The 72,089-nt window shown below is 37.5% G+C and overlaps 1 protein-coding gene across 1 annotated transcript; it reads right to left on the bottom strand.

Annotated features, from left to right (window-relative positions):
- Positions 1–21,536: 21,536 nt before the first annotated feature.
- Positions 21,537–63,040, bottom strand: Vmn2r79 (vomeronasal 2, receptor 79). Its single transcript, NM_001105190.1, has 6 exons — positions 62,844–63,040; positions 58,021–58,300; positions 56,827–57,633; positions 55,892–56,119; positions 55,341–55,464; positions 21,537–22,456 (listed from the first exon to the last, which is right to left on the bottom strand). The coding sequence occupies exons 1-6, from the start codon at positions 63,038–63,040 to the stop codon at positions 21,537–21,539; spliced, it is 2,556 nt and encodes an 851-aa protein (NP_001098660.1).
- Positions 63,041–72,089: the final 9,049 nt, after the last annotated feature.

The following is a 72,089-nucleotide window of genomic DNA, read 5'->3' as shown; positions in this document are numbered from 1 at the left end:
ATTGGTGACCCTGTCATTCTAATGGGGACCCTGTCTAACTACTGGAGGTGGTCACTTTATGTTACATCTCTCCACATTGGACATATCAGGTAAGGTCACCCCCAATGAATTCTGAGAGTCCTTTACATCCCATGTCTCTGGGACTTTCTAAAGACTGCCCCTGAATCCCCTGCAGCAGAAAGATTTCATTCATTCTCGTGGTCCTCAAGCCTTCTCTTCTGTTTACTCCATACATGATCCTGCCAATCTTTCTCCTCCCACTCCTCTCTCCCACTCAGGTTCAACATTTCTCTGCCTCCTGTGGTTATATTGTTCCCACTTCTAAGTGGGATTAAAGCATCCTCAATTGGGCTTTCCTTCTTGTATAACATCTTAGGGTATGTGTAGTAAATTATGGGTATTCTGTACTTCATTGTGTTAATGAACCATATTTTCTATATCCATTCTATGGTTGAGGGGAATCTGGATTGTGTCCAGCTTTTGGCTATTACAAATAAGGGTACTATGAATATAGTGGAACACGTGTCCTCATGATAGGATTTAGCATCTTTGGGTATATGCCCAGGAATGGTATAGCTGGATCTTCAGTTAGATCTATTTCCAATTTTCTGAGGAAACTCCAGACTGATTTCTAGTGTGGTTTTACCAGTATGCAATCCTACCAGATTTGTAGGAGTGTTTCTCTTTCTCTACATCCTCAGTAGCATCTGCTGTCACCTGAGCTTTTGATCTTAGCCATTCTGATTTACGCACAGTGGAATTACAGTGTCATTTGCAATTCCATTTCCCTGATGACTAAGATTGTTGAACATTTCCTAAAGTGCATAAAAGCCATCATAACAAAAGCAATCTCCAGTTTTGATGCAATTCACATCAAAATAGCAACACAACTCTTCACAGAGATGGGGAGTGTACTTCTCAAATACATAGGGAATAAAAACAAACAAAAATCACAATAGCAAAAACAATTTTCAACAAAAATACTTTTGAAGGAATTACCATTATTGACCTCAAGCTGCACTACAAAAAAATAGTGATAAAAACTTCATGGTATCGATTGGTACACAGAGAGACAGGTTAATCAATGAAATTGAATTGAAGACCCAGAAATAAACCCAGACATTCATGGATACTTGATCTTTAAAAAACAAGTCAAAACCATACAATGTAAAAAAGAAAGCATCTTCAATAAATTGCTCTGGTTTAACTGGTAGGCTGCATGCAAAAGAATGAAAATTGATCCATATTTATTACCTTGTACAAACCTCAAGTCCAAGTGCATCAAGGGCCTACACATAAAACAGGATATACTGACTCTAATTTAAAAGAAGGTGAGAAAGAGCCTCAAACACATTGGAACACAGGAAAAACTTTTGAACAGATCATCAGTACCTCAGACTTTAAGATTAATGATTGACAAATGGGACTGAAAAATCTTCTGTAAGGCAAAGACCATACCAATAAGACAACAGAGCAACATACAGATTGGGAAAAGATTGTCACTAACTCTACATCCAATAGAGGTCTAATATACAAAATATATAAAGAGCTCAAGAACTTAGCCTCCAGTAACCAAATAACAGAATTTAAAATGGGCTACAGAGATAAACAGATCTCTCAACTGAGGCATCCTCAATGCCCAAAAATCACTTAAAGAAATGGGTGAAATTTTCTATAGATGTTTGTTGGGTTCATTTGACTCATAATGCTTGTTAGTTTCATTATTTCTCTATTTTTTTGATTACCTGTCAATTATATGCTGTTCGGTGTGCAATTTAATCTTTAGCGTGTTTATTTTATCAATGTGGGACCACTGCATTTGGAGCATAGATGTTCAGAACTGAGACACATCTTGGTAGATTTCCCTTTGATAAGTAGGAACTGCATTTCTCTGTTTTTTTTTAATTATTATTCACTTTGGTTGAAAGTTTATTTTATTACCTACAAGAATGGTCACTCCATTTTACATTTTTTGCTGGGGGGGGGGGGAGAATGAGGGAAAGGAGGAGTTTTAGATCAGGGTTTAATGTGAATAAATTTATTATTGAGAAATTATATACTGTTCTAAATGATTCTATAGCCTATATACCAATCTAATTAAATGGTCATATTAATTGACTTTTAAATTCCTTTAAGACAAGGATACCAAATTAAATTTAAATCCCTTTTGTTCCTATGTTTACCATCCCAGATACCAGGGATATAAGAGTTTCCCAGGACCACATGGGGATGACCTCAGAAGAAATGCCAGTAGTGGGGAGATGGAACAACCTCTAGTAGGGGACATGTCTCCCAGTTGAAAGATAGGGATATCTATCAATCTTCAACATTTTTGACCCAGAATTTTTCCTGTCTAAAAAAAAATAAATGCACAGACAATAACAGAAGCAGAGACAGAAGGTAAGGCCATCCAAAGATAGACCTAACTTGGAGTACATTCCATGCACAGGCACCAAACCTTGACACTATAATTATGCCATGTTGTGCTTGCATACAAGAGCTTGTCATGGCTGTCCTCTGAGAGTCTCTATGAGCAAATTACTGAGACAGATGCACATACTTGCATCCAACCATTGGACTGAACACGGGAACCCTTATGGAAAAATTTGGGGAAAGGCTGAGCAAGTTGAAGGGGATTGCAACCCCACAGGAAGAACGAACATATCAACTAACCAGAACACTTGGAGCTCCCAGGAACTAAACCACCAACCAAAGAACATACATGGGCTGGTCTGTGGCCCCTGCTACATATGTAGTAGAGGACTGCCTTGTGACCCATAGTGGGAAGGTAGGTGCTTTTTAATGTGTAGGCTTGATTCTCCAGAGATGGGGGATGCTATAGGGATGAAGTGACAGTGAATGGGCTGAAGGGGGAGCAGCCTCTTAAAGGACAAGTGGAGGGTAGATATGGTGGTGGTGGGGCTTTTGGAAGGGAGCGGGAAGGGGATTTACATGTGGTTTTGAAATGTAAATAAATAAAACAATTAATAAAAAGAATATTTTACCCAAACACAAAATAATATATCTTCTCAGCACCTCATGTATACTTCTTCCAAACTGAGAATACAGGCAGTCTCAAAGGAAGTCTCAACAGATAAAAAAAAAAATAATAATAAAATAAAATAATGAGTTGTATCTTAACAGACCACCATGAATTAAAGCTGTACTTCAACCAAAACAGAAACACAAGAATTCATACATGCTCATGTAAATTTAACAAATCTTTACTCAATAATAACTGGGTTTGAGAAAAAAATACAGTAGAAATTAATGACTTTCTTAAATTAAATGAATATAAAGGCACAACATACTCAAATTTATGAAACACAATAAAAGTTATGCTAACTGGGGACATTCATACCTCTAAATGTCTCCATAAGGAAGTACAAATTTCTCTTACCAGCAATCTGAAGGACACCTGAAACCTCTGAATGAAAAAGAAGCGAGCACACCAAGAGGATCAGATGAAAGGAAATAATCAGAATTGGGGCTGAAATCGATCAATTATAAACAAGGAAACAATGCAAAGTATCAATGAAACCAAGTGTTGTTTTTTTGAGAAATCAACAAACCAGACAAACCCTTAGACAAACTAACCAAAAGACAAAAAATAGACCATCGAATAAACAAAATGAAAAGTGAAAGGGGATTCAGGACAGTGAAGAAATTCAAAGAATCATAACTCCTTACTTCAAAAGCCTGTATTCTACAAAAGTAGCAAATCTTAATGAAATGTATGATTTTCCTGAGAGATAAGACTTACCAAGTTAAATCAAGTTCAGGGAAACTAGTTAATAATCCCTATAATCCATAAGTAAATAGAAGGAGCCATTAAAAATTTCCAACTAAAAATAGCCAATGAAGTGACAGCTGAAGTGTAGAATTTTACCAGCTTTCAAAGAAGAATCACTAATCCTCAAACTATTTTATAGAATAGAAATAGACTGAACACTACCAACCATGTTCTTTGACACTACAGTTATCCTGATACCTAAACCATACAAAGACTCAACAAAGAGAACTTCAGATCAATTTCTCTTTTGAACATTGATGCAAAAATTCTCAATAAAAAAATTTGCAAACCAAATCCAGGAACATATTAAAAACATCATGCACCATGGTCTAGTAGGCTATATCCCAGGGCTGCATGTATGGTTCAATATAGGAAAATCTTTCAACTTAATCTACCATGTAAACAAATGAAAAGAAAAAAGTCACATTTTGAAAAGACTTTGACATGGTAAAACTATTAGAGAGAAGAGGAAAACAAGGCATGTATCTAAACATAATAAAAGCAAATCACTACATGTTGATAATCACCGTCAAATTAAATGGACAGAAATATATTTCAATGCCACTAAAATGAGGGACAAGTTATGACTGACCACTATTTTTCTATATAAACAATACAGTAAATAACATTCTAGGTAGAACCAAGAGACAACTAAAGGAGATAAAGTAGATACAAATTGGAAAGGAAGAAGACAAAATACCTTTATTTGTGAATATTATGACATTGTACATAGACTAACTCAACAGTTCTACCATAGAACTCCTTTTGCTTCATCAGAGTGGCTAGACAGAAAATCAACTCAAAGAAATATGGTGTTCCTTAAAATAAATGATAATCATGCTAAGTATGAAATTAAAGAAAGAATACCATCAATAATTGCCAATTCAAGTGACAGATCTGTGTGACAAAAATTAAAGTCACCAAACAAAGAAACTGAAGAAAATATGAGAAGAAGGTAAGATTTCCCATGCTCATTGATAGGTATGATCAACATAGAGAAAAATTGGCCATCTTTTCAAAAGCAATCTAAAAATTCAATGCAATCTCCACCAAATTCCAATGCAATTTTTAATAGACATTGCAAGAAGAATTCTTGTATGGAAAAACAGAAAGCAAAGGGGAGTTTAAACTATCATGAACAATGAAAGATCTTAGGGAGGGAATACAATCCCTGACCTCAAGCTGTACTACAGAGAAATAGGTTTAAAAACTGCACAGTGTTGGCACAGAAACAGACATGTTGATCATGGAATCAAATGAAAATCCCCAAACTAAACCCACACACCTATGAACACTTGATTTTTGATAAATTAGACACACAATGTAAAAAGAAAACATCTTCAGCAAATGTTGCTGAGCTAACTGGATGTCTACATGTAGTTGAAATAAAATAGATCTATTACTTATATCCTTGCATAAATCTCAAATCCAAGTAGATCAGGGACCACAACATAAAAATGAATACAGTAAAACTCATTGAAAAGAAAGTGGAAAATAGCATGGTATGTATTGTGACATGAGACAATTCCCTGAACCAATAGTCCAAGCTCCAAAATCAACAATTGATAAATTGGACCTCATGAAACTTAAAACATTCTGTAAGGCATTTGACAGTGCCAGTAGGACAAAATGGCAGCCTACTGATTGGAAAGGATCCTCAAGAGTCTTATATCTGACAGGAAGCTACTATCCAAATTTAATAAAGAAATCAAAAAGTCAGAAACTAGACCTCCCCAAAAATTTAAATAATGGTGTTAAGAGCTGAACACATAATTATAAACAGAAGAGATTCCATTGGCCAAGAAGCCCTAAAAGAAATGTTTAAAGTACTTATTCACCAGTGAAATAGAAATCAGAACAATCAGAGGTACTATCTTACATGTCAGTATGGCTAAGATCAAAACCTTGAGAACTAACAGGTACCAAAAAGTATTTGGAACTAAAAGAACATTCCTCCATTACTAGAGTGGGTGCAAACTTGTAAATCCACTTGGGAAAACAATTTGGTAGATTCTCAGAAACTTGAGAATAGCTCTACCTGAAGACTCATCTATAACTCTCTTGGGCATATAACCAAAAAGATGGTCTGCCATCTGACAAACACATTGTTCAACTATGTTCATAGCATCTTTATTCATAGTAATAGAAACCTAGAAACAACACAGATGGTCCTCAATTAAATAATGTGTAAAGAAATATGATTTATCTACACAATGGAATTCTATTCAGCTATTAAAATAAGAACATCATGAATTTGGGGTGGATGACAAATGGATGGAACTTAAGAATATCATCCTAAGTGAGGCAACCCAATCTAAAAAGGACATGCATGGTATGTACTCACTTATACGCAAATATAATCCATAAAAACAGGATACCCATGCTACATCCCACCAATCCTAAACAAGAACAAGACACAAGCTAGGATGCTTGAATACTATTTAAAAAATGAATATTATAGTCATAAGAGGTAAATGCAGAGGGGGAACTGAGTGGGAGAGAGGATTTGGAGGTTATTTGAAGGGGTTTATGATCAGGTGCAGGAAGAGACAGGAGAAATACTCAGATGGCCGTGAGAATGAATGGTAATATAAAACTGACAGGGGTGGGTAGGTAGGGGACATCTCCAGAACATGGCAGACATGGGATAAGGGAGTTTCCCCAAGAATCAATGGGGGTGAACTTAGCTATGATTCACAGTTTTGAAGATATGAAACATGAACAGGTCACCTTCTGTAGCAAGCCAGGAACCTCCATGGAATGATAAAGTCACCAAACCACTCACATAGCTTTCAACCCCAAATTTATCCTGTCTGAAAGAAATGCAGGGATTGGAGCTGGACTGAGATAATGGAACCAATAACTGGACCAACTTGAGATCCATACATGGAACATGGGCAAACACCAATCCCTGACATTACTAATGATACTTTGTTATGCTTGTAGGAGGAGTATAGCCTGGGGACCCTCCTATAGGGGACTCAGAGCAACTAACTCAGATAGATGCAGACACCTAAAGTCAAAGTGTGAATGGAGCTTGGGGACTCTAGGAGAAAAGTGGAGGAATGATTGTACAATGCATTGGGGATAGGGGCATTAAGGCTTTGTTATATGCATGCATATTGGTAAAAATAGAATGATTTATAGGTTTGGAAAAAAATTGGAGAGAAAAACAAATTCCATATTTCCAAATATATTGTAAAGCAATGGTTGCTTAGATAATAAAAATAAATAAATCCACAAGTTATGCTATATCATGAAAAAGGACAATTCTTGAGCCCATAACTTTATAAAATAAACTTGTTAGTGCTAGAATTTTGTTACCCTCCTGTAACTTGTATACAAGGGGAGACCCTAAAAGAGTGCAAATTAGTAAAGCTATTACTCCTGGTCTTCCTATTGTCAGAAGCCATCATAGGACATGTTAATAACAACAGGTGATCTTCATGAGAAATTCTGTCTCATATTCTAATAATGCAGGCAGATTTTCTCCTTTCTATGGACAAGGCCCATGTGAAAATCATTTTAGGAAACGTTATTGCTATGAATATTCTTTTTCCTGTTATTATTAAACATATATTACAATCAATAGATATTTACCTACCCATTGGAACAGATCTCTGCATATCTATGAAAATATAGTCTTGTATTGATGCTATATAGACAAATAGATGACTTCTCAATTCTTCATGATGATCCTATAAGAATTCCTAAAATTATGTTAGTATTTATCAAGCTCTTTTATACTGGGACTGTTACTAAGTCCGTTTCTGATAGGAAAAAAACTTCAATGAGAACTCTGTCAGTCTCCCCAGTGCTACCAGTTAATTGCTTCTAGATAGTAATCTGTGTTTCTGCTACACAGAGAACATTCCAAGAAGTTGTAAAACCATTAACCAAAGACCATAAAAAAGAAACTAATGATTTATTATATTTGTTAGTAAATAATATCAAATATTGACTGAGCTTATCCATGGAAAACTTCAGTAATAGCTTAGTTATGGTTTTACACTAGATGAGCCTGTGTAGCTGTGACAGTTGATGAATTTTTAGTCAGAAAAATACTTCAAATGGATATTTATGTAAACATTTTTTTTTGCATTAAACTTCTATTTCAATATATGATTTGGATTTTTGTGTAAACTTCTGATGGACTTTTTACCATGTGATCATATATTGTGAAAGATGTATAAGTGCTGTGGACAAGGAGAAGCATCAGACCTGAGCTGAGAACTTTTTCAACAGAAAAATTTTTAGTTAGATCTGAACAGAATAATTTTATCCCAGAATTAATCTTCAGATAAATTTTTAGTCAGAGCACTGGGGGACTTTTTCTCACAGATCCGAAAGCAAGAAGAATTTAGAAGTAAAGGAATACATTAGGTAAGCAAGATTAGAAGGAAAATGCAAAGTGAAAATGCTTAGAAACTATAATATAACATAAAAACCTAAGAGAATGTAGAATGTAGAGGTGAAAAGGAAAAAGAAACTGCAGAGAGAGCAGAAGGAACAGGCAGGTTTCTCCTGCCATGGGAAAGAACAGGTCTTCTCTTAATAACAAAGCAGGCTTAGTCTTATTAAAAGGATCAATGCGTTTTTATTATAAAATTGGGCTTAATACAATTAGCATTAACAGGTTAGAGGCCTTTTATTTCTCTATGCAATAAAGACTAGAGTTCAATTTTCATGTAGAAAGAGTCAAATCTATCTGCAATGGTGCCTGATCTTTTCCTCCAAATGCATGTATAAATGTGTTTGTGTTTGTGTGTGTGTGTGTATATATGTGTTTGTGTGTGTATATATACATAATTGTGAGAATGTATGCAAAGCAAACCCAAATGTTTTAAATGGATATGTATAAATATGCATGTGTGAATCTGTATAAAAATTTGTGGAATTTATGCATTTGCTTATGTGAAAGTTTTCCTTTTTGTGCGGGTTAGTCTCCTTTTCTGGCTCACTAGAAATTTATTGCTCCAAATTTCCCCCTACTCTTACTAGCAAGAGTCATCAGGACAAATGGGAAAAGAGTTTAGTAATTAATCCTCAATTTAATCTCCTGCTGTTATAGGAGGTGCTAAATGCCAAAGACTTCAGTTTTGGCCTCAGAGGACACAGAAGCCAAATCAGCTACATAGCAAAGTAAGTTATACTTAGATAAGTGAAGCTTTAATTATTATTCTGCAACCCTAAACTTCTCTGAAGACAAAATACCTTACCTCCACTGATGCTCTTCCCCTCCCTTGCTTCAAGGAGAAACAAAAAGAAAGAAAACCCAACCCCACTGTTTCCCAGTGGGCTGTTTCCCAGAAAACTATATATCCAAACACCCTACAATTACATAATGTGTCTGTAAGACATGAAGAAATTGAGTTGTGACTAGACTTAAAACTTTCATGCTGGCTTGATTTGACATTAGGAAGTGGTCAAGGGGAGTATGAGTGGTGCTGGAGAACTGTCTTCAATATTTATACTGGATTGAGACTACATGCTAAACTGTAAATATAATAGGCAGGATATACTTGCTTGTGCAATAGTTGGCCTGTTGTCGTGGATAACGCCAACACTCTTCCAATAGAATTCAAAGCCCATCCACCAAAAGGGAGTTTAAACCAGTTTCTCTAAGACAGAATAAAATCCTGTGGCTATGAACGATACTCCTATGGTTTTTCTAGGTTGATATGATATGCCTGTGAAAGTGCTTACACCTATACTTCAGTGTTAGTTATTTTCAGCCTCTATTCATAACCATTGGAAAAGACCCTGAAATCAAGTGTTTGTTACTGGGTCATGGGAGCCTATTTCACAACCATTCATGGACATCTAAAATTATTCCCTCCATGCATAAGGGAAAATTGAAGAGGAAGAATAAGGGATATCACAGATAAAGGAAGGAGTGGAATATTGTATAACACTTTACTTTTAGATTAAAACTTCCCACAAGAACAAAAACATTAAAAAAAATCTTAGATGCAGTAAAAATTTGCAATGAAGGTTCTGAAAGTATGCCAGCTACCTGGGATAAAGAGAAACACACAAAGCTGCCTAGATCATTATATCAGAGTGGTTTTGGAATGGACACTTTGTCTCGAACATTTTCAACAACCTGAAGTTTGTGCAGTATACTATTCTCAGCTTTGTGTTGTTTCACCCATGATGGGCGGAGCTTTAGTGAGTTATTTCTGCCCTGTAAGTAACCTCTCAACCATATTCTTTTAAGTGACAAGGAAATACTGATTGTCCCCCCAAATTGCACTTAAATGATACCTATTTTTAAGGTTTTTGTTTTTGTTTTTGTTTTTTGGTGTGTGTGTGTGTGTGTGTGTGTGTGTGTGTGTGTGTGTGTTCCCTAGCTCTGAATTATATATGTTTATGGTGACTATACCCAAGGAAAGTTTTGTAATGCAAAAAACTCAAGAGTATATGGAAGCATTTTGAAAGGCCAAATTCCTAGTCCTATTCTTAATTTTATTTAATCTATTCTGCAATGTAGCAGAAATAAACATTTAGCTTTCTTATGTCTATTGTATTCATATATTGCCCAATGAGTTCTCTTAAAGTATTATTTTCTCCTAAGGGATATGACAATGTCTGAAATTTCACTGATATTTATTTCTTTCACAACACTCTCAAATGAAACCAATGAGTTTCTTGAAAGGGAGAGGCTCCTTTAAATCATGAACTTCGAAAAGATTTGCCAGCTCTTTGTAAATTGTAGATTATAAATTACTACACCCATGGAACAATTCATTTCCAAACCATATCTTGTCCAGGAGAATATCACAATAACCATATGGAATATTTAGGAAATTGTTAATGATACAGCAGTTTCAGTCCACACTATAATTTTTAACATTATAATTTCTTTTAAAATAAGTCTTAAAATAGTACTGAGTTTAAAAAGTTGTTCTTTAATTAGCATTCCTTTTGCCCCCCTTTAACAATATTCTCAGATTTTATGAACGTTCAAGTAGCTGGATCTCTCCTTCCCTATATCATAATATATCATCTACAGTAGCAGACCTTAAGAATTCCTGTCATACCCTCCCATTTTAGCACAAAATGTCATATAAGTCCCACAGTCCCTTAAATTTAATACTGAAAATTATCACCTTAAGAATGTTGATGTCAGATAAAATAGCAAATACGATATTTTAAACTTGTTCCTCTTTGATTATTTCAAACATAATGAATGTAATACTATCATATAACCTATTCCTAGTTTCCCCATAAAACATTTGCCACATTTTAACTCACCCTTTTCCAAACTTCTTGGCTTTTGTTTTTGGTAACTTACTATGTACAATTAGTGATGCCAAACTGTGCATAGGTTTAGAGATGAGGATCCTATGATAAACAACGTACTCAAAATGAATTAGTTTTCCATCAATAGGCATTCTTTAATGCCTATAGCATATAGCATGCTTGGGGGTGGGGACGTCCTAAAGAAGATATTCTGAGTGTATGCTAGGATTTTCACTTTTTAATCTTGTGTAGATTTTGTTTAGTAATCAGAAATTTAATTGCAGCATCATATAATTATGAAGATAGCATTTCACAGCTCTCCTTTGTCATTTAGTCACTTAATTTCTTCTGCCTCCTATGCCAAGAATTTTCCCAAGCCTTGATGGTGAGAGTATTTTGTTAGCTTTTCTATGTAAATTGGAGCACTTAGTCTGTTATTCTCAGTACAATAACCATTTTGAAATTCTCAATCGACTTCTGTGTATCACATAAATGAGTTTTTTTGACTAAGTTTTATAGAAACCTATGTCTTAGATACGAATACAATTGTTTAGAAAGGTATATTATATTATACCTACTTGGCAAAATAACCATAAACTGTTATATTATAGGTCATTTTTTACATCCGCAGCCATGAGGATTTCTAGAGCACTACATTAAAAGCCATAAAATATCTTCATGTTAAGAATTATTCATGTTAAAAACGGAAACTGTAATGTCACATCATTTTTTTTTCAGAACTTCAAGTGAGTGATATTTTAGATTATTACTACATTAGGAGATTTTAAAGAACATAAGCACACAATGTTATGATTCTGTTTTTAGGTTCAGGAATATTCTTTATTGAGTTTTCTTTCTTTGCTTGAATTTTAATTTTCATATTTTCTACCTGAAAATAAAAGTTCAGGTGAATTATTCATTTACTCCACTAATGTATTTATTCAATTTACATCCTTATCACTGACTCCTCTCTTATAACTCACCTCACATGGCTCCTCCTCATTTTCTCCCTTCCCCTTCCTTTCTGAGAAGAGGAGAACTACCCCCTGCCACAGGAAATAACCCACATTAAGACATCAAATGACTACAGGACTAGGCACATCTTCTCCCACTGAGGCCAGACATGCATACAGTCATTGGAACTGGTTACACAAGAAAGGAACAGAGTCAGGGCAGCTCCTGCTACAGGTGTTTGCAGACCTAAATGAATTCTAAGGTTCACTTCTGCTACATTTGTGCAGAGAGCTTAGGTCCACTCCATGTTGATCATTAGTTGACAGTTCATCTCTGGGAGCTCTCAAGGCTACAGGTTAATTATGCCTGTTGAGCTTCTTCTGCAGGCCATGGTCCATTTGGGTCTCATAATCCTTCCCTCAATCTCTCAGAAGACTCTCTGAGCTGTGTCCAATGTTTAGCTATGGCTCTGTGCAACTGTTTCTATCAGTCACTGAGTGGAGCTCTCTGAGGATAATTATGTGAGGTTACTAACTGCAAGGATAATAGAGTACCTTAAATAGTTGCAGGGATTGGTTATTGCCATGGGATTAGTCTTAAGTGGGCAGACTCATTAGTTAGCTATTACATCATTCTCTGCTTAATCACTTTCCCTGTACTTCAATATGGTTTGCAGCACAAATTATGGGTTGAAAGTTTTTTATTTGGTGTACCATGGGAGTCCTGCTTGTCTACAGAAGGTAGCTGTCTTAGTCAAGGTTTCTATTCCTGCACAAACATCATGACCAAGAACCAAGTTGGGGAGGAAAGGGTTTATTCAGCTTACACTTCCACATTGCTGTTCATCACCAAAGGAAGTCAGGACTGGAACTCAAGCAGGTCAGAAAGCAGGAGCTGATGCAGAGGCCATGGAGGGATGTTCTTTACTGGCTTGCCTCCCCTGGCTTGCTCAGCCTGCTCTCTTATAGAACCCAAGACTACCAGCCCAGGGATGGCACCACCCACAAGGGGCCTTTCCCCCTTGATCACTAATTGAGAAAATGCCTTACAGTTGGAGCTCATGGAGGCATTTCCTCAACTGAAGCTCCTTTCTCTGTGATAACGCCAGCTGTGTCAAGTTGACACAAAATTAGCCAGTACAATTGACCCCTTGTCAACTTGACACACAAACACATCACTAGTAAGCCTCAACCCTTACATTCTTATTCATCCCCAAGGTCTAGATAACTTTAAACGTCCCACAGTCTTTACATATTCTTAAAATTTCAATCTCTTTAAAATATAAATCTCTTTTAAAATCCAAAGTCTTTTTACAATTAAAAGTTTCTTAACTGTGGGCTCCACTAAACAAGTTTCTTCCTTCAAGAGGGAAAATATCAGAGCACAGTCACAATCAAAAGCAAAAATCAATCTCCAACCATCCAATGTCTGGGATCCAACTCACGATCTTCTGGGCTCCTCCAAGGGCTTGGGTCACTTCTCCAGCCATGCCCTTTGTAGCACACACATCGTCCTCTAGGCTCCAGATGCCTGTACTCCACTGCTGCTGCTGCTCTTGGTGGTCATCTCATGGTACTGGCATCTCCAAAATACTGCATGACCCCTCCAGTCCCGGGCCGTTAATTGCAACTGAGGCTGCACCTTCACCAATGGCCTTCCATGGCCTCTCACAGTGCCGAGCCTCAGCTGCTCTGCATGACCCCTTCATGCCTTCAAAACCAGTACCACCTGGGTGACCCTTACACATTACCAAGTCCTGCTGCAGCAGGAGTACAACTTTGGCTATGTCTGGAACACAGCCTCTTTGTGCTTTCAGAAAACACTTCCCAGAAGATGTCTCCTCAATGATGCTGGTCTCTTCTTAATCACTGCTAATTTCTTAGCTCCAGCTAACCAGCATCAATAGTCCCAGTAATGCAAAGTTTTTGCTTTAGTAGTTCTGGTATCTTGTTAATCACAGCTGATTCTTCAGCCCCAGCTAACCAGAACTACAGAATCTTCACAATCAAAACAGCAATGCCCCTGAAAAGAGTCTTTAATTTTCCCTCTGAAATTTCACAAGCCAGGCCTCCATCTTCTGCAGTATTCTCAACATTATCTTCCAAGCTCCTACACAACATCTGACAGAGCTCTTAACAACAAATGGATCTTCAAGCCCAAAATTCCAAAGTCCTTCCACAGTCCTCCCCAAAACATGGTCAGGTTGTCACAGGAATACCCCACTCCTGGTACCAATTTGTCTTAGTCAGGGTTTCTATTCCTGCACAAACATCATGACCAAGAACCAAGTTGGGGAGGAAAGGGTTTATTCAGCTTACACTTCCACATTGCTGTTCATCACCAAAGGAAGTCAGGACTGGAACTCAAGCAGGTCAGAAAGCAGGAGCTGATGCAGAGGCCATGGAGGGATGTTCTTTACTGGCTTGCCTCCCCTGGCTTGCTCAGCCTGCTCTCTTATAGAACCCAAGACTACCAGCCCAGGGATGGCACCACCCACAAGGGGCCTTTCCCCCTTGATCACTAATTGAGAAAATGCCTTACAGTTGGAGCTCATGGAGGCATTTCCTCAACTGAAGCTCCTTTCTCTGTGATAACGCCAGCTGTGTCAAGTTGACACAAAATTAGCCAGTACAGTAGCCATTTCAGGTTCCAAATCCCCCACCTCTAGAAGTTACACATAAAATTCCCCTCATAGTCTTCTTGGAGCCTCCCACACATTAGGTCTTTGACACATCAAGACGAGTCATCATAAATCTACTGACAATTTTTGTTTACTGAATAGGCCCTCTATCTCTAACTGTCCCTACACATCATCTCCCTGATTCCTACCCTATTCCCTCTCCCACCCAATTTCCTCCCTCCCTCCACATCAAATGATTGTTCTGTTTCTGAGTCTGAGTAAGATTCAAGCATCCTCATTTGAGCCATTCTTTTTATTCTTATCATCTCAAACACTGGGATACCACTTCACCTAGAAAAAAATTTAATTGTGTTTTGTAGATGTATTTGCAGTTCTTTTTTTTTTAAATTAGGTATTTTCCTCATTTACATTTCCAATGCTATCTCCCCAAAGTCCCCCATACCCACCCCCCCCAAACCCCTACCCACCCACTCTCCCTTTTTGGCCTTGGCGTTCCCCTGTACTGGGGCATATAAAGTTTGCAAGTCCAAAGGGACTCTCTTTCCAGTGATGGCTGACTAGGCCATGTTTTGAAACATATGCAGCTAGAGACAAGAGCTCCAGGGTACTGGTTAGTTCATATTGTTGCTCCACATATAGGGTTGCAGTTCCCTTTAGCTCCTTGGGTACTTTCTCTAGCTCCTACATTGGGGGCTGTGTGACCCATCCAATAACTGACTGTGAGCATCCACTTCTGTGTTTGCTAGGCCCCGGCATAGTCTCACAACAGGTAGCTATATCTGTGTACTTACAGCAAAATCTTGCTAGTGTATGCAATGGTGTCAGCGTTTGGAAGCTGATTATGGGATGGATCCTTGGATATAGCAATCACTAGATGGTCCATCCTTTCATCACAGCTCCAAATTTTGTCTCTGTAACTCCTTCCATGGGTGTTTTGTTCCCATTTCTAGGAAGGGGCAAAGTGTCCACACTTTGGTCTGCATTCTTCTTGAGTTTCATGTGTTTAGCAAATTGTATCTTATATCTTGGGTATCCTAAGTTTCTGAGCTAATAACCACTTATCAGTGAGTACTTATTGTGCGAGTTCCTTTGTGATTGTGTTACCTCACTCAGGATGATGCCCTCCAGGTCCATCCATTTGGCTAGGAATTTCATAAATTCATCCTTTTTAATAGCTGAGTAGTACTCCATTGTGTAAATGTACCACATTTTCTGTATCCATTCCTCTGTTGAGGGGCATCTGGGTTCTTTCCAGCTTCTGGCTATTATAAATAAGGCTGCTATGAACATATTGGAGCATGTGTCCTTCTTACAGGTTGGGACATCTTCTGGATATATGCCCAGTAGAGGTATTGCTGGATTCTCCGGTAGTACTATGTCCAGTATTCTGAGGAACATCCAGACTGATTTCCAGAGTTGTTGTACAAGCTTGCAATCTCACCAACAATGGAGGAGTGTTCCTCTTTCTCCACATCCTCACCAGCATCTGCTGTCACCTGAATTTTTAATCTTAGCCATTCTGACTCGTGTGAGGTGGAATCTCAGGGTTGTTTTGATTTGCATTTCCCTGATGAATAAGGATGTTGAACATTTTTTTTCAGGTGCTTCTCTGCCATTCGTATTCCTCAGGTGAGAATTCTTTGTTCAGTTCTGAGCCCCATTTTTTAATTGGGTTATTCAATTTTCTGGAGCCCACCTTCTTGAGTTCTTTATATATATTGGATATTAGTCCCCTATCTGATTTGGGATAGGTAAAGATCCTTTCCCAAACTGTTGGTGTTCTTTTTATCTTATTGACGGTGTCTTTTGCCTTGCAGAAGCTTTGCAATTTCATGAGGTCCCATTTATCGATTCTTGATCTTACAGCACAAGCCATTGCTGTTCTATTCAGGAATTTTTCCCCTGTAGCCATATCTTCAAGGCTTTTCCGTACTTTCTCCTCTATCAGTTTCAGTGTCTCTTGTTTTATGTGGAGTTCCTTAATCCACATAGATTTGATCTTAGTACAAGGAGATAGGAAAGGATCAATTCTCATTCTTCTACATGATAACAGCCAGTTGTGCCAGCACCATTTGTTGAAAATGCTGTCTTTTTTCCACTGGATGGTTTTAGCTCCCTTGTCAAAGATCAAATGACCATAGGTGTGTGGGTACATCTATGGGTATCAATTCTGTTCCATTGGTCTATTTCTCTGTCGTTATACCAGTACCATGCAGTTTTTAATCATAATTGTTCTGCAGTACAGCTTTAGGTCAGGCATGGTCATTCCACCAGAGGTTCTTTTATCCTTGAGAAGAGTTTTTGCTATCCTAGGTTTTCTGTTATTCCAGATGAATCTGCCGATTGCCCTTTCTAATTCGTTGAAGAATTGAGTTGGAATTTTGATGGGGATTGCATTGAATCTGTAGATTGCTTTAGGCAAGATAGCTATTTTTACTATATTGATCCTGCCAATCCATGAGCATGGGAGATCTTTCCATCTTCTGAGATCTTCTATAATTTCTTTCTTCAGAGACTTGAAGTTCTTATCATACAGATCTTTCACTTCCATAGTTAGAGTCACATGAAGGTATTTTATATTATTTGTGACTATTGAGAAGGGTGTTGTTTCCCTAATTTCTTTTTCAGCCTGTTTATCCTTTGTGTACAGAAAGGCCATTGACTTGTTTGAGTTAATTTTATATCCAGCTACTTGATTTAAGCTATTTATCAGGCTTAGGAGTTCTCTGGTGGAATTTTTAGGGTCACTTATATATACTATCATATCATCTGCAAAAAGTGATATTTTGACATCTTCCTTTCCAATTTGTATCCCCTTGATCTCCTTTTGTTGTCTAATTGCTCTGGCTAGGACTTCGAGTACAATGTTGAATAGGTAGGCCAAGAGTGGACAGCCTTATCTAGTCCCTGATTTTAGTGGGATTGCTTCCAGCTTCTCACCATTTACTTTGATGTTGGCTACTGGTTTTCTGTAGATTGCTTTTATCATGTATAGGTTGGGCCTTGAATTCCTGATCTTTCCAAGACTTTTATCATGAATGGGTGTTGGATTTTGTCACATGCTTTCTCGGCATCTAATGAGATGATGATGTGGTTTTTGTCTTTGAGTTTGTTTGTATAATGGATTACGTTGATGGATTTCCGTATATTGAACCATCCCTGCATCCCTGGGATGAAACCTACTTGGTCAGGATGGATGATTGTTTTGATGTGTTCTTGGATTTGGTTACCAAGAACTTTATTGAGGATTTTTTCATCGATATTCATAAGGGAAGTTGGTCTGAAGTTCTCTGTCTTTGTTGGGTCTTTTTGTGGTTTAGGTTTTAGAGTAATTGTGGCTTCATAGAATGAGTTGGGTAGAATACCTTCTGCTTCAATTTTGTGGAATAGTTTTTGAAGAACTGGAATTAGATCTTCTTTGAGGGTCTGATAGACCTCTGCACTAAACCCATCTTGTCCTGGTTTTTTTTTTTTTTGGTTGGGAGACTATTAATGACTGCTTCCATTTCTTTAGAGGATATAGGACTGTTTAGATTATTAACCTGATCTTCATTTAACTTTGGCACCTGGTATCTGTCTAGAAACTTGTCCATTTCATCCAGGCTTTCCAGTTTTGTTGAGTATAGCCTTTTGTAGAAGGATCTGATGGTGTTATGGATTTCTTCAGGATCTGTTGTTATGTTTCCTTTTCATTTCTGATTTTGTTAATTAGTATGCTTTCCCTGTGCCCTCTAGTGAGTCTGGCTAAGGTTTTATCTATCTTGTTGATTTTCTCAAAGAACCAGCTCCTCGATTGGTTGATTCTTTTAATAGTTCTTCTTGTTTCCACTTGGTTGATTTCATCCCTGAGTTTGATTATTTCCTGCCTTCTACTACTCTTGGGTGAATTTACTTCCTTTTGTTCTAGAGCTTTTAGGTGTGTTGTTAGGCGGCTAATGTGTGCTCTCTCTAGTTTCTTTTTGGAGGCACTAAGAGCTATGAGTTTTCCTCTTAGAAATGCTTTCATTGTGTCCCATAAGTTTGGGTATGTTGTGGCTTCATTTTCATTAAACTCCAAAAAGTCTTTAATTTCTTTCTTTATTCCTTCTTTGACTGAGCTATCATTGAGAAGAGTCTTGTTCAGTTTCCATGTGAATGTTGGCTTTCTATTATTTATTTTGTTATTGAAGATAAGCCTTAGTCCATGGTGATCTGATAGGATGCATGGGACTATTTTAATATTTTTGTATATGTTGAGCCTTGTTTTGTGGCCAATTATGTGGTCATTTTTGGAGAAGGTACCATGAGGTGCTGACAAGAAGGTATATCCTTTTGTTTTAGGATAAAATGTTCTGTACATATCTGTTAAGTCCATTTGTTTCATCACTGGTGAAAGTTGTGTGTTGAAGTCTCCCACTATTATTGTGTGAGGTGCAATGTGTGCTTTGAGCTTTACCAAAGGTTCTTTAATGAATGTTGCTGCCCTTGTATTTGGAGCATAGATATTCAGAATTGAGAGTTCCTCTTGGGAGATTTTACCTTTGATGAGTATGAAGTGCCCCTTCTTGTCTTTTTTGGTGACTTTGGGTTGGAAGTCGATTTTTTTAGATATTAGAATGGCTACTCCAGCTTGTTTCTTCACACCATTTGCTTGGAAATTTGTTTTCCAGCCTTTTACTCTGAGTTAGTGTCTGTCTTTTTCCCTGAGATGAGTTTCCTGTAGGCAGCAAAATGTTGGGTCTTGTTTTTGTAGTTAGTTTGTTAGTCTATATCTTTTTATTGGGGAGTTGAGTCCATTGATATTCAGAGATATTAAGGAAAAGTAATTGCTGCTTCCCGTTATTTTTGTTGTTAAAATTGGCATTCTGTTCTTGTGGCTGTCTTCTTTTAGGTTTGTTGAAGGATTATCTTCTTGCTTTTTCTAGAGCGTGGTTTCCGTCCTTGTATTGTTTTTTTTTTTTCTTCTGTTATTATCCTTTGAAGGGCTGGATTCCTGGAAAGATAATGTGTGAATTTGGTTTTGTCATGGAATACTTTGGTTTCTCCATCTATGGTAATTGAGAATTTGGCTGGGTATAGTAGCCTGGGCTGGAATTTGTGTTCTCTTAGCGTCTGTATAATATCTGTCCAGGCTCTTCTGACTTTCATAGTCTCTGGTGAAAAATCTGGTGTAATTCTGATAGGTTTGCCTTTATATGTAACTTGACCTTCTTCCCTTACTGCTTTTATTATTCTATCTTTATTTAGTGCATTTGTTTTTCTGGTTATTATGTGTTGGGAGGAATTTCTTTTCTTGTCCAGTCTATTTGGGGTTCTCTAGGCTTCTTGTATGTTCATGGGCATCTCTTTCTTTAGATTTGGGAAGTTTTCTTCTATAATTTTGTTGAAGATATTTGTTGAGCCTTTGAGTTGAAAATCTTTATTCTCATCCACTCCTATTATTCGTAGGTTTGGTCTTCTCATTGTGTCCTGGATTTCCTGGATGTTTTGAGTTAGGATCTTTTTGCATTTTCACTTTTCTTTGATTGTTTTGCCGATGTTCTCTATGGAATCTTCTGCACCTGAGATTCTCACTTCCATCTCTTGTATGCTGTTGCTGATGCTCGTGTCTATGATTCCAGATTTCTTTCCTAGGGTTTCTGTCTCCAGTGTTGCCTCAGTTTGGGTTTTCTTTATTGTGTCTACTTCCCTTTTTAGGTCTAGTATGGTTTTGTTCATTTCCATCACCTGTTTGGATGTGTTTTCCTGTTTTTCTATGAGGACTTCTACCTGTTTGTTTGTGTTTTCCTGTTTTTCTTTAAGGACTTGTAACTCTTTAGCAGTGTTCTCCTGTATTTCTTTAAGTGAGTTATTAAAGTCCTTCATGATGTCCTCTACCATCATCATGAGATGTGCTTTTAAATCCAGGTCTAGGTTTTCGGGTGTGTTGGGGTGCCCTGGACTGGACAAAGTGGGAGTGCTGGGTTCTGATGATGGTGAGTGGTCCTGGTTTCTATTAGTAAGATTCTTACATTTACCTTCACCATCTGGTAATCTCTGGAGTTAGTTGTTATAGTTGTCTCTGTTTAGAGATTGTTCCTCTGGTGATTTTGTTACCCTCTATCAGCATACCTGGGAGACTAGCTCTCTCCTCTGAGTTTCAGTGGTCAGAGCAGTCTCTGCAGGCAAGCTCTCCTCTTTCAGGGAAGGTGCATAGTTATCTGGCATTTGGACCTCCTCCTGGCCGAAGATGAAGGCCCAAAACAGAATCTTTCCAAGAAGCTGTGTTGCTTTGACCTGTCACAAAAGCAGTTGTTTCGGTAGTCCACACTCTCCCCTGTGTAGACTACTTTCCGAGGAGTCCTGAAACCAAGATAGCTTTCGAGGATCCTGAGGCAGAAGCCTCCCGGGCGGGCGGACACCTGTCCTCTGGCCCTGAAGGTGGCTGGTTGTCTGGCACCGAAAATGTCGCCGCCTCAGGAGCTTTGTGGCTCTCGCCTGTACCAGAAGCTGCTAGCCTCTGTAGTCCACAATCTCACCTGCCGTATTTGCAGTTCTAAATCAAAATATAGGTTTTCCATATTAAATCTATATGATAATATGCACATTTTATAAAACAATTTATATGGCAATATTTTTTGGTATCTAAAATAACATAAAATTTGTACTGGAAAATATGTGTCAAATGAAACAATTTCTACAGATAAGTAACAATTTTTAGACATTAGTTCTTTTAATAATAAAACCCTACCAGCTTTAAAAGTATAAAAGTGCCTGTTGACATGTTTTAATCCAATGGACTGATGGCCTCAAAAAATATTAGATCTATATTGTCCAGGAGGTTATCTACATTTTCAATGGTAGAAACTCACATAATAATATAATGTATAGAAACAATATGGTTATCATGTTGATATGTTTGTTTTACTATGTAAGCAGTTAAATTCAATTGATATTTTTATTTTTCACATGCATTTTCCTAAACTCATGAAAAGAATTTATTTGTGGTCTCCACAAAATAAGGTAGCACTTTGGCACAAATATGCAAAGAAGCATTCCTGCACTGGAGGCCAAGATACAGAAGACCTCCACAGCAACCATAGCCTTGCCTTTAGTGCTGTGGTAGACAGGGAGGAAGGTGATCCAGACACTGCAGAACACCAGCATGCTGAATGTCAGGAGCTTGGCTTCATTGAATGTGTCAGGCAGATTCCTGGCCAGGAAAGCCACAGTGAAACTTGCAAGAGCAAGAGAGCCCATGTATCCAAGGACACAGTAGAAGGCAATCACTGAACCTTTGTTGCAAACAATGATGATGTGTCCATGTACCATGTGTAGATCAGCATCAACAAATGGAGGAGAAATTCCCAGCCAGATTCCACAGAGCATCATTTGTATTGTGGTGCATATGGGAATGATGTAATTAGGTGCTCCTGAAAGTAGCAGCCACCTCAGTCTTCTTCCTGGAACAGTGATCTTAAATGCTAGGACTACAGTAATTGTCTTGGCTAAGACACAAGAGGCAGATACAGTGAACACCATAGCAAATGTGGTCTGTTGCAGGATACAGCTAACCATACTGGGATAACCAATGTAGAGCAAAGAACAAATAAAACAAAATATGAGGGAGATGAGTAGGACATAGCTGAGAGTTTCATTATTGGCCTTGACTATGGGAGTGTCTCGGTGTTTCAAGAAGACACAGAGTACAACAACTGTAAGAGAAGAAAAGAGCACAGCCAATCCAGTCAGAGCCATTCCCAAGGGTTCTTTGTAATCCAGAAAGGTCACAACTTTCTTGAGGCAGTTAGTCTGATCAGTGTTGGCATACTCATCCTCTGGACACTTCAAACATTGATCCATGTCTAGAACAGGAAGGGAAGAATTGTCAATTTTAATATTTTTTAGAAAAATCAGAAGATATACCAAACTTATGCTTTAGAAAATCATAATTATATTAGACTGATATCTTCTTTTAGATGCAAACTTAAATAAAGGAACTTCATAAAATGTGATCTTAATCTCCAATGTTTCAAATCTTTATACAAGCTTTTGTTCATATGTATCTAATATACTCATTGTATTTTTCAAAAACAAATCTGTATTGTTGCATAATTTTTGTTTCCACAATAGAATGTCTTAGATTCGTCATTCATCGCATTACACTTCTTTTCGCTTATAATTGTGTATATTTTTCAAGAGAAGAACTTAGAAGGAGATGTGCCAGTGAATCTATGTATCAGTAAAATATGTGGTCCTACATGTGGTCTCAAGGAGAATTTACAGCCAAATTTTACTAAACCATTATATTCACAAATTCTAAATATTTGTCTTACATATACAAATATTTACAGCCCTTATCGTTTATTATGGAAACTTACCTTTTAAAGAGACAGACATAGTCAGAGGAAACAATAGTTAATAAAAATTCAGATTTTTGGAATCTAGTCCAATGGATTCATCTACAAAACCAATTCCTCAGTTAAGGCTAGAAAATTACAAAAGAACGGGATTACAAAGTGTAAGAGCTTGAGGACAAGAGAGTTATATGAGTATGTATATGAGCCAGATATAGCTGTCTCCTGAGGGTCTCTACCAGTGCCTGACAAATATAGTGGTGGATGCTCTCAGCCAACCATTGGACTGAACACAGGGTCCCCAGTGGAGGAGGTAGAGAAAGGACCCAAGGATCTGAAGGGGTTTGAAGATCCATAGGGGGACAACAATGTGAACCAACCAGCATATCCAGAGCTCCCAGGGGCTAGACCACCAATCAAAGAATACACATGGAGGGCCCCATGTCTACAGCCACATATGTAGCAGAAGATGACCTTGTTGATCATCAATGGGAGGAAAATCTTTTGGTCCAGTGTAGCAGAATGCCAGAACCAGGAAGAGGGAATGGGTGGGTTTGTGAGCAGGGTAGGTGGTAGGGGGTAGGGGGTAGGTGATTTTCAGACAGGAATCCAGGAAAGGGGATCTTTGAAATGTAAATAAAGAAAATATCTAAGGGAAAAGAAAAAAGAAAAAAAAAGAGTAAAAGACCTAGAGGAAAAGAGATTTTATATGAGTGTGTATTTTCAAGTATGCCCATAAATATCTCTCCAAAAGGGGTTTCTTAAGCAGCGCAGTTGTGGTGCATGCCTTTAATCCCAGCACTTGGGAAGCAGAGACAGGCAGATTTCTGAGTTTGAGGCCAGCCTGGGCTAAACAGAGAAACCCTGTGTGATGGTTTGTATATCCTTGGACCAGGGAGCAGCACCATCTGAAGGTGTGGCCTTGTTGAAATAGGTGTGACCTGGTTGGAATGGGTGTGTCACTGTGGGTGTGGGTATAAGATACTCACCCTAGTTGCCTGGAAGTCAGTCTTCCACTAGCAGCCTTTGGATAAAGACATAGAACTCTCAGCTCTTCCTGCACCATGCCTGCCTGGATACTGCCATGCTCCCACCTTGATGATAATGGACTGAACCTCTGAACCTGTAAGCCAGCCCCAATCAAATGTTGCTTTTTATAAGACCTGCCTTGGTCATGTTGTCTGTTCACAGGAGTAAAACCCTAACTAAGACAGAAGTTGGTACCAGGAGTGGGGTATTGCTGTGATAGGCCTGACCATGCTTTTATTTGAAAGAATGTGGATTTTTGGACTTTGGATTTGGAACTCAGTGGAATGCTTTAAATGGGGCTTAATGGGTCATCCTAGTAGTAATATGAAAGACTTTGTTGCTGGGAGTAATTTGAACTGTGTTGACCTGGCCCAAGAGATTTCAAAGGAGAATTTTAGTATGTGGCATAAAGAATGTTTTTGTGGTGTTTTGGTGAAATATGTGGCTACTTTTTGCCCTTGCCTGAAAAGTCTGCCTGAGGCTAAGGTGCAGAGACTCAGATTAATTGCATTGACAAAAGAAGTTTCAAAAAAGCCCAGCAGAGACTTTGTTCTCTGGTTAAGTCTTATGAAGAGAAGTTTGAACAAGCATAGCAAGCTTAGAAAGGAAACATATAAAATATATGGTTCGAGTATTAAAGGAGTACAAGGAAGTGAAATGGAGCAAAATCTTGTGTTCTAGGAGATAACAGATTAAGGGAGTGGGACCTTGGGGCAAGATTCTACCCAGCTTAATTAGATCCATGCATGGTGGTACACACCTTTAATCCCATGAGACAGGCATGCTGATCTCTGCATTCAAGGTCAATCTACAGAGCAAGAAGCAGGATAGTCAAGCTTAGGCAGTGAAGGATTTAGAAAACATAAAGATAGTGATAATGTAATAGTACAAGGGGATCATATTCTAGTTCCTGTAAGCAGCAGAACTCAGCAGCTTCAGCCCTGTGGCTCTGGCTCTAGAGTTAAGAATGGAAGGAACTACTGGGAAAATTGATGCTGGTTAGCTGGAACTAAGGAATTAGCAGTGATTAAGAAGAGAACAGCATCAATGAGGTGAAATCTTATGGGAATTGTTTTCTGGGAGCACAAAGAAGCTGTGTTCCAGAGATAGCCAAGGTTGTACCTTGTGCTGCAGCTGGACTTGGTAATGTATAAGAATCACCCAGGTGGTACTGATTTTGAAAGCATGAAGGTGTCATGGAGAGAAGCTGAGGCTTAGCACTGTGAGAGGCCAGGGGAGGCCACTGGAGAAGGTGTAGCCTCAGCTGTAGTTGATGGCCCAGGACTAAAGGGGTCATGCAAAGGAGGCTATTGGTGAAGCCTAGTTGGAGGGGAATACCACAGTGTATTGGAGATGTCAGTACCATGGAGTGATCACCAAGATCTGCAGCCATAGTGGAGTGGATCAACCTGAGCTTAGAGTGCTACAGAGGACAGAGCTGGAGAAGAGATTCCAGCCCTTAGGAGGAGTCTAAAAGATGAAGTGGAATCCCAGACACTGAAAGAAGAAGCTGTAACATTGAAATTTTTTGGAGACTCAAAGATGTTAAAGATGCCAGAGCCATGGGATATATGCTGAGGAAAGCTGCTAACAGGGAGTGGAACCAGCCCAGGAGAAAGCAGTTTGTTGCAGTCAACAAAGATGAAAAAGGAGTGGAGATCTGAAGACTGCTTTGGCATCAGCCATGGAGATGCAGAGTTTGGAGTTTGCCCAGCTTGTTTCCTGCCTTACTTTAGGGATTACAGTTAATTAAATTGAATGAATCTCAGAAGAGACCTTGACCTTTGGACTTTTAACATTGTTGTAAATGCTAAAGACTATGAGGACTTTGAAAGTTGAACTAAATGCATTTTGCATTATGCTATGTTTAAGTATGGCCCCCATAGACTCATGTTTTTGAACAAGTCTATGGGGACCAGGGAGTAGAATGTGATGGTTTGTATATCCTTGGACCAGGGAGCAGCACCATCTGAAGGTGTGGCCTTGTTGAAATAGGTGTGACCTGGTTGGAATGGTTGTGTCACTGTGGGTGTGGGTATAAGATACTCACCCTAGTTGCCTGGAAGTCAGTCTTCCACTAGCAGCCTTTGGATGAAGACATAGAACTCACAGCTCTTCCTGCACCATGCCTGCCTGGATACTGCCATGCTCCCACCTTGATGATAATGGACTGAACCTCTGAACCTGTTAACCAGCCCCAATTAAACGTTGCTTTTTATAAGACTTGCCTTGGTCATGTCTGTTCACAGCAGTAAAACCCTAACTAAGACACCCTGTCTCAAAAAAACAAAACAAAACAAAACAAAACAAAATAAAACAAAACAAAACAAAAAACCCAACCAAACAAACAAAAAACAAAACAAAACCAAACAAACAAAAAGAGTAAGGAGGGTATTTGGAGTTTTTGTAGAAAACACAGGGAGAGAAATAGTGCAATCATATAATTTCCAAAATAAACGTATTATAATCAACTAGGATAATTTCAACGGAGGATGAGACAACATGAAAAATCATTCCCCAAATTCTTCATATGTCAAAAATATCACGTTAAGTTTTATGATTCAGAATGTTAACTGTGGCAGGGAACAGTATATGCCATTTTTAATTATTTATGGAAGATCTGAGTATTGGGTACTCTCTAGGCTTTAATACTTATCAATAAATACCATGCTCTACATAATGTTAAATGCCTCAAAAATAATCTTAACAGATATTCATAGTTGGAGGTTTTTAATATTCTTTCCACTCATATAGAGGTAGTTTGCACAATAGTATATTCAGTTTTCTCAATCAAATTAAGCTAATATTTCAAAGTGAAATGTAGAACTCTTTTCCTAGTACTGAATCTCTGTATTCAAAGATGTACATTTTCTGTTTATTTCCTATTTTCGTTTTGATTTTTGCTGAACAGTGTCATCTAAATTGGTGAGTAGAAGTATTCGAAAACTCCAACTTTTAGCCACTTTAAAATGATTAATTAGTTATTGTACTTTCCTGATATCTCTTAAATATAGTACTTAAAGTTCTACCTAGGGTAATAAGACCTCCAAAGGAATTAATGGGATACAAACTGTACAGCAAGTGCCCAAGATATTTTCAGATGATATGATAATGTATATAAAACTGACCCCTAAAATCCCACCAGAACTCCTACAGCAGATAAACAATTTCAGCACAGTGGCAGAATATAAAATTAACTCAAACAAATTAGTAGCCATCATGTATACAAATGATAGTCTGAGAAAGAAATTAGGGAAACAGCACCATTCACAGTAGCCAGAAATTCTATAAAATATCTTGGTTTGACTCTTACCAGGTAAGTGAAAGATCTCTATGACAAGAACTTCAAATACTTGGAAAAAAGTAATTGAAGACCTCAAAAGATGTAAAGATCTCCTATGCTCATGCATTGGTAGAATTATCATAATAAGAATGGCCACCTTACGAAAACAATCTACAGATTCAATGCAGCCCCCATTGAAGTTACAACAAGATTCTTCACAGACATTGAAAGAGCAATTTTTCAACTTCATGTGGAAAGAACAAACAAATAATCAAACAACCCAGGACAGCCAAAACAATTTTTAACAATAAAAGAACATCTAATGGAAAATACCATCCTTGACCTAAGGCTGTAAAACAGAGCAATAGTGATTAAAAATGCATGATATTAGTACAGATACTGACAGGTTGATCAATGGAATAAATAGAAGTAAACCCATACACCTATAGACACTTGGTCTTTGACAAAGAAGCTAAAAAGTACAGTGGCATGAAGAAGGCATCTTCAGTAAATGGTGTTGGTCTAAATGGTGTTCTGTATATAGGAGAATGAAAATAGACATATCTTAATCACCTTGGACAAAGCTCCATTGAAAGTAGATAAAGGATTTTAACCTAAAACCAGATACACTGGATCTAACAAGAGAGAAAGTTGTAAAGAGCCTTGAATTCATTGGCACAGGGGAAATATTCCTGAACAGATCAACAATGGCTCAGGCTCTATGATCAAGAACTGACAAATGGGACCTCATGAAACTTACATGAATGCTTCTGTAATTTAAATGACACCATCAATTGGAAAAATCAGCAGTATACTGGTTGAAAAAAAACTTCACTAACTCTCCATTTGATGGGAGGGCTAATATCAAAAAACTTATAAAGAACTCAAGATGGTAACCTCCAAAGAACCCAATAACCCAATTATAAAAAGGGGTGCATAGCTTAACAAAGATTTCACAACAGAGGAATCTGTAATGGCCTAGAAGCAATTAAAGACTATTTCAAAGTACTTAGTTGTCAGGGAAATGGAAATCAAAATGACCCTGAGATTCTACCTCAACCAATCATAGTGTCTATGAACAATTCTCAAATGACAACACTTGCTGGCAAGAATGTGGAGAAAGAGGAACACTTTTTCATTGCTGATGGGATTGAAAACCGGTAAAACCACTGTGGAATTCAATCTGATGTTTCCTCTGAAAATTGGAAATAGGTCTACCTGAAGAACGAGATAAACTATCCTTGTGCATATAACCAAAATATGCCATACCATACCATAGGGACATGTGCTCCATGATGTTCATATCAACCTTACTTGTAATAGCCAGACAGTGGAAACACCCCAGATGACCCTCAAACAAAGAATGGATATAGAAAAATACGGTTTATTTATACAATTAAATACTAATTATCTATTAAAATGAAGATATCATGAAATTTACAGGCAAAAGGATGTAACTAGAAAATATAATCCTGAGTGAGGTAACTCAGACACAAAAGAATACATATGGAATGTTCAATTTTAAGTGGATATTAACAAAAATGTACAGCATACCTAGGAAACAACCTACAGGCCATAAGAAGTGCAACAAGAAGAAATAACCAAGTGAGAATGTTTCAGTTGCACTTAGAAAGGAGAACAAAATAATCACAGGAGGCAGAGTTTGGGAGGGAACTGGATGGGAGAAGGGAGGGAAAGGCGAAAAGGGGAACAGGATCAGATTTGTGAGTCAGGAGAGAAGCCCACAAGCCAGAAAATTTGAAAAGAAATAGGCAGACTTGGGGTGCGGGGGGAGAGGTGAGAGACTCTAGAAAGTAGTAGAGACCTAGGAGATAAAATGCTCTCAGGATGCATTTGGCTTGACCTTAGCAAAAATGGCCAGCACTGAGGAGGAAGAACTCAAAGAGTCCACCTTCAGTAAATAGTGGAGTGACAAAATTAGTAACCCAGAGTCAAAATTTCTGACCCAGGATTATTCCTGTGTAAAAGAGCTGTAGGGACAAAAATGGAGAAGAGAGGGACAGAAAGGCTCTCCAATGACTGGCCCAACTTGGGATCCATTTCATAGGGGAGTGGGGCATAAAGGCCTCACATTATTACTGATGTTATGATGATGTCCTTACACAGGGGAGCCTTGCCTGCCTGTTCTCTGAGAGGACCTATCAGCAGCTAACTGAGATAGAGGCAGTCACTTATATCCAATCATTATACTGAAATCAAGCACACATATGTTTGAATTAGGGGAAGGATTGAAGAAGCTGTTAGGGAGAGCAAGTCCATAGGAATACCAGCAAACTAAACAAAGGAGACCCCAGGGAGCTCCCAAAGACTGAGCCACCAACCTGCAGCACACATGGGTCAGTCAGAGGCCCCTTGCACATAGGTCTGCCTGTCTGGCCTCAGTGGAAGAACAGGCACATACTCCTCTAGAGACTTCAGGCTCCAGAGAAGGGAGTGGTCTGGTGGTGTTGGGGAGAATCCTCTAGGATGCAAGTGGGTGGATGAATGGGATGAGGAATGGTGGCAACCTTGAGTGAAGATGGGGTAGGAAACAAAAACAAAAAAAAATCAACTATTGTAAAAATGTTATATTTTTAATCTTCAAGAGTGACACTTGCTCTTCCACAGGGCACGCCTGCCAGAAGACCAGGTAGGACCTCTGTAGACCATTCCGGCTCTGCCTATTTCCTCCTGGCCTACCATAATCTTGCAACAAAATTAAAAGGGAAGCTTCTGTTGTAAAATGTATTTAAATCCAAGCCAGGGTTTCTACCCTACATTATATTACTGAGTTCCTGGGTAAAAAGCACACAGAAACTATATTCTTAATAAGTCTTACTCAGTACAAGACCTGGAAAGCTGCTTACCTTCAATGCTGTTAGAATTTATTTCCATATCTATAACTCCAAATTATTGCCTATGACTTACTATGTTTTATTCAGGCTGCTCTTAACTCCAATTGGCAAGATCCCAAGGTCATGTTTTTATGGCTCACTTATCCCATTGTGGATCTTCTTCCTCCTGCACATTCTTCTTCTCCTTACTCTGACCCCCAAGCCCTGCAATCCTAAACCCCATCCATGTCACTTCTGCCCAACTATTTCCTGTAGGAAACTTTATTCATCAATTAGAAATAAATTGGTGTTGGGTCACTGGAGCTGTGTGCAGAATCCAGGACTTAATCATTACAAAAGGCAGTAAAAGACAAAACCTCAACAACCTTCATTTCAGTCCTAGTCAAGCCTGCTATGGATACTGTAGAACACCACACTTGGCCTCCCATTTACCAGACACCAACACTATAATTCCTTCTCATGAACACACCACCTGTGCTGACCAGGAAAGCAGCTAAAACTCAGCAAACACACTAATCCAGAGAAAGAAAATAAACCAAAGGACAAAACTCCAATTCAATCAAGACAAAACCAGAAATCAGTGGGTAGACATATAGAAACCCCAAAGTGTATCCCTTTATGTCACCTTAAGAACTCAGAGAGTAGCAAGCAGGGTAATATATCACTACCAAATCCAGCTATTCTTACACAATGGGTCATGAACTCCCAACATAGTTAAAATACAAGAAAAAGGCCTTAAAGCTAAGAATATGTATGAAGATTATAGTGGTTTTAAAAAGGACATGAATAAATCCCTTAAAAATGCGAGAAAAAGCAAATATTTAAATAAAATAAATAAATTCCTCTATGAAAGTCATGAAAATATAAACAATTGGAGTAAATTAATAAATACCTAAAGAAGATCAAGAAGCAAAAAAGCAAACAATCCATTGAAGGAAACCAATAAAATATTTATGATCTGATAAAGGGAAGAAAAATGAAGTGGAAACTTCTAGTTTCTTTGGACATTTAGCTATGTCAAATGATATTTTGTTGGGGCACACAGGAGAAAAGATGTCCTGCTAAAGCTAACATAAAAGAAAGTTTTCTTGAAGCAGATATGGGTGAAAGTATGTTTTGCTGGAGTAGACATGAAGGAATGTTTTCCTGAAACAGATGCAGCTAAAAGGATGCTTTGATATAGTACTGACATGAAAGATCACATCATAGGGGAGTCTACATATATCCCCACAGACAGTGGGAGCCTAGAACTGAGCATTGGTTTGGTTTGCTCTGTCTCACTATTTGTTGCTAACAATACCCATGTGTTGTTTTTTCTTACATTGCGTTGTTGATGTAACTTGTTATAATTCAGGCACTGAAAGAAACTCAGCCATGAACTGCTCCTGAGTTTCCTGCAGCAGTTTGTCACTTCAGCAGCTTGGTCTCAGGCTAGCTATTGAGCCTTGTGGTTTCTTCGGATTGAACTACTGATTTGTGTCTGTCTGCCTAGAGGACTGGTCTGTATGTAGCTGCTAAGTCATTTTTGGTGTTTACTATGAGAGTGAACTGCTGACAAAGAAGATGGAACTCACCTCAAACGAACTACTGGTGAACAGATACACTTTCCCCATATCATAATAACTTTTGTTTTCAACTACCTCCGCTATTTAGTTGTCTAGAGGAGATGTTGAACCCTTGTTAAAAGTAAGTTGAAAAAAATAAAAAATTTAAAAAAAGTATGCCTACAGAGAATCTACACATAAAACACAAATTGAGGGAATACCTGAATATAACATGTTGGGGACGCAAGCAGGAAATATAGAGGCAAGCTTCAACAACAACAACAACCAAAACACAAAAGATAGAGAAGTGGTTCTTGTGCATTGAAGGCATGATAGGAGGAATGCACAAATGTGTCAAAGATATTGTTACATATACAAACAAATCCATGAGAGAAAACATTAAGATTTCTGTGATATTATGAAAAGTGAAGATTTAGGAACAATACCCATATTAATATTTAACAAAATTGGCATTAAGCCAGCATTAATCAAAAGAGACAGAGAAGGACAAAGCATATAGAAGAAAGAAAAAATAATCAAGATAACATGCCAACTACTGATAACTATGTTACAAAGAGACAAACAACATACTTTGTAAAGAAAACACTAATATTGATTAAATAACACCATAAGTTACACATACTGATAGGATTCTTCAACTCCCTACTCTCCACAGTGGACAGGTCATTGAGACAAAAACGAAAGGAGTGAAATAATTACTGGGGCTAACTGATGTTATAAACCAAATCAATTTCACAAATATCTACAGAACATTCCACCCAAAACTTTAAGAATATATACTTGTTGGGTTTTTTTAAAGCATATCTTATAATTTTCTCCAAAATTGAACATCTCAGAAACAAAGCAAATCTGAAAGCTACCAGAAAATTGAAATAACTCATTATCCTATAAGACACTGTAAATTAAATCTGGACATCGTCAAAAACAGCTAAGATCAGAAAACTTTCAGTCTCTTGGGAAATAAACAAGATTGAGTTTAATAAGATAACTGATCACAACAATAAATTAAAAATTAAAAACCTTCAAGCATGCTGCTTGAGGTTTGAACCACCCCTGAAATTCTCCTGCCTGCTGAGTCCCATCAGTCATGCTAATTTGCTCTGTCCTGCCTGTTTAGGAATCACACTAGGGACTTTATTCAAGCCAGAGCTTTCTTTCCCTCACCACCATCCCTGACACAGCAGGAAAGGAGGGTGAAGCTCTTGAGCCCACAGCTGGATAAGAATTTAAAGAATGTGGGAGCAAGCAAGGTGGTTTCTAGCTTGGCAAGCATCTAACTGAATGTAAGCTTACAGGTGGGTATTCTGAAGTAAAACTGAATAATCACAAACACTCTGAAAGTACACCTGGAAATAACAGACAAATACTTATTGACTTTTACTAGGGAATAGCTAGCAAGTAACTCTGGTAACAGGTCAGAGACAGGCTATGTGGTTTCTTCTGGTTGAAGCTTAGGTTCAGCTACAGGTCAAGTTATCAGATAGTTTTTCTTTTAAAATGGAGGCTGATCCCAAGATGGAGTAGATTTAACCTCTCACTCTGAGCCAGCTGATTGCATGTCCTTGAGTTTCATTGTCTGACCACCAATCACCTGGACTCCACCAGCCATCCTGTACATGCAACATCCAGGGCTACAATACATGAACATCCATTATTGAAAGACCCACAATGTGAGGACTCCCCCCACATTCTTATTGAGGATAGGCGACAACCCAAATCACTCACAAGAAATGGTCTTGATGCAAACTACAAGAGGACTTTTATTTCAAGTGTGCTCTCAGGCCCACAGTCATACACCACGCAGGGGTAGAGGACTGTGGCACCCCGAGTAGCAGGGTAAGGGGGTATTTAAAGGAAGAAAACACAACTCAAGAGGGTGGGGAGGCCATTGTTGGAATATACCAAAAATACCAGTTAAGAGTCACAAGGAAGTGCAAAGTCACAAGAGTTACAAGGAATACCTGTTAATTGTACAGGTTATTTCTCAAGATAGATTCTATGAGCCTCTAACAATAGCACATTTGCACAGTGGGTTCCAGCAATGGTCAGGGTGAGTCAGGGTGACTTTCTTTGAAGGAACACTCCCTGAACCCAGGAAGTGGATGGGTGGAGGAATGTTGCTATCTGTTTTGATTAGCATGCCTTGGAGCATTGAGTCACAAAGGTCACATTCTCAAGCCTGGGCCTAAAGGCATAGAGTTTCTGGTTTTTTATGTTTCACTTTTTGATTCCCCATATCTGCTTGTTAGTAGGTCTAATCTTAGAACTAGACACTATCTTATTTCTGATGCACTTGATTCTTTAGGAAATGGTACTGTTGTCTCAAGACTAAAAGCTACACTGTACTAAGTCTTGCTCTAATAAAGGCGACTAGCCTATCCAACACACATAGACCTATAATTAAAAGCAGAAGCAAAATCAAAAGGGGTCCCATAAGGGTAGAAAGTAGAGTGGTCAAGAGTACAAGATAAGGCCTTTCCACCAAATCTCAAGGTTTTCTGCATGGTTGTGTCTAATGTAGACTGAATCTCTAACTTGGAAGCAATGTGGGGCTTTCAGCTCTCCTTCTCTTGAGTAGGTCTCCTGGAGCTGCTTCATTCTCCCTGTCTCATGCACTAGAGTGCCTTGAGCCTAGAAAACAAAGGCTAGGAAAGCAGCACATCAGTACTATGTACTGAGGCTATTTTTACCATTGGAGGGGGCCCTCTATAGAGTAATTCATAGGGGGTCAATCTAAACTGTCCAGGGGAGTTTCTAACCCTGAAGAACATGAAGGGTAGGAGAGTTATCTAAACATTAGTGCCAGTCTCAGCTGTCAATTTGGTAAGGGTCTCTTTAATGGTTTTATTCATCCTCTCTACCTGTCCTGAGCTTTGTGGCCTGTAAGTACAATGTAACTTCTATTCAATCCTCAATATCGTGGCCAGTCCCTGACTTATGTGGGCAACAAAGGCAGGCCCATTATCAGACCTGATTACCTTGCTTATCCCAAACCTCAGGAAGATTTCTTCTAGGATATTCCTGGCCATTACATTGGCCTTCTCAGTCCTGGTAGGAAAAGCTTCTACACAGCCTGAAAAGGTGTCTATAAAAACTAATAAGTACTTGTTGCCATATCTAGCTGTTTTAGATTCTGTAAAATATACCTCCCAGTAGGCTCCAGGCCGGTTGCCCCTGAGCCTCTTCCCGGGAGTATGCATGGAGTTTCCTGCATTAGTCATGGCACAGGCCTTGCAGCTTTTGACTATTTTTTCTGCAAAGTCAGAGAGTCCTGTAACATAGTAGTCAGAGGACCTAACCTCACAGTTTAATTTCTTAGCCCCCAAGTGGGTCAAGTAATGTAAGTTGGTAACATACTTTTGTCCTTCTTCCTGTGGGAGAACTAGTTTTCCTTGTTCTGTTTCTACTACCCCATATGGGGTTTCCTTTACCAGCCCTAATTTGTCAATAACTTGATAGTCCTTAGGGGTGTATCTAAAGCTGGTCTCTCTGACATCATAATAATCTTTAGGCTCCTTGACTGCTATGATCATTGTTCCTTTGGCTGCCTGTTTTGCGCTTAGGTCTGCCATCTGATTCCCTTTAGCCACAGCATTTTATGTCTTTCTCTACAGATGTCAACAGCCCTCTTTGTCTGTATATTGCTCTGTGCAGTGGCAAAAGCATACCTGTTGTCAGTGTAAACGTTGATAGACTTCCCCTTTGCCATTTGTAGAGCTTGTATCAAAGCCACAAGTTTGGTTTTCTGGGCCGATGTCCCTTCAGGGAGGCCGCTGGCCCAGATCACTTGCTTCCTGTCCACCACTGATGCCCCCACCTTCCACTTACCTTCAACCATGAAGCTACCATCATCCGTGTACCAGCTCAGACTCCCAGGCCAAGGCTGATCCTTCAGATCATTTCGAGTACCAGTTTCTTCTGCCAGAATGTCAGCACAGTGATGAGTAGGTGCAGAGTCATCAGTCTCAGGCAGTAGGGTAGCAGGATTGAGGACAGCAGGGGGAGTGAAGGTCACTCGTGCAGTCAACAAAAGGCTCTGATAATGTGTCATATGAGCATTGGTCATCCATTGGTCAGGGGGCTGTCAGATAATCCTTTCTAGAGTGTGGGGTGCCACTACAGTTATTTGCTGTTCCAGAGTGAGCTTATCAGCATCCTTGACAAGCAGATCTATGGCAACAATAGCTTTCAGGAAAGAAAACCACCCACTGGCAACAGGGTCTAACTTCTTGGATAGGTAAGCCACTGACCCTTTTCAAGGTCCTAAAATCTGAGTATGGACTCCTCTGGCGACCCCTGCTCTCTCTTCCACATAAAGAGTGAAAGTCTTGGTTAGGTCAGGCAAGGCCAAGGAGGGCCATGAGTAGGGCCTTTTGAATTTCTTCAAAGGCTTTCTGGTGATCTGGGGTCCACACAAACACCTCCCATTCCTTGGTTAGGGGATACAATGGGGCAGCTAAGGTTACAAACCCAGGTATCCAGAGCCTGCAGAAGCCAGCGGTGTCCATTCTCTTACTTGCCTTGGTGTAGTTAGGGTGGGGATTTGAGTTACAGTCTTTTTTCTGGCTTCCTTAGCCACCACTTTCCTTCTTGAAAGGTGTATCCTAAATAAGTAACTTCAGTCTGACACAGCTGAGCCTTTTTAGCTGAGGCTCTGTACCCCATCTCAGTTAATTCTGTTAATCACATTGCTCTTCTGTTGCCCAGGTTCCCTATCTGTCTAGGTCCTGTCTTTTCTTTTTTCTTTCCTACCACTGCAGCCAAAAGTCTAGTCAAATGTTTCTCTTATCTATGATCCCTGCTGTTCTCTTTCTTCTGCCTCCTCTCTCTCTCTCTCTCTCTCTCTCTCTCTCTCTCTCTCTCTCTCTCTCTCTCTCTCTCTCTCTCTCTCTCCCTCTCTCTCTCTCTCTCTCTTTCTCTCTCTCTCTCTCTCTCACTCTCTCATAATACATCTTCTCTGCCTCTTTCACTAGATCACATAACTCAACCTCTTGTAACCCTTCTAGTCTCTGAAGTTTCTTTTTGATATTTGGGGCTGACTGCCTTATGAAGGCCAGAGCCACAGAGGCCTTCTGAGCTTCTGAGGTAAGATCAAAGGGAGTGAACCACCTGAAGGCTTCCATAAGCCTTTCTAGGAACACTGAGGGAGGTTCGGTAGGCCCCTGATTTACTTCTCTTACCTTAGTCAAATTAGTGTGCTGTCTTGAGGTGCCTCAGAGACCAGAGCCTGGCCATAGGATTTCAAGCTCTCCCTACCTTTAGCCATGTTGTAGTTCCAACTGGGTTGAGTCAAAGGGAATCCCATGTCAATCTCATTTTGTAGCTGTGTAGTCTGCCAGTCACCTCCCGGGATATTTTTCCTAGCTTCTAACAGAATTCTCTTCTGCACTTCTTCAGTTGTGAAGAGCATCTGCAGAAGCTGTTGACAATCATCCCAAGTAGACTGATGAGAGAACATAAGGACTCCACCAACCCTGTGAGGCATTGGTGATCCTCTGAGAAAAGGGGGTGGTTAGTTTTCCAGTTATAAAGATCAGAAGGGGGAGATGGTGGACTAGGCCACTCAGGAGGCTTCTCAGTCTCAGGATAGATTACGGAGGAGCAAATGTCTCTGATTCGGGAGAAACCTTCAATTTCTCTTGTAACAGGAGAATACATCCACAATTTTGGGAAGCCAAACCCAATTTTAACAGTATAATCAGCCCATTCTTTTTTAAAATCAATGCCAAAAACATTACTTGCCATAAAGTTTGGCTGCCTGTTCCTGCACCCAAACGCAAGAAGGTGCAAACCCCAATACTTCAAAGAGACACTACCCTAAATCCTATCTTTTATAGGTTTCTAGGATAAGAATTACATAGAATATTACCCAATTCAGGTGAATCTTTAGAGACCTGTTTCCTTGGGGTGTCTCATGCTGCATGTTGCAGTTCTAAATTACTCCAACCCAGAGTTAACAGTTTTAAGACAACTTTCTATTACCAATGGTACAAATTTTTGTTTGTTTGTTTGTTGCTGCTGTTTTATTTAATTAGGTATTTTCCTATTTTACATTTCAAATGCTATCCCAGAAGTCCCCCATATACTCCCCACCCACTCCCCTACCTACCCACTCCAACTTCTTGGCCCTGGTATTCCCCTGTACTGAGGCATATAAAGTTTGAAAGACCAAGAGGCCTCTCTTCCCAATAATGGCCGACTATGCCATCTTCTGCTACATATGCATCTAGAGACATGAGCTCTGGGGGTACTTGTTATTTCATATTATTGTTCCACCAATAGGGTTGCAGATCCCTTTAGCTCCTTAGGTACTTTCTCTAGGTCCTCCATTGGGGGCACTGTGTTCCAACTGGGAATAAGGACTCATGCTCCACTATGTTCATAGCAGCCTTATTTATAATCACCAGAAGCTGGAAAGAACCAAGATGTCCCTCAGCAGAGGAATGGATACAGAAAATGTGGTACATTTACACAAAGGAGTACTACTCAGCTATTAAAAAGAATGAATTCCTTGGCAAATGGATGGACCTGGAGGGTATCATCCTGAGTTAGGTATCCCAATCACAAAAGAACTCACATGATTTGTACTCACTGATAAGTGGATATTAGCCCAGAAACATAGACTACTCAAGATACAAGTTGCAAAATACATGAAACTCAAAAAGAATGAAGACCAAAGTGTGGTCACTTTGCCCCTTCTTAGAATTGGGAACAAAACACCAGTGGAAGGAGTTACAGAGACAAAGTTTAGAGCTGAGATGAAAGGATCGACCATCTAGAGACTGCAGCACCCGGGGATCCATCCCATAATCAGCCTTCAAATGCAGACACTGTTGCATATGCCAGCAAGATTTTGCTGAAAGGACCCTGATATAGGTGTCTCTTGTGAGGCTATACCAGTGCCTGGCAAACACAGAAGTGGATGCTCACAGTCAGCTATTGGATAGTACAAATTTTTAATCATAACCAATAACTTATGAGCCAATAATCTATAACCAAGACATATAAAATATATTTATACCTTTAAAACTATTCAGAAACATAAATGAAATGGCTGTATACATTTGCTTATTTAAACCGAACAAAATTCTTAATTTTTTATAACTGTGATTTCAAGAGAGGAGCACCTTGTTACCTAATGAATTCAATAATTACACGCAGAGATTTTTGTAGGAAAAACAGCCATCAGTTTCCTTACCTTAGAACTTGAGAAGCTGTTAGTCCTTTTAAGAGCAGCATTTACAATCAGCTCTTAGCAGGGCTTTTCCAGCCACACTAGACTCCTAACTACAGGTACAGGGCTCCAAAGACCAATTGATACTGTCTATTTTTTTTTTTCTTTTTCTCTTGCACCAAATTATCTCCAGATAGTCGGAGTGTACCGCATTTCTCAAACCCATTCTCTCATGTATAAATTATCTCTAGTCAGGGTATAAAGCACCTATGATAATTACCTTCACTTCTCTAGATTTTCACATAGCTCTAAACACATACACAAAAACACACAAAACAGGAACCAACAGATTCAGACACACACAACCCTTTCTCATCCTCCACAAGCAGGCAAAAGAATTAGAGGATTTCTGAGAGGGAAGCTCCCCCTTCAACCACAGAACTCGGTCCCTCTGACTGATCTCTGGAGACTACCAGGCGTCCCTGGCTCTCCCTGCTTTCCCAGGGCATCTCCCAGAGTGACAGACTTTGGTCCTCCTAGCACATCTGCTGACCAGAGTTCTCCAGTCCTTATGGCCCGAGAGGACAGCTGCAAATACAAAGCATGCATTTCAGAAAACCCCATTGTCTACAAACACTGTTGTCTGCTACCACTTGGATGACCAAAACCAGAGAAACCAAACTCAGGCAGATCCAAACTCAGGCTGATCAGAATAAACTCATGCAGATCAGAATCCAAAATTCAAGCTGATCAGTATAAACTCAGGAAGATCCAAACTCAGGCTACACCATGCTTCAGAAAAAAAAAAGTATGAGACACAGACAAACAAACCAACATAACAAGCACACATTCGTTTCAGAAAACAGACACTCAGAACAGAGACACAGGTGGACATGCACGCATTCCAGAGGGGAATCCCCATAACTCCAAGTTGGTTCTCAAGTATGAGGGGTGATTGCATTTCCCGGCCAACACACCAAATGAAAGACCCACAACGTGAGGACTCCCCCACATTCTGACTGAAGAGAGGTAACACCCCAAATCACTCATGAGAAATGGTCTTGATTCAAACTGCAAGAGGACTTTTATTTCAGGAGCGCTCTTGGGCCCACATTCATACACCACGCAGGGGTAGAGGACCGTAGCATCCAGAGTAGCTGGGTAAGGGGGTATTTAAAGGAAGAAAACACAACTCAAGAGGGTGGGGAGGCCATTGTTGGAATATACCAAAAATACCAGTTAAGAGTCACAAGGAAGTGCAACATCACAAGAGTCACAAAAAATACCTGATAATTGTGTGGGTTATTTCTCAAGATAGTTCCTATGAGCCCCTAACAATAGAACATTTGCACAGTAGGTTCCAACAATGGTCAGGGTGAGTCAGGGTGACTTTCTTTGAAGGAACACTCCCTGAACCCAGGAAGTGGATGGGTGAAGGAATGTAGCTATCTGTTTTATTAGCATGCCTTGGAACATTGAGTCACAAAGATCACTTTTTCAAGCCTGGGCCTAAAGGCCTTGAATTTTTTGTTTTTTATGTTTCACGTTTTCAGTCTAAGGCTGTTGAAATGAGACATGTTGCACTGGGAACATGAAGATTAGTCCCATCTTCCTAATACCTGCTGCACCAGGAACATCTATGGATAATAAGATGAATAAAGGCAGCTAAAGAAAGCAATCAACAAGACCCATGGCAATATGGCACCTGTACAGTGAACCTATCCTATTATAGCATGCCCTGTATATTCTAAAACAACCCCAGCACTAGACAATCAACTATTTCCAACCTTAATACGATAAATCCCTGTAAAGAGGAAATGAATAAAATCCCTCAAAGAAATACAAGAAAATACAATCAAACATTTAGAGGCCTTTAAAGAGGAAACTAATAAATTATTTAAAGAAATATAGGAAATGCAATTAAAGTGGTAAAGGAAATAAATAAAACAGTTCAAGACCTGAAAATGAAATAGAAGCACTTAAGGCAACACAATCTCATGGAGTCCTGATAATCAAACAGCTTATAAAAGAGAACAGGATATACAGATTCAAGTGTTACTAAAAGACTATATTAGATGGAAGAGTATATCACATGCAGGCATAGAAGATATAATACAATAATTGATATATTATTCATAAAAAATGCTAAATTTACAATTTTCCTGACATATAATATTCAGGAAATCTGGGGTACTATGAAAACTCCTAATCAAAGAAGAATATGAATTAAGAAGATAAAGACTCCCAGCTTTAATATTTTCAAAAAATATTTTCACTAAAATCATACAAGAAAAATTTCCTACCTAAAGAAACAGATTTATATAAATGTAAAATATGTTTATGGAACTCCAAATTATTTGTACAAATTAGAAAATTCTCCTGCCACACAATAATTAATACACTAAATATACAGAACAGAGAAGATGTTTTAAACCTACAAGAACAATACATTAAAATATTTACAATGCAGACCTATCAGAATTACACCAGAATTCTTCACAGAAACTCTAAAGCTAGATGATGGACAGATGTCCTACAGCTTCTTAGAAACCATAAATGGAAAACGAGGTTACTATACCCAGCAAGATTTTCTATCTACAAATATGGAAAAAACAAGGTATTCCAAGGCAACACCAAATTTAAATAATATCTATTCTCAAATCCAGTTCTACAGAAATTTCTCTAAGAAAACCTCCAACCCAATAAGGTTATATACACACATAAAAACACAGGAAAAAATAATTCCATACTAATAAAAACAAACTATAGGGAATGCCCCACCACCACGACCACCAACATCAAAATAACAGGTTTAATAATTGGCTGTTAGACTCTCTCACCATCAATATACACTATTCCCTCAATAAAAACTGAGACTATCAGAATAGATATGTAAACACATTTATCATTCTGCTGCATAGAAGAAAAACATGCAAGCAAAAAAAGATAGATATTACCTTAGATTAAAGAACTGCCAGAACTTTTTCCAAGAATAGGAAGCTGAGAAGCAACATGGAGTAGCCATTATAATATCCAATAAAATAGATATTTAACCAAAGATAGTAAAAAGTGATGGGGAGCTACACTTCAATCACCATCAAAGAAAAATCCACTAAAATGATACCTCAATTCTGAATATCAGTGCCCCAAATGCAGGTGAAACCACATTTGGAAAAGAACATTACCAAAGCTTAAACAATTCACCAAAACCTACACATTAATAGTGAAAAACTCAACTCCCTACACTCAACAATGGACAAGTTATGTAGTGTGGCCTGAATTGGGCACCAAATATGGTTCCATATTCAGATTTGCTGCAGGGAAATATGAAGTCTGCTCAGACAGATTAAACATGGGAAGCTGGCTATACAAACAAGACCCAACATTTTGCTGCCTACAGGAAACTCATCTCAGGGGAAAAGACAGACACTAACTCAGAGTAAAAGGCTGGAAAACAATTTTCCAAGGAAATGGTGAGAAGAAACAAGCTGGAGTAGCCATTCTAATATCTAACAAAATTGACTTCCAACCCAAAGTAATAAAAAAAGACAAGGAAGCGCACTTCATACTCATCAAAGGAGATTTTACAGAAACTCCATGAGTTTTACAGAAACAGATCATGGAAAGAGAAACTAAACAGGGACACAGTGAAACTAACAGAAGTGATGAAACAAATGGACTTAACAGATATCTACAGAACATTTTATCCTAAAACAAAAGGATATACCTTCTTCTCAGCACCTCATGGTACTTTCTCCAAAATTGACCACATAATTGGTCACAATACAAGCCTCAACATATACAAAAATATTGAAATTGTCCCATGCATCCTACAAATCACCATGGACTAAAGCTGATCTTCAATAACAAAATAAATAATAGAAAGCTAACATTCATGTGGAAACTGAACAACACTCTTCTCAATGATAACTTGGTCAAGGAAGGAATAAAGAAAGAAATTAAGGACTTTTTTGGAGTTTAATGAAAATGAAGCCACAACATACCCAAACTTATGGGACACAATGAAAGCATTTCTAAGAGGAAAACTCATAGCTCTGAGTGTCTCCAAAAAGAAACTAGAGAGAGCACACAGTAGGAGATTGACAACACACCTAAAAGCTCTAGAACAAAAGGAAGCAAATTCACCCAAGAGGAGTAGAAGGCAGGAAATAATCAAACTCAGGGGTGAAATCAACCAAGTGGAAACAAGAAGAACTATTCAAAGAATCAACCAATCAAGGAGCTGGTTCTTTGATAAAATCAACAAGATAGAAAAACCCTTAGCCAGACTCACTAAAGGGCACAGGGAAAGCATCCTAATTAACAAAATCAGAAGTGAAAAGGGAAACATGACAACAGATCCTGAAGGAATCCAAAGCACCATCAGATCCTTCTACAAAAGGCTATACTCAACAAAACTGGAAAACCTGGATGAAATGGACAAGTTTCTAGACAGATACCAGGTACCAAAGCTAAATCAAGATCAGGTTAATGATCTAAACAGTCCTATATCCCCTAAAGAAATAGAAGCAGTCATTAATAGTCTCCCAACCAAAAAAAAAAGCCCAGAACCAGATGGGTTTAGTACAGAGTTCTATCAGACCTTCAAAGAAGACCTAATTCCAGTTCTTCACAAACTATTCCACAAAATAGAAACGGAAGGTACTCTACCCAACTCATTCTCTGAAGCCACAATTACTCTGATACCTAAACCACAGAAAGACCCAACAAAGATAGAGAACTTCAGACCAATTTCCCTTATGAATATCGATGCAAAAATCCTCAATAAAGTTCTTGCTAACCAAATCCAAGAACACATCAAAACAATCATCCATCCTGAGCAAGTAGGTTTCATCCAAGGGATGCAGGGATGGTTCAATATACGGAAATCCATCAACGTAATCCATTATATAAAGAAACTCAAAGACAAAAACCACATGATCATCTCCTTAGATGCTGAGAAAGCATTTGACAAAATCCAACATCCTTCATGATAAAAGTCTTGGAAAGATCAGGAATTCAAGGTCCATACCTGAACATGATAAAAACAATCTACAGCAAACCAATAGCCAACATCAAAGTAAATGGTGAGAAGCTAGAAGCAATCCCACTAAAATCAGGGACAAGGCTGTCCACTCTCGGCCTACCTATTCAACATTGTACTTGAAATCCTAGCCAGAGAAATTCGACAACAAAAGGAGATCAAGAGGATACAAATTGGAAAGGAAGATGTCAAAATATCACTTTTTGCATATGATATGATAGTATATATAAGTGACCCTAAAAATTCCACCAGAGAACTCCTAAGTCTGATAAACAGCTTCAATGAAGTAGTTGGATATAAAATTAACTCAAACAAGTCAATGGCCTTTCTGTACACAAAGGATAAACAGGCTGAATAAGAAATTAGAGAAACAACACCCTTCTCAATAGTCACAAATAATATAAAATACCTTGGCGCGACTCTAACTAAGGAACTGAAAGATCTTTATGATAAGAACTTCAAGTCTCTGAAGAAAGAAATTAAAGAAGATCTCAGAAGATGGAAAGATCTCCCTTGCTCATGGATTGGCAGGATCAACGTTGCAAAAATGTCTATCTTGCCAAAAGCAATCTACAGATTCAATGCAATCCCCATCAAAATTCCAACTCAATTCTTCAACGAATTAGAAAGGGCAATCAGCAGATTCATCTGGAATAACAAAAAACCTAGGATAACAAAAACTCTTCTCAAGGATAAAAGAACTTCTGGTGGAATCACCATGCTGGACCTAAACCTGTACTACAGAGCAATTGTGATTAAAAACTGCATGTTACTGGTATAGTGACAGACAAGTAGACCAATGGAACAGAATTGAAGACCCAGAGATGAACCCACACACCTATGGTCACTTGATCTTTGACAAGGGAGCTAAAACCATCCAGTGGAAAAAAGACAGCATTTTCAACAAATGGTGCTGGCACAACTGGCGGTTATCTTGTAGAAGAATTCGAATTGATCGATTTCTATCTCCTTGTACTAAGGTCAAATCTAAGTGGATTAAGGAACTCCACATAAAACCAGAGACATTGAAACTTATAGAGCAGACAGTAGGGAAAAGCCTCGAAGACATGGGTACAGGGGGAAAATTCCTGAATAGAACAGCAATGGCTTGTGCTGTAAGATCAAGAATCAGTAAATGGGACCTCATAAAATTGCAAAGCTTCTGCAAAGCAAAAGACACCGTCAATACAACAAAAAGACCACCAACAGATTGGGAAAGGATCTTTACCTATCCCAAATCGGATAGGGGACTAATATCCAATATATATAAAGAACTCAAGAAGGTGGACCCCAGAAAATCAAATAACCCCATTAAAAAATGGGGCTCAGAGCTGAACAAAGAATTCTCACCTAAGGAATACCGAATGGCTGAGAAGCACCTGAAAAAATGTTCAACATCCTTAATCATCAGGGAAATGCAAATCAAAACAACCCTGAGATTCCACTTCACTCCAGTCAGAATGGCTAAGATCAAAAACTCAGGTGACAGCAGATGCTGGCGAGTATGTGGAGAAAGAGGAAGACTCCTACATTGTTGGTGGGATTGCAAGCTTGTACAACCACTCTGGAAATCAGTCTGGCTGTTCCTCAGAAAATTGGACATAGTACTACCGGAGGATCCCGCAATACCTCTACTGGGCATATATCCAGAAGATGTCCCAACCGGTAAGAAGGACACATGCTCCATTATGTTCATAGCAGCCTTGTTTATAATAGCCAGAAGCTGGAAAGAACCCAGATGCCCCTCAACAGAGGAATGGATACAGAAAATGTGGTACATTTACACAATGGTGTACTACTCAGCTATTAAAAAGAACGAATTTATGAAATTCCTAGGCAAATGGATGGACCTGGGGGGCATCATCCTGAGTGAGGTAACCCAATCACAAAGGAACTCATACAATATGTACTCACTGATAAGTGGATATTAGCCCAGAAACTTAGGATACCCAAGATACAAGATACAACTTGCTAAACGCGTGAAATTCAAGAAGAAGGAAGACCAAAATATGGACACTTTACCCCTCCCTAGAAATGGGAACAAAACACACATGGAAGGAGTTACAGAGACAAAATTTGGAACTGTGACAAAAAATGGACCATCTAGTGATGCAGGGATCCATCCCATACTCAGCTTCCAAACGCTGACACCATTGCACACACTAGCAAAATTTTGCTGAAAGGACCCAGATATAGCTCTCTCTTGTTAGACTATGCCGGGGCCTAGCAAATACAGAAGTGAATGATCACAGTCAGCTATTGGATGGGTCACACAGCCCCCAATGCAGGAGCTAGAGATATTACCCAAGGAGCTAAAGGAAACTGCAACCCTATAGGTGGAACAACAATATGAACTAACCAGTACCCCGGAGCTCTTGTCTCTAGCTGCATATGCATCAAAAGATGGCCTAGTCGGCCATCACTGCAAAGAAAGGCCCATTGGACTTGCCAACTTTAGATGCCCCAGTACAGGGGAATGCCAGGGCCAAAAAGGGGGAGTGGGTGGGTAGGGGAGTGGGGGGGGGGTGGATATGGGGGACCTTTGGGATAGCATTGAAAATTTAAACGAGGAAAATACCTAATAAAAATATTTTAAAAAATGTGGACCAAAAAACCAAAACAAAACAAAACAAAATAAAACAAAACAAAACCTGAAAACAAAAAACAAAGCAAAGAAACAAAAAAAGATTATGAAAAAATGGACTAAACATATATCTCCAGAATATTTCACCAAACACAAAGGAATACAGTATGTTCTCAGTACATCATGGAAATTACTCTGAAACTGACATAAACATGGTTACCAAGCAAATCTCAACAGATATATGAGAATTAAAGGACCCTTTATATATTACCATAACACCATGGATTAAAACTGGACTTTAAAAAGTACAGAAAGCCTACAAATTTGTGAAAACTGAACAACTCTAATAACTGACTGCAGGATCAGGAAAAAAATTAATTACAGACTTTGTATAATTCAGTGAAAATGAAGACACAGCATACTTAATATTATGAGACACAACGAAAGATATGATGAATGTTCATGGAACTAAGCACCTTCATAAAGTAATTGAAGAGCTTATTAATAGCAATTTAGAATACACTTAAATCTCTAGAAAAATACAGAAGCAAGAATACTCAAGGGGAAAAAGAGCAGGACATAATCAAATTCAGGGCAGAAATCAATAAACAAGAAACAAAGACTGATATATAAATACTCAACAAAATCAATAGATGGTTCATTGAAAAAATCAACTAGATAGACAAATTCTTAGCCCAACTAAATTTCAGAGAGACAATGTCTGATTTAACAAAGTACGAAATGAAAAGAGAACATAAGAATGTAAATTGAATTTTAAAAATTCCTGAACAGAACACCAATGGCTTATGATGTAAGATTGAGAATCGGCAAATGGGACCTCATAAAATTGCCAAGCTTTTCTAAGGCAAAAGACATTGTCAATGAGACAAAAAGGCCACCAACAGCTTGGGAAAGGATTTTTACCAATCCTCAATTCAATAGGGGACAAATGCGAGCATCAGCAATAAAATACAGGAGATGGAAGAGAGAATGTCAGGTGCAGAAGATTCAATAGAGAACATGGACACAACAATCAAATAAAGTGAAAAATACATAAAGATCCTGAATCAAAACATCCAAGAAATCCAGGACACAATAAGAACACCAAACCTAAGGATAATAGGTGTAGATGAGAATGAAGATTTTCAACTTAAAGGGCCAGATAATATCTTCAACAAAATTATAGAAAAAAAATTCCAAAACCTAAAGAAAGAGATGCCCATGAACATACAAGAAGCCTACAGAACTCCAAAGCGAGTGGACCAGAAAAGAAATTCCTCCTGCCACATGATAATCAGAACAACAAATGCACTAAATAGAGGTAAAATATTAAAAGTAGTAAAGGGAAAAGGTCAAGTAACATATAAAGGCAGACCTATTAGAATTACACCAGACTTCTCACCAGAGACTATGAAAATCAGAATATCCTAGACAGATGTTATGCAGACACTAAGAGAACACAAATGTCAGCCCAGGATACAATACCCAGTAAAATTCTCAATTACCATAGATGGAGTAACCAAAGTATTCCATGACAAAACCAAATTCATACAATCTTTCCACAAATCCAGTCCTTCAAAGGATAATAAAGAGAAAACACCAACACATGGACAGAAATTACGCCCAAGAAAAAACAAGAAAGTAATCCTTCAATCAACCTAAAAGAAGACAGCCACAGGAACAGAATCCAGAATTTAACAACAAAAATAATAGGAAGCAAAAATCATTTTTCTTTAATGTCTCTTAATATTAATGGACTCAGTTCCCCAATAAAATGCAAACATAAACAGACTGGCTACATAAACCCGACCCAACTTTTTGCTGCTTACAAGAAACCTACCTCAGGGACAAAGACTGATATACCTCAGAGTAAAATGAATTAGAAAGTGCGATTTGCAAATTCATCTGGAATAACAAAAAACCTAGGATAGCAAAAACTCTTCTCAAGGATTAAAGAACCTCTGGTGGAATCACCATGCCTGATCTCAAGCTGTGCTACAGAGCAGTTGTGATAAACACTTCATTGTCCTGGTACAGAAACAGACAAGTAGACCAATGGAATAGAATTTAAGACCCAGAAATGAACCCATACACCTATGGCCTCTTGATGTTTGACAAGGGAGCTAAAACCATCCAGTGGAAAAAAGACAGCATTTTTAAAACTTTTATTTATCACAAAATCATTTATTTTCTTTCTTTTCTTTCTTTTTATTAGATATTTTCTTTATATACATTACAAATGCTATCCCAAAAGTTCCCTATGCCCTGCCCCCTCCCTGCTCCCCTACCCACCCACTCCTGCTTCTTGGCCCGGGCATTCCCCTGTACTGGGGCATATAAAGTTTGCAATACCAGGGGGCCTCTCTTCCCAGTTATGGCCAACTAGGCCATTTTCAACAGATGGTGCTGGTGGTTATCATGTAGAAGAATGGGAATTGATCCATTCTTATCTTCTTATACAAAGCTCAAGCCTAAGTGGATCAAGGAACTCCAAATAAAACCAGAGACACTGAAAATTATGGAGGAGAAAGTGGGGGAAAGTCTCAAAGATATGGCACAGTACGGCAGGGGTTGGGGGTGGGGGAAGGGGCTCCTGAACAGAACAGCAGTGGCTTGTGTTGTAAGATCCAGAATGGAGAAATGGGACCTCTAAAAATTGCAAAGCTTCTGTAAGGCAAAAGACACTGTCAATAAGATAAAAAGGTCACCAACAGATTTGAAATGTATCTTTTCAAATCCTAAATCAGATAGGGGACTAATATCCAATATACATAAAGACCTCAAGAAGATGAACTACAAAAAAATCAAATAACCTTATATAAAAATGTGATTCAGAGCTAAACAAAGAATTCTCACCTGAGGAATACTGAATGGCTAAGCACACCTAAAAAAAATGTTCAACATCCTTAATCATCAGCGAAATGCAAATCAAAATAACCCTCACACCAAAATAATTCCACCTCACACCAGTCAGAATGGCTAAGATCAAAAATTCAGGTGACAGCAGATTCTAGTTAGGATGTTGAGAAAGAGGACTACTCCTCCATTGTTGGTGGGATTGCAATCTGGTACAACCACTCTGGAAATCAGTCTGGTGGTTCCTCAGAAAATTGGACATAGTACTGCTGGAAAATTCAGCAATACCACTCCTGGGCATCTAGCTAGAATATATTCCAATTTAAAATAAGGACACTTGCTCCACTATGTTCATTGCCAGCCTTATTTATAAAACCCGAAACTTGAAAGAAAACAGATGTCCCTCAGCAGAGGAATGGATACAGAAACTGTGGTACATTTCACAATGGAGTACTACTCAGCAATTAAAAACAATAAATTTATGCAATCCTTAAGTAAATGAATGAATCTGGAGGATATCATCCTGAGTGAGGTAACCCATTCACAAAAGAACACACCTGATATGCACTCACTGAGAAACTTAGAATACCCAAGATACAATTTGTAAAACAAACAAATCTCAAGGAGAAGGAAGACCAACCTGTGGATACTTCATTCCTTCTTAGAATGGGGAACAAAATACTCATGGAAGGAGTTACAGAGACCAAGTTCAGAGCTGAGATGGAATGAAGGATTATCCAGAGACTGCCCCATCTGGGGATGCATGCTGTATACAACCACCAAACTTAGACACTATTACATATGCCAGAAAGATTTTGTTGACAGGACCCTGATATAGCTTTTTCTTGTGAGGCTATGCCAGTGCCTGGAAAATATAGAAGTAGATATTCACAGTCGTCTATTCGATGGAACACAAAACCCCTAATGAAGGAGTTAGAGAAAGTACTCAAGGAGCTAAAGGGGTCTGCAGCCCTATAGGAGGAACAACAATATGAACTAACCAGTACCCCCTGCCCCTCTCTGAACTCTGTCTGTAGTTGCATATGTAGCAGAGGAAGGCCTAGTCGGCCATCAATGAAATGAGAGGCCATATGTCTTGGGAATATCATATGCCCTAGTACAGGGGAATGTCAAGGCCAGGAAGTGGGAGTGGGTCGGTTTTGGATCAGGACCAGGGGAGGATATAGGGGACTTTTGGGATAGCATTTGAAATGTAAATGAGAAAATATCTAATAAAAAAAAAGAAAAAAATGACAGAAACAAGAACAAAATCAACATAGGAATATTATTTATGAGTACTGTTGATATAACCATCATGTACCTCAGGGTCTGCTGTCCTGTAAAAACAAACAAACAAACAAACAAACAAACAAACGAAAACAAAAACCAAAAACAGAAAATAAAACAAACAAAAAAAACAACAAAAACAACAACAACAAAACATCAACATATATTTTTACAGACCTTTATAGAGCATTTTTTAAAGTCAAGAGATAAACAGGATATCTTGAACAAAGCAGAACTGCTGGATGAGTCACCATTTCTGGTTTCAAGTTGTACTAAAGATCTATAAAAGTTGCATGATTTTGGCATAAAATTTGGCACATTGATCAATGGAATTGAATGGAAGATGAGAGATAAATTGCATACCTAAGGACCTTGATATTGCATCAATAATCCAGAAATACATGCTTCTTTAAGAAATGGTGTGTGTTAAACTGGATGTCTGTATGTAGAATATAAATAGATTCACATTTACCTCTGTACAAAATTCTCCTGTTTAATTGCAAACATTTACCTCTGTACAAAATTCTCCTGTTTAATTGCAACAAAGACCTCATCATAGAATTAGATTTATTGTACCTGAGTGCAAAAGAATTGTCTGTATGTAGAATATAAATAGATTCACATTTATCTCTACATAAAATTCTCCTGTTTAATTGGATCAAAGACCTTACCACAAAATTAGATTCATTGTACCTGATTGCAAGAGAATAGTCAGGGAATACATTGGCACAAGACACTGTTCTGAAGAAAAGACCAGTAGACCAGACACTAACACCAATAACTTATAAAGGATCATTATATAACTGAACACTTCTTTAAAGTATAAAATACCAAAAATTAAACACCACCACATTCTAAGAATTGGAAAAGCATTTTTATATCTTTGCATTCATAAGAAGGCTAATATCCAAAATGTAGAATGACTTAGGAAACTAGATATCAAAAAATACAATTTACAAAACAGATACAGAATTAAATGGAGAATTCTATAGAGAGGAGTATCAAATAGCTGTGAAACAGTTACATAGAAATTCATCCACCTCAGCCATTATGGAAATACTCAAATACATTTTGAGATTTCATTTTTATTTGTAAATATGGCTAAATTCAATAACACAAATGATAGTTCATGTAAGCATGCATGTGAGGCAATAGGAACATGTCTCCACTGCTGATAGGAACACAAACATATAAAACAACTATGAAATAAATATGGCAATTTCTGAGAAAACTGGGAATAGATCTCTTGTCAACCCCATATATACCACTGTGGAAATATAGTACAGTATAAACATTTTGAAAACTATGAGAATGGTCCTAGTGAACACTTCCAATAATGGAAATTACAGAGGTTAAACTTGTGCTCTTTGGCAACCAGGAATGTGCTGTGATGGGTTAAAATTGGTTGAGTTGTTGATTGAGAAGTTTGGAAGAAAATCTGTAAACAATCCTTGTTGATAGTTGGTCAGAATGTAACCATCAGAATCCTGATAGCATAGCCCCATTGCCAATGACAACTTCAACTCTGGTTATTGAGTATGGAATGGTATAGTTGGTATAGGCTAGAAATCTTATTCTACAGGCAATGCAAATATAACACAGATGTTACAACATCCACTAAACCCTTCCCCTACAATATGCCCAGCAAGATGTGCTGAGGCAATGGTAGCACATAACTTGTTGAAATGAACAATCAATGACATTTTTAACTTAATACCTACTTAACAAGGAGTTCATTCCCAATCTTACTTGTATTGTTATACCCTGGACAATGGATATTCCAGAAAATTAGCAAATCCCAAATAGTACAGTACTACCTGAGGATCCAGCTATACCACTCCCGGGCATATACACAGAAGATGCTCCAACTTGTAATAAGGACTCATGCTCCACTGTGTTCATAGCAGCCATATTTACAATAGCCAGAAGCTGGAAACAACCCAGATATCCCTCAACAGAGGAATGCATACAGAAAATGTGATACATTTACACAATGGAATACTACTCAGCTATTAAAAACAATGATTTCATGAAATAAGCAGGCAAATGGATGGAACTTGAAAATATTATCCTGAGTGAGGTAATCTAATCACAAAAGAACACGAGTGGTATGCACTCACTGATAAGTGGATATTAGCCTAGAAGTTCAGAATACCGAAGATTCAATTAACAGACCAAATGAAGCTTAAGAAGAAGGAAGACCAAAATGTGCATGCTTTAGTGCTGTTTAGAAGAGTGAACAAAATACTCATTGTAGGAAATATGGAGACACAGTGTGGAACAGAGACTGAAGGAAGGCCATTCAGAGACAGGCTCACCGGGGGATCCATCCCATATACAGCCACCAATACAGACACTATCACTGATGCTGGTAAGTGCTTCCTGACAGGAGCCTTGTATGGCTCTCTCCTGAGAAGCTCTGCCAGAGCCTGACAAATACAGAGGTAGATGCTCACAGCCACCCATTAGGCTGAGCCAGGGGGTCCCTGATGGAGGACCTCGAGAAGAGACTGAAGAAGCTGAGGGAGTTTGCAGCCCCATGGAGGGAGCAACAATGCTAACAGGCCAGAACCCTTGGAGCTCCCTGGGACTGGACCACCAACAAAAGAAAACACATGGAGGAACCCATAATGCTTGCTGCATGTGTGGGAGAGGATGGCCTTTTTGGACATCATTGGGAGGAGAAGCCCTTTTACCTGATGGTGTTTGATGCCCCAAAGTACAGGAATTCCAGGGCCCAAATGGGTGATAGGTGGGTGGGTAGGGGAATACCCTCAGAGAGGCAGGGATAGGGGTTTCCGAAGGGGAGATCTGGTTAGGGGAAAACATTTGAAATCTAAATAAAGAAAATATCCAAACAAAATTATATATCTATATCTATGTATCTATCTATGTATCTATCTATGTATCTATCTATGTATCTATGTATCTATGTATCTATCTATCTATCTATCTATCTATCTATCTATCTATCTATCTATCATCTATCTATCTATCTATCTATCATCTATCTATCTATCTATCTATCTATCTATCTATCTATCTATCTATCTATCTATCGTGTGTGTGTGTGTGTGTGTGTGTGTGTGTGTGTAAATATGTATTTAGATCAGTGCCCTATCCCAGCATCAGGAGAGAAGCTTTACTTTTTTTCCCATTTTTTATTAGGTATTTAGCTCATTTACATTTCCAATGCTATACCGAAAGTCCCCCATACTCACCCACCCCCAGAGAGAAGCTTTTCTAAATAGCAGATAGGAGCAGGTGTATAGACCCTAGCCAGGCATGCAGAGAGAGACTAAAATAGACATCTTCATCATGGCTCTCTCTTCAGAAGAATAGGATAGGGAAAAGTGAAAAATACAGGAGGATTGCAGAACACCAGAAGAAAAAATTTTCTTCCAATTCAATTAGGCAGAACCCTCACATTAGAGTTACAAAAACAAAAGCATCTAGAAAGAAGCATGAGTCGGTCTGCACCAGGTCCTCTGAATATATGGTTAGCTTGAGTTTCTGTGGAACTAGTAACAGTGGGAACAGATATATCTCTGACTGCTTGCTGGCTTTTGAAACTCATTTCCTCCTATTGGGTTGCCTTGTCCATCCTTGATATAATGACTCTTGGCTTATCTTATCTTCTTTTGCCATGTTTTACTATGTTCTTTTGGATGTCCAAACTTTTCTGAACATAAAATAAAACAGGAATGGTTCTGGGAGAGAGAAATATGGGAAGAAGGAAAGAAAAATAGAGGTATTGGGAACGTGGCTGGATTTACAATGAAGAAAAACATATAAGAGGAAGACAAATTTAATAAAATTTATTTAAGTGTTCTGTATTTAACCAACTCAAAAGTCTATAAATTTGACCATTTATTTGATTTCGATACATGTGCTAAAATATAATTTCTATCAATAAAAGTGTATTAAGTTCATTTTATATATCACTTTAAGTATTTTAGATTCTTACTGTAGTGTCTGGGTTGTATGGTGAAATTTTGTTAATATTATAGTGCAGTTTTTGAAACATGTACTTCATCTTCATAATCCTGAAATGCAAATCATGTGGAACCATTTCCATATTGGACTGGTTCTTTAACTTTCCATTCTTTGCTTGGCTATTTCTAACACCTGCAATCTTTTTAATGAACCACTACTTTGGAAAATCAATTTCAAAGCTATTATTAACCAATTTAGATAGCAATACCTTTAGAATTATGAAATCTCTGTATGTAGTAGATGTGAAACTTAGAATAAAAGTTGTTATTCAGATTTCCACATGTTGGATGAAAGAAATAATCTGTGAACCTGATAATTGATAATGCAAACTGTCAATGATACTTTTGATCTACCATAGGATAATTTAAAAACTCATACTTCTAAAACATGATATAACATCATAATCATTTATAATCAGTTATAATCATTATAACTGATTGTTATAAAACTCAAAAAGGCAAAGTATCTAAACCTTTAATAAATTTGAAGCATGCAACCATAAGAAATGTGTGATCTTTAATATTCTAAAGATAATTGTTTTCATTGCTTCTAGAATTATGAAACAAAAATATAGTTGACGAGACAGGGAGTTTAATACATCATATCAGTGTTATTGTTTTTTTTTTCACTTTTATTTATCTTTTCCTTTTCACAAATGACATTAGTGTGAATATGGGAGATATAAACAATTTTATTACTTTGAGAAAACATATCCTCACCTGTCATGTTGGAAATTTCGTTTTCTGGGCAGGGGTAACAATCAAAACAGCAGACAGCCTTACCCTCCTGAAAGTATTTTCTGAGTCCTGGTCTGCAAGGTACACTACATGCGGAGGCTATAGTCTGAAGAAAATCAGACACATTATAGAAATAAACAGTTTAGCAAATGTGTCAAACACTGCAGTGATTCACAAGAGAAAGCCATCGAAAGATCTCCTTTTACATAATATATCATGTTATAAAGCAAAAATTACATTGTTTTCTTATTTAATGATAAAATTTTATAAATATTTAGTGATTTTTATATCATGAAACATGAGAGAGTAAGAGAGAGATCAAATAGCTGGAGAGATACAGAGAGATACAGAGAGAGAGAGAGAGAGAGAGAGAGAGAGAGAGAGAGAGAGAGAGAGAGAGAGAGAGAATGAATCTAGGATGGTGGAAGTCAATAAATGAGGAAATGTTAAAAATTTTATTCCTTAACAAAAAAGTAGATAAGATTATAGGTTCTTTTGCTTCATGTAAAGTATTAAAATTAAAACTAAATTACCTGTTTGATATCTGTAGCCCACTCTATCATTTCATCAGATATAAACAGTTGTTGACCATTTGGAAAATGACCAGAAAATCTTCCTATTTTCATTTTAAGTCCTTCGTGTTTTAGGAAATCCATGATATAGAAAATGTCATACTCTGTATCCCGTTCTCTATTCTGGTTCATGTTTATTAGGTCTCCAACAGGGTTTACAAATTGTATGGTCTTCAGAAAAGAGAACATCTAAGACACATTTGTCATTTTAGTTTCAAGTATGCATACACATTAATACAGAAACTATAAAGATTGGAATGTCACTCATATCCACTATCCACTCATAATGGCCAAATTTATTTGAAGTATTCAGTGCCAAAAAAGTAAAATATATTAGATATACATTTAAATATTCACTATGATTTACAAATGCCATTTTCTCTCAGTATTTTATGTCATAATACATGCACACAGGAATTTTTGTTTAGAGAATAGTGATGAGTTATCCATTTTCTTTTTGTGAACACTGTTATTTGATTATAAGACAGGGAAACTAAATACTCAATTTCTGAAAATATGGAAAAACTAACTAAAATTAAGAGAGCTATTCATTACATAAATTAGAAACTTTCAGTTCAAATGAAAAACAGATCATTTTCTTTATTTCATTTATTAATTTGATGACAAAATATCAAATGTTAAATCATGAGATGCATGTATGATGGAAATGTGGGACGAAATTTCATGACCATGATTGTGAAGTGCTGGCTTGGTGGCATTTTTGGCTGTCACAAAAATTATGAAACTAACATGATATGCCTCTTATACAGTGGCAGAGTGTGGAAATACATGCATTTAGGATAAAGGTTACTTATTAACATTGATTTTAACTTTAAGATTCACATTATGAATGCCACCTCTATGATGTATGTTCCATTCAGTGTAAGAATTATTACCTTCCAGGAGTTAAATTCCAGTACCTTTCCATCATTCTCTGAGCATGTATCTACTTGTTGCAGAAGCATCTCATGAAGTGAGTGGGCCACAGCATACACAGAATTGTATAAGTTGTAACATGTTTCACTCATAGACATTCCAAGAGGTGGCACAAAAAACCTTTTAAGTAGGGTTTTGGTTGGACAATTCTTCAGTGTTTTACAATCAGGTGGTGGCAAAGAACACTTAAAGTAAGTCCACCACAGTTTAGCCAATGAAATGTCATTACTGTAGTTAGATGGGTGCACTGTCTGCATGAATTGTTTAAAACCAGACATCTCAGACTGCTGATGTGAAAAAATGAGAGTTCCATGCACAGAGTTAAGCATGAATTCACCTATCATTGTGATTATATCAAATTGTGACACACTGACCCAAAGTCTCTGAATGTTTTCAGATTTCCATAGTATGAAGTTAAACTGTAGAGGAGATTCTTTATCTCCATAGACAATGACAACTTTTGCTGATGACATTGTGATTTGGTGATAATATTTATGATACATTTTAAGGTATAACTTCCTATTGTATGTGATAATAGTTACAAATGCTAAGCAGACAGTGTTACTTTCCATTCCTGCTCTCAATTCAGAAAGGAACTGAATTCCATGGTCATCATCTGTAATGATGACTCCTACCCAGTTCCATCTGAAGTGAACGGCTAGGGACACCATGCCTTGTGGTAGAGATGTGTCCTTGGGAGTCATCTGGTAGAGATGAGGAAACTGTTCCTGGTCATTTAGGAGAAGATGAAAATGACCACAGTAAAGCTGAAAGATATTGACCAGAAGCATCACTATGAAGCAATGGAATGCATGGTGCTCAGTCTAAGATCAAAATGTGCTAGAGCACATGCTAGAAGTGTGAGAAAATGTGGATTCTTCATCTTTTTATTAATATCATATCCAACTTCTTGTGAATTGCTGTACAAGTACAGATAAACTAAATCCTTTGGTAAAACAACTGACATTATGTTGTTTCTCCTGCCCATTTGTCATAAAGTTTTTGTTTTTGCCAAAGAAAGTACCTAACCTATATATTTGATAGATAAGAATATGTATATAAATGAATTCTCTGCCTTTTAGTCAGCCTTGGTACTCAGAAACTCAGACTGTAGTAAGATTGTATTTCAATAAATGTAACCCTCTCTGACTTACCTCTGGAGTTTGGGAGAAGTACAGGAATGGTCCAAGTATGTAAGATGTTATCCATATAGGTCCAGTCAGTACAATTAAATATCGTCTTTGATTTTTACAGTAGTAATTAGGAATAATTTCCTTTTTTTTCAAGGACCAAATTCTTTTCACATTATCCGCAATTAGGTTACATTCAATCTTAACTATTAGGGAAGTGTTAGGTAGAATATAACTGTTCCTATTGATTTCTTCAGCAGCAAAATAAACAGAGGAAATCAAGTGGATGGTCTTAAGGGTCACCCTGAAAACAGAGCACACCAATCATGGGGTTATTGGTTATAATTATTGTAATCTTAAATAAAATTCGTTGTGGGTTAAGCAAAGAATTTTTTGAGTTTTGTGACCCATTCATATGTTGACACAGTTCCTTATTGTAATGTATTATGGTGTGAGGCATTCAAAACAATTTAACTATCTGAAATTTTTTTAATTTGATGAATTGAACTTTATTTCTGTTCTGAAGTCTTGAGCCTAATATACATAAATGTATTAAGCATTTATAGAGTTTTCTGTTATATTCTTCTCGACCTTTTAACTGTGTTCTAAAGTTAGATACCATGTACTTTTTTCTTTTGAGTTTTTAATAAAGTTTTTAATATGAATTTTATGTTAACAGGATTCTGTCATTTATGAAATCTTCTACAGTTCCATCTTGGTTTTCTTGAACATGGTGAAATATCCATGTGTCGTCAATGAATATGAAAGATTTATGACCAAAGATTGAATATGCCCATGCCTTCATCTTATAACTCTTATACTTAATATGTGGGGAAAGAAATGAGAATTATCTGCTATCTTGAATGTTACACTTCTTTATAGAATCAGCACTAAAAAAAATGTCATGACACTCATAACAGAATTAAGAGTAGGTAGCTAAATTTGTGTGTGTCAACAATTGCCAAATCCTAAATAATACTAAGATAATGAAAATACCACAATAATTCTTACACTCTTTTCTTCACTCCACATAGTTCATCTCTTTTTATTTTCCATTTGAGGCTGTACAAAATTGAGTGATATAAACTTGGTTATAACAATAGCATTCCCCTGTTCAGACTGAGCTCATCTCGCTTCACATGCTCCTGTCAGTTGTACTAATTCATTCGTTCTCTACAGTCCCTGGCTATCACATGACTGGCCTTGGGTTCTATTTGGTTCAGATTTGTCCAGATATTTTCTGTTTCTAATATGTTTATTAAATTTTTCTATTTTATTAAACATATTTTAACTGGATTTTTCAGCTTTGATATATTATATACTGTTGGTAATCTTGTTTAACAATTGCATATTTCAGTATATTGCACGTAAGCTTTTTTACTTTTGCCTCGTCTGTATTTTCTGTAGTGCTTTGTGACTATAGTAAATATTTATGTAATTGGACATAACTTTTGGCTCTGAAGCTGGTATTGAATGAACTTAATGTTTTATGTTCTCTATTATTTACTAAATTTTATTTTTTAATCATTTTTCTAGTTTTATTCCCTTATTTATTGGAGATTTTCTTTCATTCAGAAATACCTGAAATTGTGCCATATTTTTTAAGGCGATTGCCACTAATGTCAGATGTACATTTTGAGAACTGAGTTCTCCAATTAATCCACTTCAATTGCAGAAGTATGAAGGTTTACTCTGTCAAGAAATATCGAATTTTCTTTACAAAGTACAGTTTAGAATTAAAAAAAATTAAAAAAACAATCTTAAATAATGAAATTACTAGTAGGAGTATCACCACATCTGATCTTACTTTGTACTCCACACCTTTATAATAAAATGGGCTTAATGGGGGTGGTAGTTGATGAATAGAATTAATAAGGACTTATCTATAAATGCATACCTTTCTACATATGATTTTTAAATAATAAATACAGAAAATTTCACTAAAATAAAGAAACCATCTTGAATAATGTTATAAGCTCAATTTTATGGCTTCATTGAGAAGAATAAAAATACATCCGTGTCTATAAAAGAAATCTCAACTCTAAATTTTGTATTTCTACTGGAAATAGAAAAACTCACTTGTGATACAGTTTGAAGGATATACTTAATACCAACTACATGAACAATATAAGATAAACTCTGTGATATGTTGGAAATTCTTTGTCTCATATTTTATCAGCAGATTAGCTTTTGAAGTTTAGAGGGTTTTGTGTTTATGATATAGTTTCTGAACTTTTCTTTTTATGGGCTTCTTGTTTGTAAAGACGCAAATGTCTATTTTTATATTTGTATAGTATGTGCCTCATGCCTTTTTTGTTTTTGCAGGGGCTCATTTTCTGCTTGTTTGAATTTATTTTATAGTCTGAAATATTTGTTTACTCTTATTTTATTATTATTCTTTATGTGACATTTTTAATGGGTAATGATGTAGGTCCATATGGGATGTAATTAGTAAAGGTTTTCTCAGGAGTTGAAGGAGGTAAATTCACAATTTAAGCATGTTTCACTAAAAGTGCATTTTATATAAACAATGCTGGGGACATAAATTTGATTTATGCTGTAAATTTAGAAGGACTTGGGAAATAGTATGCTTAGTAAAAAGCATAATAAGGCACAAGGCATATTATATTAAAGTATATTATTATATTTCAATTATATTAAAAATTCAAATAGAACAGAAAGTAGATTTTGTAATAGGGTTGGTATGAGTTTATAAAAAGATAAGGGTTGAGGAAATAGCATTCAAGATTCCCAGTGAAATATTCTAAGTATTTTAAGTATGACTGTGGTGTTGGACACACACACACACACACACACACACACACACACACACACACACACAAACACACACACACACACAAACATATGTTGTATTCATACTTTAAACACATGGATCATAAATTATGTAACTACAAAACCTAAACTGAAAAGCATAACCATCTAAATCAAATTAGCTATAAGAAATTCTGTGTTTAATTTTTATCAAATCATATACTTTAATTTACATTAACCTTTTATCATACAATTATATTATAGTCAATTATTTCTACAAGAAATATTTAATGCTTTACATTTTAAAAATATTGTTGGTTTTGTTCTGCCATTATCAATGATACCACATTTTCTATTGTGCTTGGTGAGTGTCTACTTATCAGTTATGGGATTTCTCTTAAATCTGTGGAAAGTTTGAAGTTTATCTGGTGAATATTTCCTGTTCAGTGGAACACAATGTCTTCTACTTCTAAGCATGAAAGTGAAGTGACATTTGAGTTTTCAAAATTGAAGGTTCTAGTCAGTTATTACTATTATCAATTATTATTATTATTATTATTATTATTATTATTATTATTATTATTTCATATAAACCTCCTACATACACATATGAGAAATTATTCACTCCATATATATCTGTGCATAAAATATAATTAACATATGGACTTATATAGGCAATGAATAGATGCTGAATGAGAAATAAGAGTAATTGTTTAAACTATATCCTCTTGTAGTTAAACTGCATGCAATGGAAGTTCAGCTATATAACAACATATCTGTGGTGCAAAATAGACTTGATTGTTTTCTTTTCTTTTTTAAATAATTCCACATAGTAGCATGGGGGAATGCATAAATCTGGAAGAATTATTGGAAGGTATTAAGTATGTTGATAATTGCATTCTATGCTAACTTCAAGTGGGTGATTCATTTTTAAAAAAGGTAACACTGGGTAAGGCTCTTTAGGAGAAAATAGGAAAACATTTATGCATAGTTCACAGTCATTTGAATTGTTGTCTGAGTTATTGTAAATGACTCTGTAGATGTACATCAAAGGAAAAAATAACTCTCATATGATGAAGGTCTAACACTTATTAGTGCTATAGGAGAGTTAATTTAAAAACCATCCTAGGGATGCATGGTGTTTTCACTATATGAAAATCCATTAATGTGCTTTACCATAAAACTAACTCAAAAATTCACATGGTCATCTCAGATACTGAAAATAAATTTGACTAAACAAAATACCTCATCACATTAAAAATATTGGAGATATCACGAATTCAAGCATCAGTTCTAAACATAATAAAACAATATAAAAGATCCTTAGATGAAATGTCTAACAGTGGGTAGGAGGAACCTGTATAGTCCACCTTCAGTACAAAGACAGAGTAAAATGTGGCTGGGTAGGGTTGTCATCCCACAGTCAAAAACTCTGACCCAGAAAAGTTTCTGTCAAAAATAACTGCAGTGGCAAATATGGAGAAAAGATGAAGGAACAGGAGGTCCAGTAATCTGGCCAAATTGGGATCCATCTCAAGGAAGGCTCTAAGAACTATTACTGATGCTATGGTGTGCTTACACATACAGGAGCCTAACATTACTGTCCTTTGAGAGGCCCAATAAGCAGCTGCAGATACTTTCACTCAATGATTGGACTGAATTTGGGGATCCCTGTGGTTGAATTAGAGAAAGGCTGCCAGAAGCTGAGGAGAAGGGAAATCCAATAGTAAGACCATCAGTGTGAACTAAACTGGACCCCTAGATGTCTCAGACACATAGCCACAAACAAGGCACCATAGACTAGCATCACATGAAACCATAAGATATAAATTGTCATATAAAGGGCATCTCTCTAAGATCAAAGTCAATAGTGTAATTTATTCATTCTACATCTAACTGGATTTGTGATTCAAAAACAATCTACACAATAAACTACCATAATTGGAAAAATGACCAGCCATGTTTTAGTTATGTGCTAGAGAAGGACAGCCAGAAGGCACATAGGATTTTATTTCTCACTCACTGTCCCTGGCATGTGTTATGTGCATTTATGCATAAATGAAACATGCACTTACTTCTTGTCTAGATTCTCACTGAAGTAATCATTCTTCACATAACCATGCTTTGTATACATGGAAAAGAAACAATCAGCCTCTTTATCGCCTAGATAGTTTTCTCTGTCTTTTATTCTCCAAAAGCACCTGGGGTCGCTCAAATAGCAAAAAAGAAAGGAAAGCTTCAGAACCAAGAAGACAAAAGTCAAAGAGAACATCTTTGCAGTGCCATCAAGATAGGTGCTTGAGAAAAATGCAGCATGAAGTATCAGGCGGGTAGAATGTCACATATCAAATTTCCATGAACACATTCAGTTGTCACTTTTTATTTCTTTAGTTACTATTACAGAACACAAGTACTTCTCACAGCATTTGCTTTTCAGTTCACTGTTTGCCTCTGGAGGATTCTGAAGCACTCTCTGCCCTTGGGCTCTGCATCTGAGATCCTATGTCCAGGTGAAAAACAGGGAAAATAATTTTGGTCAGGATTGTTCTCTATATATACCTTATGATTTCATTCATGTAAGTAAACATAAAGTTTCCAGACATGATTTCTTTTGGGAATATTTTCTCACAAGCACCGTTCATTCTAGTTTTCTGAAATCATTTGTAAGAGTTCACTCTGATTATGTAGGTTATTCCTATGAGTTTTACAAGCAATTATGTCAAGGAATCCAACCAACTGAACCCAATTGACATTAGTAATAAAATGATTTTTAAAAGTAAAGAATACCTTTATGCATCTTAAACACTGGTAGACAATAACTTTATATGGGTGCTTTCTGTCTGATTTTTGTTTCTTGCACTTATTATGAATTGAATTATATTAGAACATGGTCATGGAAAATACATAATTTGGATGATGTTATTCATAAGCTGTTAAATGTGAAATCCAAGGCAAGCAATTTTTTTATTTCATTTTTCATTAAATAGCAACCTGAGTGCACATAGTATAATGTGCACTGTCTTATGTAACCTCAAGGTGTATTAATTTTATTTTTGAGGTTGACTAAGAAATCCATTCTTTAATATGCAAGAATGATTTACATAAGAATATGTCATTACAATGAACAGGTGTCTTAGATTATTTTGTTTGACTTACAATTTAAAGTCAGTTCTAAACATTCTTTTTATTCTTCATCTGTGGTGATTTCCTTTATGGTAGGGTTTCTGGTGTATAAACATAGACATTAAACAGTACAAATTATCTGCCGAGGAAAATCTTAAATATTCTTCATAAAAGACAGAAAATAACCTCTTTCTTTGTGGCTGAGCATATAACTCAGTGAACATGTTCATTAGTAATACTCTTTCTAAGAATGCATTTTCGAAGATATAACTTTGTTATTTTAGGGTTTTTTTAGCTATTGAATTATATTGCAAGAGCAAGAATATAATATGTTGAAAACTTTTATGTGCTACTTTTTAGATCTTAGATAGTCTTTAGTATTACAAGTCATTTTGATCACAATCACACCATTCTCTAATTCTTTTATTTCTACAATCACTGTCCATCCAACTGTGTCTCCTTTATCTTTTAAACCCTTTCAGCTTATTTACTGCCAAAATTGTTATGGAAAAATTGATCTTCTAAAGATTTATGGTAAACTTGTCATGGTATAAACTCTCTCTCTTTTAAAATTTTTTTTTCTTTTCTAAGACCTAAAATTTCCATGCACCAATACCAGTGAGGGACTGTGTATACATCTTCATATTTGTACTCAAACTTTCTTGGGCTAGCAAGGTATTGTATTTCCTGCCTCAGCCCCTTGTAGTTGGCACCTGCTGTTCTGTGGTCAGAACTTGTTTCCTCTTAGTCATCTACAACTTCCAGCACTTATATTCCGTTTGTTCAAATTACTGCAATCAATCCTTGTGTCCTGAAGAACATGTATGAAATATGATCCCCTCAGTCTCAAATACTGTACAGTTTCCAACTTTCTCCCTTTCAGCCCATTCATTTCTGTGTTAATAATCATAAAAAAATCAAATCTTGTTTTTGTGTTGATTCTGTTAGCCTGTGTTTTTAAATTGGGGAATTAAGTCCAAGTGATGTTGAGATATTAAAGACCAGTGACTGGCATTTATGTGTATTTGTGCGTGCTACCCTTGTTTTTGCTGGTATAGGATCACTTATTTCCTGTTTTTTTCTTGGATGTTGTTTTCCTCCTTGGGTTGGAGTTTTCATTACTTTTTTTTTTCTTTCTTTATCTGTGCTGATTAGAGTTTTGCTGAGTACAGTAGCCTAGGTTAACATCTGTGGTCTTTTAGAGGTTGCAAGAAATCTCACTAGGCCCTTCTAGCTTGTTGCATCTCTTTGGAAGAAATCAGGTGAAATTCTGACACATTTGCCTTTGTATGTTACCTGCCCATTTCCATGGCTATTTTCAATAGTCTTTGTTTGTTCTGTATATTATGTGTTGTCAATAATATATGGCATGAGGATTTTCTTTTTTGGTCCATACTAATTGGTGCTCTATAGGATTTTCATGTTTATATGTGGGGCAACGTGCTACATGCAGACAGCCTGGTTTCCAGTCGAGGCTAGATCTTGAACCCTAGGACCTGCTGTCCCATGTAGGTGATAATTCACCTACATGGGACAGGCCGTTTGATCATGTCTCCTGGACCGCTGGTTCTGTCGAAGTTACCGCCCCCCCAGACCCCCCCCCCCAGGAGATGTGTGGTTATCAGTCACTTAGGAACAGCACCAAGCCTTCCCACTTGCAAAAAAAGGTTTTCCCCAAACTCTCAGACCAAGCCAATGGGAATTGCCTACTGTCAAACCCTGAATCACCCCCAGAACTGTATGTAAATCCATGCAAGGAATTAAAGTATGTGAGAACTATTCCTTCCTCTGAGTCTTTTGTTCCAAGAGCTGTATGTAACACTTGAGAAGAGATCTTCTCTCCCGAAGAGCCACCCAAGGTCCAGCTGCACTCCTCACTGGATTGTAGTTGGCCCTACCTGACCTGAATCAGTTCAGAGAGGCTTGGAGTTACCTGAGTTACCCAGCAACCTGGAAGGCATGGCAGAGACTTCATCTCCCTGCCTGCACTCACTTCCTTTCGCTGGAACCTTCCCACCCGGTCTGGCAGAGATCTCTGTGGAAAACTTCTGGTACCCAGGCCCACATTTATAGGCATCTTTTTCTTTAGGTTGAGAAAGTTTTCTTCCAGGATAATGTTGAAAATATTTTCTGGGCCTTCTAGTTGGGACATTCACATTCTTATCTTCCTATTATTCTTTGGTTAGTTCTTTTCATGGTATCACAGACTTCCAGACATTTTGTGTTAAGAATTTTTAGGATTTACCATTTTCATTGACTGATGTTTTATTTATTTTTATTGTATATTTAATGCTTTGAAATCTCTCTTATATTTGCTGTATTCTGTTATTAATGTTTGTGTCTGTTGTTCCTCTTCACTTCACTAGATTTTACTCTCCAGAATTCACTCAGTTTGTGTTTTCTTTATTACTTATTTTTCCATTTTCAGGTATTGCACAGTTCTATTTATTTCCTTTACCTGTTTAATTATATTTTCCTGTGTATCTTTAAGGGATATATTCATTTACTATTTAAAGGATTCTATCATCTTTATAGGATTGGAATTAAGGTCTATTTCTTGTGCTTTGATTGTGCTAGGATATTCAGGTCTTGGAGTAGTAGGATAGCTATGCTCTAAAGCTGGCATTTTGCCCTTGCTTTAGTTAACTGTGCTTTTTTGAGGGCCTTCTTCTTCTTCTCTTGCAAACGTTTATTACAATGGGTCATTAGTCTGGTCCTAGATTTCTGGCTTTTGTGACATCATGAAAATGTGTCATCACTCGCACTCCTTCATGTCATTGAGATCCTGGAGCCCTTGATCAGTAAGACTCTGGCAGATCCAGGATCTCCTGTGGTTCTCAGTACTTGTGTCATTTCTGAATTTTGTAGTAGTAGTATGATATTAGCTGTTCCAAGTTCTGGTCTCTGATAGAACCTGGGGCTTCAGTTGGACTTTATGCCAAGATGTAGAGACAAGGGGAAAAGATACTGTCGGAGAAAGCTAGGTGGGACCTGAGTATTGCTTAGAGTTCAGGGATCCAGTGTGCACTCTGGAGGAGTGGAATATTTCAACCAGGATCTAGAGCTACATGAATATGAGGCTGAGGAAAGAGGGTGCTGTTTGGAGACTGGCAGATTTTGCCCTAGTGTTGGTGGGTTCTGGACAGGTCTTATCTGGATTCTGAGTACAGCCATTGCCTCCATTAGAGCAGAGTCCATTTACTAGATTTATGGTCTGAGATATGAAGATGAGGGATTGAATGCAGTTGAGAGAAGCTGGATGGGCTCTCAGCCCAATATTTTTATAATATTCTATACTAGGATCAGAAAATACTTAATTTAAAATGTTTCCACCATTTGTTGTGTATGTGCAACTTCAAAATTTTAGTATTTAAAATGAATTAAATTCATGTTTGGTTTCATTGTCCTCATGCACCCTTTTAGAATCTAACAGCACAAGAATCAGCACAGAGGAGTTTACACATTAGGACAAAAATTGTGATTAGTTGTTGATATCATATCCATGAATGAAATTTACAGCAGAACATACCATGTATGACTAGGTATAGATATTAAAATATTATCAGAAAAGAGAAGGAATGAAAAAATTTAGTAGGATTTTGTATATTGATTTGTTTTTGTTTTTTTGGATTTTTTTTTTTTGTCTATCAAATATATCTTTCAGAATAGTAGACTTCATAGAAATTGAAGACAGGCAGTCCTATCATTATATTGGTTAAATTCATGAAACAATATTCACTGTGAAATTAAATAAAGAGAAAATGGTACACAAAGCTAAAAGATGAGTCATTGATGAGTAAGATAGAAGGTGGAGTAGAACAGAATTTGAACATAAAATGATCATGGAAAATGAAGCTTTTCAAAACCATGTCTTCAAAGGGCCTGTGTCACGCTGCATGGTAAAGAACATCTTGGTATATCTGGAGATTAAGGTTAGGATATTTAATTTTCTTTCTTTATGAAAAATCAATACTACTTAATGAACTACAGTGTATAAGTTATACAAACTCTCTTGTTAAGGGTATTGGACTTTTGCTATTTGCAACTGACAATGCTGAAATTACCTGTCCCTCCTACATCAGGACTTATATATTATTACAAGGTGATAGAAGTCTAGAAAAATATTTAGTTTCTCTTAAATAATTTCAGGTGAAAAAGGTATAATAAGGTAAATAGCTTGTATCTAGATATTTAAATATTATATATCAATGTAAATACATGCCCATCCATACCCCATATATATATATATATATATATATATATATATATATATATATATATGAAAATTCTTTTTTTTTCCATTTTTTATTAGGTATTTAACTCATTTACATTTCCAATGCTATACCAAAAGTCCCCCATATCCACCCACCCCCACTCCCCTGCCCACCCACTCCCCCTTTTTGGCCCTGGTATTCCCCTGTACTGGGGCATATAAAGTTTGCAAGTCCAATGGGCCTCTCTTTCCAGTGATGGCCGACTAGGCCATCTTTTGATATATATGCAGCTAGAGTCAAGAGCTCCGGGGTACTGGTTAGCTCATAATGTTGTTCCACCTATAGGGTTGCAGATCCCTTTAGCTCCTTGGCTACTTTCTCTAGCTCCTCCATTGGGAGCCCTATGATCCATCCATTAGCTGACTGTGAGCATCCACTTCTGTGTTTGCTGGGCCCCGGCATAGTCTCACAAGAGACAGCTACATCTGCGTCCTTTCAATAAAATCTTGCTAGTGTATGCAATGGTGTCAGCGTTTGGATGCTGATTATGGGGTGGATCCCTGGCTATGGCAGTCTCTACATGGTCCATCCTTTCATCTCAGCTCCAAACTCCGTCTCTGTAACTCCTTCCATGGGTGTTTTGTTCCCAAATCTAAGGAGGGGGATAGTGTCCACACTTCAGTCTTCATTCTCCTTGAGTTTCATGTGTTTAGCAAATTATATCTTATATCTTGGGTATCCTAGGTTTGGGGCTAATATCCACTTATCAGTGAATACATATTGTGTGAGTTTCTTTGTGAATGTGTTACCTCACTCAGGATGATGCCCTCCAGGTCCATCCATTTGGCTAGGAATTTCATAAATTCATTCTTTTTAATAGCTGAGTAGTACTCCATTGTGTAGATGTACCACATTTTCTGTATCCATTCCTCTGTTGAGGGGCATCTAGGTTCTTTCCAGCTTCTGGCTATTATAAATAAGGCTGCTATGAACATAGTGGAGCATGTGTCCTTCTTACCTGTTGGGGCATCTTCTGGATATATGCCCAGGAGAGGTATTGCTGGATCCTCCGGTAGTACTATGTCCAGTTTTCTGAGGAACCGCCAGACTGATTTCCAGAGTGGTTGTACAAGCCTGCACTCCCACCAACAATGGAGGAGTGTTCCTCTTTCTCCACATCCTCGCCAGCATCTGCTGTCACCTGAATTTTTGATCTTAGCCATTCTGACTGGTGTGAGGTGGAATCTCAGGGTTGTTTTGATTTGCATTTCCCTGATGATTAAGGATGTTGAACATTTTTTCAAGTGCTTCTCTGCCATTCGGTATTCCTCAGGTGAGAATTCTTTGTTCAGTTCTGAGCCCCATTTTTTAATGGGGTTATTTGATTTTCTGAAGTCCACCTTCTTGAGTTCTTTATATATGTTGGATATTAGTCCCCTATCTGATTTAGGATAGGTAAAGATCCTTTCCCAATCTGTTGGTGGTCTTTTTGTCTTATTGACGGTGTCTTTTGCCTTGCAGAAACTTTGGAGTTTCATTAGGTCCCATTTGTCGATTCTCGATCTTACAGCACAAGCCATTGCTGTTCTGTTCAGGAATTTTTCCCCTGTGCCCATATCTTCAAGGCTTTTCCCCACTTTCTCCTCTATAAGTTTCAGTGACTCTGGTTTTATGTGAAGTTCCTTGATCCACTTAGATTTGACCTTAGTACAAGGAGATAAGTATGGATCGATTCGCATTCTTCTACACGATAACAACCAGTTGTGCCAGCACCAATTGTTGAAAATGCTATCTTTCTTCCACTGGATGGTTTTAGCTTCCTTGTCGAAGATCAAGTGACCATAGGTGTGTGGGTTCATTTCTGGATCTTCAATTCTATTCCATTGGTCTACTTGTCTGTCTCTATACCAGTACCATGCAGTTTTTATTACAATTGCTCTGTAGTAAAGCTTTAGGTCTGGCATGGTGATTCCGCCAGAAGTTCTTTTATCCTTGAGAAGACTTTTTGCTATCCTAGGTTTTTTGTTATTCCAGACAAATTTGCAAATTGCTCCTTCCAATTCGTTGAAGAATTGAGTTGGAATTTTGATGGGGATTGCATTGAATCTGTAGATTGCTTTTGGCAAGATAGCCATTTTTACAATGTTGATCCTGCCAATCCATGAGCATGGGAGATCTTTCCATCTTCTGAGATCTTCTTTAATTTCTTTCTTCAGAGATTTGAAGTTTTTATCATACAGATCTTTCACCTCCTTAGTTAGAGTCACGCCAAGATATTTTATATTATTTGTGACTATTGAGAAGGGTGTTGTTTCCCTAATTTCTTTCTCAGCCTGTTTATTCTTTGTATAGAGAAAGGCCATTGACTTGTTTGAGTTTATTTTATATCCAGCTACTTCACCGAAGCTGTTTATCAGGTTTAGGAGTTCTCTGGTAGAATTTTTAGGGTCACTTATATATACTATCATATCATCTGCAAAAAGTGATATTTTGACTTCCTCTTTTCCAATTTGTATCCCCTTGATCTCCTTTTGTTGTCGAATTGCTCTGGCTAATACTTCAAGTACTATGTTGAAAAGGTAGGGAGAAAGTGGGCAGCCTTGTCTAGTCCCTGATTTTAGTGGGATTGCTTCCAGCTTCTCTCCATTTACTTTGATGTTGGCTACTGGTTTGCTGTAGATTGCTTTTATCATGTTTAGGTATGGGCCTTGAATTCCTGATCTTTCCAAAACTTTTATCATGAATGGGTGTTGGATCTTGTCAAATGCTTTTTCTGCATCTAACGAGATGATCATGTGGTTTTTGTCTTTGAGTTTGTTTGTATAATGGATTACATTGATGGATTTTCGTATATTAAACCATCCCTGCATCCCTGGAATAAAACCTACTTGGTCAGGATGGATGATTGCTTTAATGTGTTCTTGGATTCGGTTAGCGAGAATTTTATTGAGGATTTTTGCATCGATATTCATAAGAGAAATTGGTCTGAAGTTCTCTATCTTTGTTGGATCTTTCTGTGGTTTAGGTATCAGAGTAATAGTGGCTTCATAAAATGAGTTGGGTAGAGTACCTTCTACTTCTATTTTGTGAAATAGTTTGTGCAGAACTGGAATTAGATCTTCTTTGAAGGTCTGATAGAACTCTGCACTAAACCCATCTGGTCCTGGGCTTTTTTTGGTTGGGAGACTATTAATAACTGCTTCTATTTCTTTAGGTGATATGGGACTGTTTAGATGGTCAACTTGATCCTGATTCAACTTTGGTACCTGGTATCTGTCCAGAAATTTGTCCATTTCGTCCAGGTTTTCCAGTTTTGTTGAGTATAGCCTTTTGTAGAAGGATCTGATGGTGTTTTGGATTTCTTCAGGATCTGTTGTTATGTCTCCCTTTTCATTTCTGATTTTGTTAATTAGGATTTTGTCCCTGTGCCCTTTAGTGAGTCTAGCTAAGGGTTTATCTATCTTGTTGATTTTCTCAAAGAACCAACTCCTCGTTTGGTTAATTCTTTGAATAGTTCTTCTTGTTTCCACTTGGTTGATTTCACCCCTGAGTTTGATTATTTCCTGCCGTCTACTCCTCTTGGGTGAATTTGCTTCCTTTTTTTCTAGGGCTTTTAGATGTGTTGTCAAGCTGCTAGTATGTGCTGTCTCCCGTTTCTTCTTGGAGGCACTCAGCGCTATGAGTTTCCCTCTTAGAAATGCTTTCATTGTGTCCCATAGGTTTGGGTACGTTGTGGCTTCATTTTCATTAAACTCTAAAAAGTCTTTAATTTCTTTCTTTATTCCTTCCTTGACCAAGGTATCATTGAGAAGAGTGTTATTCAGTTTCCACGTGAATGTTGGCTTTCCATTATTTATGTTGTTATTGAAGATCAGTCTTAGGCCATGGTGGTCTGATAGGATACATGGGACAATTTCAATATTTTTGTATCTATTGAGGCCTGTTTTGTGACCAATTATATGGTCAATTTTGGAGAAGGTCCCG

This window comes from Mus musculus, chromosome 7 (genome assembly GCF_000001635.26).
Source record: "Mus musculus strain C57BL/6J chromosome 7, GRCm38.p6 C57BL/6J".
In the NCBI taxonomy this organism is placed as follows: Eukaryota; Metazoa; Chordata; class Mammalia; order Rodentia; family Muridae; genus Mus; species Mus musculus.
This window is presented reverse-complemented; position numbering and strand designations above follow the sequence as displayed.

Coding starts and splice junctions, on each gene's coding strand:
- Vmn2r79 (NM_001105190.1), bottom strand. CDS start 63,040: ATGTTCTCTTTGACTTTTGTCTTCTTGGTTCTGAAGCTTTCCTTTCTT. Junction 58,301..62,843: donor AGTGAGAATCTAGACAAGAA/GTAAGTGCATGT, acceptor CTCTGTTTTCAG/GGTGACCCTTAAGACCATCC. Junction 22,457..55,340: donor CGAAATTTCCAACATGACAG/GTGAGGATATGT, acceptor TTCCTGTTCTAG/ACATGGATCAATGTTTGAAG.